Genomic DNA, 72089 nt, shown 5'->3' with positions numbered 1-72089 from the left:
AAAACGCGGCCTAAGGTCCCGTCTATGGCCACGTTTAAAAAACGCGGCCTAAGAACCCGTCTATGGCCCCGTTTTTATGAAACGCGGCTTCAGTCCATCTTGGGCCGCGTTTTTTATAGCCACAGCTTAAAAAACGTGGCCCAAGACCCCCGCGTTTTGTAGTGCGGACGTGGTAACCTGACTAGAACCACACCCAAAAAAAAAAATACCCTGACCCAACTTAGGATTTTTTTTGACTTATTTTGTTTGGGATCCGCTTATTTTGCTGAAACTGAAAATTTTTTGTTAAAAGTATTGTAAATAAAGGTAAAAGTTAGTTGATATAGTACAGTAAGACTCATGAATAGTACCAAAAAGTGTAGTAGGACCTATGAATAGTAACAATAATAAACTAAATGGTAAAATAAATTGGCAAAATTAATCATGCCAAACGGACACTTAGTGTAAATATACATTAAATAAAAAACCAAAAAAAAACTAGATGTGGACCATGTCCGGTTACAATCTCCTTAAGTGCACTTCTTGTTTGTAAAATATTAAAAAAAGTTAAATTTCATAAAATGATATCTACATATAGATATAGATATATATATATATATATATATATATAATTTTAAGATAAAACGTAATGTAGGGATGTTGGGCCCAGGAGTTCATTATCTGTTTATATATTGGGCCCGTGACCCATGCCAAGGACGAGAGGACGTTCGAGGAGGATAAATCTTTATCAGAAGAGATAGTGTTAGTAAATAGATAAGTTAGTTTTGGTCATAATGGCTTAAGAGAGTGAGCTGAGGATAAATGCATCCTCGGCTAGCCAAGGTTGAGGTCCGAATATGTTGGTCGCCGTCCTGGGGGATGTTCTAGGGAGTTCTACTGGCATGGGTAAGCATTGTAGAAACAAAGTATAGAGGAGAGTCCTAAAATATCTGAGGAGAAAGTTGCTACCACCGCATTAATTGCTCTGCAGCTAACTCTCTGGTCGCATTAATGTAGAGGTGATGCCTGAACAATAGAGACCAGCCTTACAGCTACTACAGAAGACTTATAGGAGGTGCTGATGGGACAAATATCAACATCAGCCACTTGGCATGCACGTGGAGGGCAAAGATGAAAGGAAAAGAGAATATAAAAGAGAAAAGATGCAAGGAAAAGGGGGGATCGAAGAAATCAAGAAAGGAACACTGTGGCAATCTAGAACCAAGGTTGTAACCATACTTAAGAACATTATATAAGAATCAGTCTCCTCGAACTTTGCTGATGACGTTCTTTCTTCAGTTTAAACTTGTATATTTTCACTCCTTTGTCATTAAGCCTACCTAACTTGTTGTTTAGTTAACTAAAGCCCAGTTTTCTAACTCATTCTTTACAAATTCATTGTTTTGAGTTTTTTGGACCTAAGTCCATTCATACCTGGGGCTAGGATTTCAAATCTGGTCCTTACACGTAACATATTGAGTAAAAATAAAAAATAATATGAATTGCATTTCAATCTACTTAATTGTTAATACTTGATTATTAGTGGAAATATTCATAGTTGAAAATTATGCCTCAATGAAAATGTATTAATATAACTTAAATATACAATGAAAATGAGCTAATAAAAATTTTAAATTTAAATTTATGACTATTTTATAAATGGATCAAATATTAATTAGAATATTACTTTCAAATCTATATAATCAACTTCGAGTGCAAAATCAAAATTTCCACATTCTCTAGTTGAAGGCATGATCGATACTAAGTAAAAATTTTACCATCAAACTAAAGGTTGATTCAGAAGCAACTATAGTTATAAGAATGCTCAAGAGATCACATGCCATTAAAGAGAGTTCTAAAAATCAATTTTATTCTCTTTTTGCTGAAGGAGAACATCTAAATTTCCATGTTGCTTTTGGTTAAGTGTAGCTCTTCCAAATACAAGTCTAATTGAGAATTTCACTCATTTGTGTTTTTAATGGAAACACACTCTAGGGTTTCAATCCTCCTTCACCTATCGTAACCATTGAATAATAATAATAATAAGCCAAAAATGCAAAAATAAAAAGTGTGAGTCCTTGTGACTAAGGTTTTGAAACTTGGACCGAACCGTACAGTCCAACCCGGTTAATCAAAAATTGCCCCTTGAGACGGTTCTTTTAACCCCCAAACCCAGTTCTACTTGACCACAAAACAAACGGTTCTTTAAACCCAAGCCCCGATTAACTGGGACCTGCCCTTGAGATGATTATTTTAACCCCAAACCCCCACCAAAAATGTAAATTGAAATGTTTAGTTCTATGAATAACGACCAATCAGGGAAAAAAAAAAAAAAAAAAACTATCGAATTAAAGGAATGAATAGATCTATGTGTGTGTGTCATTGGGGAATCTTAAGAACCTCAACAACATATTCAGAGGTTAAAGAGTGATTATACATGGAGTTGAAGTACAGTACCACCGAATTCTACCTACGGCCCAGATATTATTGAGCTATTTATTGGCTGCTGTCGGAAACCATGAGCGACGACAACATCAGCTTCGAAAACGACCGGTGGGCAGTGGGACCACGAAGGCTGTCGAGCATCAACCTTTCTCTCCTCTTAGCATTTTGTTAGGACTTAGGACTATATAATAATAAAATCTAATATACTAAGTCCTCAAAATAACGATGTCTAACATCTCAAAAAAAATAAAAAAAAAATAAATAACGGTGTCGAGCTAGGACCACTGAAACTTTTGTGACCACCTATTTTTTATGGTCTCATAGACCACTAAAATTTTAATGTAATATATACGAGGTCTGAAGCATGACAGCCCTACCAGCTGAAACACAACATTTGAAAATGTTGGAAAATATTGTGTTTTAGTTGTAAGAGGAGAGTGAGACGTCATTGCTGTTGATGGGCTTTCTATATATTACTCTACGTTACGTGTTCTGCACGTCAAATATATGTGAGTTGAAATTTACCTTACCAATCTTTTTTTTTTTTTTTAGAAAGAACCTTACCAATCTTGATAAAAAGAACTTTACAAAGTATTCTTTATAGGGTAATTATTAGTTTACCCATCTTATTGCACATACAATATACACTTTTATTTCAGTTTAAAAACTGAATTGTGTGTAATAGACACTGCTAATTTGCTTTACTGAAATTTATGGTATTTGTTTGTGTAAACAGCATGTATGTGAGGCGGAATTTACCTTACTAAATCTTGAAAAAAGAACTTTACAAAAAGTATTCTCTATGGAAAATTTATGATTTTTTAATTTTGAAAAACAAACACATCTATACACAAAAGGGAGAGGAAATGAGGTTCTAATATAAATGCATACCATGAATTCCATTTAAAATCTAATATAACTTTTTAAGGATGATGGAACAAGTTATATTACATACAACACAATCTTTTAAACAATACGAGAAACACTCAAAGTTTATGATATTTGTTTATGAGAATAGAATTTTCATGATAATAATAGTTATAGTTTTTCTCCCCTAATTAAGTAGTAGTATTGTTGTTGTTAATATTAGTATATTAGATATATTTTGTTTGGTAAGATTAGGACTTAGTGGATTCTAAAAATAAATAAAAAAGGACTTAGTGGTACGTAGGTATGACATAATTGAAAAGCAACCAAGCGGAAGAAGATTAGAATAGTGAGGTTGCGACAAGAACATGAGCATAAACCTCGGTCACTGCCTCTCTCTCTATGGTAAATATGGAGTACGCGAAATAGGTGGTCTCATGACCACCAGCATTTTCACCATTGATGGTCGACTCTCACACTGCTAGTAAGTTGTAGGTCAAATTCTACCATAGAGATTAGAGAAACCAAAGGAAGAGAGAGAGAGAGAGAGAGAGAGAGAGAGAGAGAGAGAGAGTTGTGGGACGACAAATATGAAAGCAAAAATGAAAATAAATAAATAAAAAAGATAATCCAAACTCATGCTATGAGCATAAAAATGAAATATAACATGTTAGAAAAAAAGAAAAAAAAAAGAAAAAAAAAAGAGAGAGAAATCTACTATTTACGTAGAAAAGAAATTGAAAGCTAGGATTTGTGTGAAAACACAAAAACTTGTTTAGACCCCAATTAAAAATTACGGCTAGATTGTTTTTACTCTTGCTTAATCAAAGTGCAGAACAAGAGTAAACAAAGCGCAAAAACCAATAACTATTCTAATGCATAAACATGAATAACAAACAATAAATGTAAGGCGAAAATGCACTTTTGGTCCCTACATTTTGGGCCGATTCTCGATTTGGTCTCTAAATTGATTTCGCTCCTAGGTTGGTCCCTAATTTCATAAAATCATTTTTATTTTGGTCTCTACCGTCAACCCAGTAACAGAAAAATCTGAGGTGACAAACGAAGTGCATAAGTGGCATATTAAATGCTAAACAGCCGAAAAATAATAATAAAAAATACGACGTCAACATCCATGTCAGCATCTAATTTATAAAAAATAAAAAAATCAATTTTAACAAAATTTAAAAACATAAAATCAAAATTTAAAACATAAAAATTCATCAATTCAGATTTGAATAAAAATAAACAAGAACATGAACACAGATCACAAGAACACAAAGAACATGAACCCAAATCATAAGAACACAAGAACACGAACCTAGATAACAAGAACAGTACTCAAAATTTCTATTCCAAAATTTGTATACATTCTTCCACCAAAAATAAATTATAAATTAAATAAAAAAATGGTGTTGTGTTCTTCCACAAAAATCAAAACCTAAACCATCAAACCCAATGACTACCACCACAATCTGCCACACTAACCCATATCCACTAACACCAAACCCGAATGACCTCCAGCACCACCACTACCAGATCTATCACCACCAAACCCTACAATCAAATTTTAACCATAACTCAAACATATTTTGAACCATTAAACAACCCAAACCCCCCACACTATCATGGATCAAAGAAAGAGGCACCGAGTGGGTGATTCCAAGAAAAGAAGAGATAGAGGGAGAGATCAACGAGACTGCCTTGATGGTGGCTGGTGGCGGTGAACGGCGAGGAAGGAAACCACAGCCACTACCACTAATCTGAGTTTCACAACACACACAAAGGGGAGAAGTCGTGTTGCCCATCGTTTTCTCTGATCTGTGTTGCCCACCAAGAACCGAAGCCTCCATGATCAAAACCCCAAAAAGGAATAAGCAGATCCATTCGCCGTTGGTCGATGAGGGAGAAGCCGAACCACCACCGGCCACATCTCAGCCTCTCTCTCTCTCTCTCTAAACCCAGATCATTCTCTCTCTCTCTCTCTCTCTCTCTCTCTCTCTCTCTCTCTCTCTCTCTCTCTCTCTCTCTCAAGCAGATCATCTATAAGATTTGGTCCCAGATATCTCTCTCTCTCTCTCTAAACCCATATCGTTTCTCTTTCTCTCAACACAGATATATCACTGTGAATGTGATAAAAAATCATACTCCAAAAATGGTTTTAAAGTTTTTTTTTAAAGAATCAAAACTTGTGACCACTTTTTACCACAATTAATTTAGATTTAAGTTTAAAATATTAATTTAATTAAATTAAAAAAAATTAGAAATTCAGAAATTTGTTTTTAATTCAACGTTTATTGTTGTTTTTTTTAATATTATTAAATTATTTATTTTAATTAGATTAATGTTTTTTTTTATTTCTCTGAGTTGGCTTTTTTTATTAATTTAAATGCTGATGTGGCATTTTAAATGATGACATGGCATTTAAAAATTACCAAATAATTTTTTATTTTATTTTATTAGCCACATCAGCATTTACTGTGTATACAGTGTATTCCGTTTGCCACCTCAGATTTTTCTGTTACTGGGTTGACGGTAGGGACCAAAATAAAAATGATTTTCTTAAATCAGGGACCGACCTAGGAGCGAAATCAATTTAGGGACCAAATCGAGAATCGGCCCAAAATGTAGGGACCAAAAGTGCATTTTTGCCTAAATGTAAAGCACAAGAGTAAGGGAAGAGAGATGCAACCACAAGATAACACCAAGACGTGTTATTGAAGAGAAAATCGAAGAACTCGGCGAAAAACCTTTTCGCGACCCTCAAAGTTGAAATCGATCCACTAGATAATAAAGTTGGAGTACATGAATAACAATAAACTCTCTAATGTACTTGAGCCCTCCAAGTTTTTGCTACCAACGGACTTCTTCGAGTCATGTCTTCTCTAACTTTTCGGATCCTGCGATATGCCTGATTGCAACCACCAAGCCTTACCGACTTCTTTTGGCAAATCTCCAAAACTTCCCAAGCTCCAAAACACTCTCTACACTTTGAAAAGGTGTGGGTTGTGTTTGGGTACAAATCTCCTCTTAAGGGAGGACAATGAGAGAGGGAAGGAGAAAATGCGACAATGATTTCTCATTAAGGATGAGTAGCTCTCTCTCTCAAAGATGGGTGTGTGTGTTGTAGAAAACCTATCTAGGGTTTTTCTCTCTGAATGACCTCTCATACTTTTATGGGTAATGAGGGTATATATAGTATGGGTGAAGGGTAAGAGAGTCACACTTAAACATCCTCTAGGCAAAATGTTTCGCGGGTATCTCGTGAGAAGTCCTTACCCGCGAGACACTCGCGAAATCTTTCAGGCTGACATGGCTCTTCAGCTTCCAGTATGTGCTTTTCATATGGCTATTTTGCAGGTTAGCTTCTCGTGAGCTTCTCGCGAAATCCACTTGCTCTTTAATTCATACTCAATTCTTCACCAACTTAATACTAAATCCAATACAATAAAATCCCACAAAATACAAGGAACAAAATTAAAGCAATTACAACACTTTTTGTCTAGGGTTTTTCTCTCTGAATGGCCTCTCATACTTTTATGGGTAATAAGGGTATATATAGTATGGGTGAAGGGTGAGAAAGCCATACTTAAAAATCCTCTAGGCAGAATGTTTCTCGGGTATCTCATAAGAAGTCCTTACCCGCGAGACACTCGCGAAATCCTTCAGGCTAGCATAACTCTTCAGTTTCTAGTATGTGCTTCTCATGTGGCTCTTTCGTGGGTGAGCTTCTCGCGAAATCCACTTGTTCTTCAATTTATACTCGATTCTTCACCAACTTAATACTAAATCCAATACAATAAAATCCCACAAAATACAAGGAAAAAAATTGAAGCAATTACAACATTTTTTGTCATGGAATAAAGCCAATATAAAATATAGTTGTAAATCACAACTTTACAGAAATTACTCAATATTAATAGTAGATTTGAAAATATTTATATTTGAATATTGCACATCAAGTTGACGAGAAATTAATATCATTAGTTGTTTTATTTACAATAATTTAACTTTAGAATACAAACATACATTCAAAATGAGTCCATAAAAAAGTTAGGATTTGAATTTAATAATACAGGTATGATCAATGAGTAGGGTTGGATCTGTGTTCAACGTGGATAGGTCGGGTCAAAACATGCTCTCTCTCTCTCTCTCTCTCTCTCTCTCTCTCTCTCTCTCTCTCTCTCTCTCTCTCTCTCTCTCTCTCTCTCTCTCTCTCTCTCTCTCTCTCTCTCATGGGGGTTCATTTTTGTTAGGTTCACTAAAATCTAATTTGGCATGAGTTTATAAACACAATTTTTAGCTTTTAATTTTTTTTTTAAACTTTTATGTACAGATTTTTAAAACCTCACTTTTCTCGTTTTTTCTCACATTTTTAAATTTTTTTTTTTAAATTTGTTAATAATAAGTAAAAAAAGATACGATGAGATAGCTTAAATAAAATCTAGTACAAACTTAGAGCATCCACAGCAGTGGAGCTAAAAATATAGCTTTTTCGCTCCACCAAAAGTTATTTTATCTATTTTACCTACACACATGCTGCAACAGTGGATTTATTTTAGCTTTCAACACAATAAAATAATATAAACATCACAATAAAATAATATATCTACTATAATAAAATAATATATCCACTCTAATAAAATAATACATACTACAAAAAAAAAAAAAAACACCACAAACGGCACAATCCACAACCACTGCCAAAGAACAACCACCCACAACCACCCAACAACAACTAGCAAGCCAATACCACCCACAACCACTGCCAAAAATCCAATAGATCTGAGCTTGATTTTCAAACCAAGAGTGTTGAGTTAGCACCCCAGACCACCATCAAACCCACCATCTGAGCTTGATCGAGAGAGAGAAGACCAGCCATCGCCATCCTCATCGCCGAGCACCCCAGACCACCATCAAACCCACCATCCGAGCTTGATCGAGAGAGAGAAGACCAGCCATCGCCGATCACACCATCGCCATCACCATCACCGATCACGCCATTGCCGACCCACTAACCCATGCCATCCAGAAACCCACTGACCCACACCATCGCTGATCACGCCATCCACGAAACCCACTGACCCATGCCATCGCCGATCACACGAAAAGATGAGAGAAAAGATAGCAAAGAGATAGAGAAGGAAGAGAGAGGGCTGAGACTCTTGAGTCAGACGAAAAGAAAGAAAAGGAAGAGAGAGAGAAAAAGAATATTTTAATGGAAAAGAGAGAGAGAAGTTAAATAAAATATATTATTTTTTTTTAGCTTTGCGCTACAGTGCACATCTATAGATGGATGTGCACTATAGCTAAACAGGTAAAAATTTTGCTTTTGCTTTCATTGTTGCAGCATAGTTTTTAGGGGTTTGAGGAGCTAAAAATACCAATATAACTTTTTAGTACTATTGCTGTAGATGCTCTAACATTGCTCGGGCTTTTTGGTAGTCAGAAGACTCGTAATGCATACGGATTACGGAGAATAAGAGGTTTCAGTCATTTCACACACTTAACACGTCACATTTTTGTTCCAAGAAGTTATGCCACGTTCGTTGAATGTGCGTTGCAGATTTGTTAATTGTCCCATTTGCATTAAAAAAAACAAAAAGAAACCTGACTGGAGCAAGAAATCAACAGCAATTTCATGTTGGGCCGAAAAGTCTAAGAAGTGTTTCCGCCAGACAAAGACACTTTGTTTCTTTAATTTCTTTCTTTAACTAGATTACGATGGAGAGTGTCAAGAGGAGCGGTGTGTTTTTGTAGGCAGCAAACAGATCTTCCGGTCAACGGTGCGGGTGAGAAAGAGAGAGAAAGAGAGATGTGATTTGGGAGCGATGATGGAGAGATCGGGGGTGTTTTCAGCTGGAGCAACCGGTGTTCCGATCACCACCACAAACTTCGTTTTGGACGAACCATACAAAACGATGAACCAGAGCGCATCGTCCTCCTCCCCTGCCCAAAACCAGGACCACAACACCACTACTAATAACATGTACGATACTGTGACTGCGACTTCTGCTAATATTAATATCAATAGAACCGGAGCGTCCGATTCTGAGGAGTACAGTTTCTTGTTTAGAACGAAGCTTAATCTTAACAAGGACTGGGTCCGGCCGACTGGTGAGCGACTAAGCTCCAATAATTCCAACGATGTTTGGTCGGTGGGTTCAAGAGATCGGCAAAAATCTCTTTCTGGAGATTCGGGATATTTGTTGTCGCAAGATTCATTTGGGCTTTTATTCTCTCTCATCATTTTTTTTTTTTTAATTTTTAATTTTACATTAGTTATTAGTTGTCATTTTTTTTAACATAATGCCAATGAAAACAGTTTATTATGAGTGAATGTGTGTAGGATGAAGGAGTTGTACATGCTCAAGAGAATAATCAGATATTTGAAGAGATTTAGATATCCTTCTTTGTTAAAAATAAATAAATAAATAAATAAATAAAAACAACCACCACCTTGCCCCTAGACCAATTTTACCGGCTCCATCTAAATTTCTAAATAAAAATGAAAAACTTATTATAATATTTTTAAAGATGATTTTTTATCCTCTGTTTTAGGATTACAACTTTTGCAAGAATTTGTTGAAGTAGTTGACTATAAGTGGTGGATAATAAGACATATATTATATATATATATATATATATATATATATGTGTGTGTGTGTTTTCTTTAGCTTCAAACTTAAATTTTTGATATCCTAATGTTGTATTATTGAATTTATATGTCTATGTTTAAGATTTAAATTGTTTACTATTTTTAATTGTTGTATTCTTATGTTTAAATTGTTTGCATGTTTTTCAGTACTTGAATTGTTGTATTGTTACTTTCAAATTGTTTATATGTTTTTCAATACTTGAATTATTATATTGTTATTTTTAAATTGTTTATATGTTTCTCAATACTTGAATATTTGAATTGTTATTTTTAAATTGCTTATATGTTTTTCAATACTTGAATTATTGTATTGTTATACTTTTAGGAGCTTTAGTAATGTTAGAACTGAATTTATTATGTTTTGAGTTTTTGGTTAATGTATGATATATTTTAAGAAAATATAAAATTAATGAAAAATTGAGTGGGACAAGATGAAACAAGGAAGGTACCCTACAGGATTAGAGAGGTCATGGATCGAGTATGGGTTAGATATACCCAAACCTAATCCAATAGTTACCCATGGATACTCGATTCTCTTACCTGATTAGTATTCATACTCAATTATTACTCGAACTTTTACCCACGGATACCTAGACCTAACCTACACCTTTTTGTTTTTGTTTTTTTCCAGTGACATAATTTTAAACTAATTTTTTTTTATATAGTAAATTTACTCTATCCTTAAACTATTCATAAATAAACCTTCCATTTTTACATTACTTTTGCTTGATTGTATCATGGGACAAATTTACGGTAACTTATTAGCAACTCTTGTGTGGGGCAAATATTGTCTATAGAAGTTTCCTTGTTTGTTTAAGAGCCCATTTGGTTGGGTGGTTTGGCTGGGTGAACACATGTTTTTAAATGAAAATGCTGATTATAAGTTGTTTGGCTAGGCGATTTATAAGGAAATGCATTTTTACAAAACACCAAAGAAACGCGTTATCAATTCACAGTATCGGGCAACTTTTTTCAAAATGCAAATTTAAACTGGTATCACATTCTCCTATTTCACTTGTTCTGGGTTCGAAATACCGAATATACCCTCAAATACATACCCTCCCTTCCTATTAATCTCCTCTATTCTCTATCATCTTTGCCCCTGCTATTGTGCCACTGCCTTGTTTAGTCGTGCACTTATAAAGATGATTCAAGTCTCCCATCAAAAAAAAAAAAAAAAAAGGATGATTCGAATCACGCATCTATCCCACTTTTTATGGGGCAATGGTCATATTTTAGTTTTTCTTTTCTATCATTTTCGTTTGGGTTTTGGTTCAATGAGGTGGCACTCTAATTTAACGCCAGGTAAACAAATCCATGTTATGCTGGAATTGGAGTACGCATATGGATAACATGCAGGAATAATGGTAAATGTTAAGGGCTCTTTTTTATTATTTTATGAATAGTCTACCAAACTTTCAATAAAGATCAACAATCATTACATTGAAACGGTGAGACTTATGCTACAGCCATAGAGAGGCTAATATAACAGGCTACAATTTACAATAAGCCCATTATAGTAATTGCACCTATTATCTAAATGTTCAATGAATAGAAACAACATTTTTCTACATATTTTGCCAAACGCTTAATTGTGATTTTAAAAACACACTTTTTGAAACCGCTATTGTTTAAAAATGCACTTTTTTCAAACAACTAAATCAAACGGGCCCTAAAACATTGATTAACCATTTATTTTACATTGGCATTAGTCCTTAGTTTTATATTTTCCAAATTTAAATCAAATCTTATTTATTACTTGATATCCAATGGCTATTAGTCTGTTACTCTTTTTTTTTTAGAAAGACTATTAGACTATTAGTCTATTAGTTAAAATGTCAAATACATGTGTATTTTTTTTTTTTCTAATTTCTAAGCTATAAACAAAAATTCTAATTAAAGTGTCAAAAAAATTAATTTAAACCTTCTAAATATGTATAAATGATCAAATAAGTTAAGGAAATAAAAAAGACATGATTGACATAATCTTGCAAATTACTTCAATATGCATCTTATAGGAGGGTTGATATGCACAAACAAAATCAATTAGTAATTAATAGTAAGATTGATATAATACGTTCTTATTTTACATATTCCCTTATAAATTCTTAAGAAAATTTTGAGAGCAAATTACGTCAATCTAGTACTTTATGGAAAGTAATAATAGTAACAGTATCAATACTTTCTATACAAGTGAAAGTCAAAATCATGATATAAGAGATTTGACTTTATAAAGAAGGAATAAGTAGCAATAATAGTATAATACTTTCTTTACAAGTGAAAGTCGAATTCATGTTTTAAAATTTATGTAAAATTTTTTTAGCCTATGCACTAAAAATTAGGTTTCACATTTTAAAATTTAATGAGAGAAATTGAATCCAATAATTTGGGGATTCAGTTAAAAGGAGGGGGGGGAAAATAAGGAAACAAATGACAACATAGCCAACGAATGTAGGGAATTAAAATATTTAGGATAAGTTTAAATTAGTTTAATATTTAGATAGCTTGATTTTCTCATTAACTAATGAATTTAGGAGAAAGAAGAAGAAAATGAGAAGGAGGAGAGTGAAGAAGAAGAAGAAGAAGAAGAAGAAGAAAAAGGAGAATGAAGAAGATCGACGTGGAGAACAAAGAAGGAGAAAAGAGAATTTGGCAGATCACAGTTGGAACTCAAGTGTTTAAGACTCGAGTTACACATGGATTTTTTCTTCCAAATCAAATTACCACCACTTGCATCACAAGTTTTAGAGATTCGAGTTTCACATTAAACTCTAGTTTCAGAGTCTCAAGATGCCAGTTTGCTAAATAGTTTTGCAAACTTAAGTCACTTGACAACTAACAAAAATGTTTCAAATATAATGCTAAATTGCCAAAAAAAAAATCCGAGGCAGAGGCAACATAAATGGGATTGTTGATGACTAGTTTTGCAATGATAACTTCATTAAAGTGGGCTATTGTGTGCTATGGGGTTGAGGTCGCCGATCCGGTTTCTGCCTTTGATTTGTGGGTGGTGCTACGATGGTAGTGGAGGTTAAGGAGAGTGGTAGTAGAGGTTGAGGAGAGTTGTAGGCAAATAGGTTGTTTACAATGATTTGATTGGGGCTATGAGCAACAAAATTGCTTTCCCCCCCCCCCCACCCCCCACACCCCCTCTGCCCACAATTTACCCCTATTAAGGTACGTTGGGTACACTAAATATAGATTACATTAGAAATAGTAATCTTTATTACTGGGAATAGAAAATATTGTAATGGAATAACTATTATTATTCATAAGTTTGATTGTTACATATGAAAAGCTTGTAAAATATGATGTATAAGGAAACTTTATATTTTTAGAAATATATTAATTTTAAAACCTATTATATGCACTAAGAAATAACTATTACATTCATTTTAAAGAGGAATAACTATTCTTCAATTTAAAGAATAGTCATTCCAATGTAATAACTAATCCATATAATAAAGATACAACCAAATGACCGACTTATTATTACACTTAAATAACTATTCCATTACAGGAGCCATTACAGCATACCAAACGTACATTTACTGTTGGAGATATTTTGACTTTGTTTAGGCTGGTAAGTTAGACATGTGTGATGATTTAATTGGGAGCCTAAGTAAAAATACTGTAAGGTATTATATTTAACTTTTGCCTTTACTTATATTGCACTTCTATTATTTATACAACACTCATGTTTGTCTATATAAAATCATTCATATTAGTGTTTGTATAATAAAAAAGTATCAAATTTTACACTTTATCCCATTAAGCTCAAAATTCACCCACATCAGTCTATGCAAAGTTGTATGAAAATACATGGTTACTACGAACAACTTTGTATTTATATTGACACAATTTATTTTAGGTTTTGTTTTTTATTTTTTATTTACATATTTCGAGGATGAAAGAAAAGAGTGTATGGTGGCTGTTGTGTATAAAGAAAGAGAAATAAATAAAAAATTGATATTTTAATAAAATGTAGTATAAAGTAGATAATTTGAATCATTTGATATGGGGTGTTTTAAAAAGTGTGTGCGTAAAATATAAAAAGTAGGTTCTTATACTAAAATAAACAAATTTTTTTGAACAAGTGGATACAAATACTCTAAAATACAATTTCTTGAATGCTTTTACAGGTATCAAATACTGAGAATTCCTTCTTAATTCTAACAAAAGCAATGTTGATGTTCACTATTAAATGTATAAATATAGGGAACAATCCATTCCTGGCATCATGATCACATATAACTTTTTTGTGTAAGCAGATGACATATAGTGGTTTGATAACGGACCTTTCAAGTTGCGATGATGAGGATGAGATACTGTCACCAGAGAGCAGCGGGGTTGAGGCATCTTCTGAATCACTTGTTATTACAACTGAAGGGAACCGTGAAGTCGAGTCTCATCATGTACCAGAAATCGAGATGAAATTTTCAAGTGAGGAAGAGGCTCTCAAGTTTTACAAAAAATATGCCATGGAAATAGGCTTCAAGGTAAGAAAAGGCAAGGTACAAAGGTTGGCAAATAAATCCCTTACAAAAAGATACTTTTACTGTTCAAAAGAAGGGTTTCGATCAAAGAAGCAACCAACCAATACGAAAAAGTTTACGAGAAAAGAAACCAGAACAGGTTGCAAGACCATGATCCAAATTACATTCAAAAATGAGGAGTGTTCGATCTCCCACTTTATATCTGAGCATAATCATGATCTACAAGGTTCAACTCAATGGTATTACATAGATTCGTGCTCTAAAGTCCCAGAAGCTGATTCACTTATTCAACCTACACGTGAAATCGAGGCGGCAAAAGAGGCTGAAGCTGGTGCATATGCAAGATTTTGTGATATGAGTTATAGTAAACACTAAGAAAAGCAATATTCTACAACCCGAAGATGCTCAGGGGTTGATAGATTACCTAAAAAAATTGCAAGTGGAGGATCTATCATTATTCTACACATTTCAAGTTGATGCTGAATGTCACATGACAAATTTCTTTTGGAGGGACAGCAGGTCAAAGATTGACTACTACCATTTTGGTGATGTTCTTATTTTGGACACAACATTTAAGATGGACCGGTATAACATGATATGTGCACCATTTTTGGGACTTAATCATCATCAACGACACGTCTTATTTGGTTGTGCTTTCTTGCTTGATGAATCCGTGGAGTCATTTACTTGGTTGCTTGGGACTTTTATGGAAGCTATGGGCAGGCGTCAACCAAAAACAATTTTTACTACCGAGTGTCCAGCAATATCTGAGGCCGTAGAGGTGACACTGCCAAAATCACAACATCTCCTTTGTAGGCAACTTGTTTGCCAAAATGCCAAACAACATCTTTCGATGTATTATGGGCACCCTGGATTTGAAAGGGACTTCTACTGTTGCCTTTTTGATTATCAATCAGAAGGAGAATTTCAGTCATCTTGGAGTTCTCTATTGGAGCAATACAATCTTCGTGAAAACCCATGGCTTCAAAATATACAAACTTTACGCTCAAAATGGTCTTATTTATTCTGTAAGATGACCTTCTGTGCTGGCATTAACTCAAACCAAGGCCTTGAATGTAATGCTAATGTTTTCCAGAATGCAAAAAGTGAGGCAATGATGTTATGGGAGTATGTTCTGAAATATGAAAAAGCAGCAGAGCATCAGCGTAGAGAAGAACTACATGAAGATTTTTGCTGCAGTGCCAGTGAGCCAGAGTTGTTTTTAAGCAGTCGGATGGAGAAGCAGGCAGCGAGTGTATATACTCCCACAATGTTCAATATATTTAGGTTGGAGTTAATTAAATCTATGTCAGTCCCATTAAAACGTATGGCAAAAACAGGTTCAATTGTTACATACAAGACAAAAGGCGAAAATACAGAGAGCTCTGTAGAATTCAATTCCCAAGATTCCACAATTACATGCAGTTGCAAAAAGTTTGAATCAGTAGGCATTTTATGCGCTCATGCTCTGAAGGTACTTAACATAAGGAATATCTTTCAAATAGCTCCACAATATATTCTGAAGAGGTGGACAAAATCTGCAAAGAATGGAGTGGTGGAAGGTGATTATAATGATGAAGAAATTGCAGACAACAGTGAAAGTTTGTGCAGGAGTAAATTTATGCACAAAGCTTTAAATTTCATTACTAAAAGTGTAGCAGTAAAGAAGACCCGGAAGATAGCCGAGCGTTACCTAGATAATGCGCTGAACGAGGTTAACGATGAATTGAAGAAAGGTAATGAACATCATAACACGAAAGATGCTGAAGTTAACCGTGAAGGTGTTAAAAATACGAGTAGTGTTGCTTGTGTGGACTGGCAAGAGAAAGTGGTAAAGGATCTATATCTCAATCAAGGGGAAACATCAAAGGGGACAATGGAATTTCAAATACAGAAGAAACGCAAAAATGAAGTGAGAGAGAAGATGAACCCGCCATCATCCAGCATGAGCCTTCCATAGAAATACTAAATGGTCAGAATCTTTTTATTTTTGGTAAATAAAAATGGTCAGAATAATTATACCCCTTGTCTATCTTAAGTTCATTGCCACTTTGTCCTTTCCTCTTTATCCTCTTTTGTTTTAACCTACGAGGTAGGAAATGTCATGTGTTTAGGAGATTAAAAAAGGGAAAATTATTGGGTAGTTGCAGAGTTCATAGTGATTTTTCTTGTTGTTTTCCGGGTTTTAATCTAATTGTGCGTAATAAACTAATAATGTGGGTAATTTAGTAACTTAATATTGTGGTCAATAATATTAAATATTTTTCAGGGGGCTTTTATAAAAATTAGGCTGGTAACTTTAGCAGTTATTAGACTTAATAGTTAAGTATGTGCCCACAAACAATCCCAAGGATTTATTGGGGCTAGGTGCTTATGATCTAGTCTCTTAGTTTGATATCAACATTAATACTCAGTTTTGTCGTAGGAGTGCTTCCCTTAGAGGAAAGATTTTTTTCAATTTATATTGTCATGGTTGTTTTATCCTTGATGCATGGAGTTAGGGATTATGGACCCCTTAAGATGTGATTGTTTTTCCTGGTATATCACTTGTCACCTTATGGCAACAAATTAAATTTTAATTTTAGTGAAAGAAACGGATCTAAGCAGTAAGCACCACTTGAAAACTTTTAGAGAGTTTCTGTAATGGCCGGACATCATTGCAAAATTTTAGTTAAACTTTGTTACTGTATTTATAGATCGATGTACTTGGAATACTGTACAATTGGTTTTAGGTTGAACATGTGCATCTTAAAGGAAAGGTTTAGATAGTAGCATTCAGTTCTTAACAAGCTATATAGCTTGTTAAGAGGTAAGTAACATTTCCTTATTTAGTTACATTTTACTTAAATTACAATGTTATTTGTTTATTAAATTATCCTTTGTCTTCATTGCAAATTTATCTTAAATTATTTGTGCAAAATTGAATTATAGAAAAGAATTAATTAGAATTTCTTATTTATTAAGATATTATAAATGTATTTGAGTAAGTTGGTTATTAGAAAATTTTTATATCTTTCCTTGGATCAAGCATTTGTATATAATAACCATTTTGGACCCAGGCAATGAAGATTATATATTGGCATAAAAACTAGTTTCTTCTAGATCTTACTACAAGCCTACACGTGATTTTAAGCCTAATCACGGAAATATATTATGACCATAGTCATAAAGATTATTATTAAGAATATAAAATTTGATTGGATATGTGAACCATTTCCAATCTAAGGAAATGTCTCATATTTTTGGAACTCGTAGTAAATTTTAATTTATGATGTTAAATTGTTTTGGAATTCATTGTAAATTATAATTCTTGATATTTGTGGAACTCATTACAAATTATATGCCAGTTCTAAGCATATGAAATTTTATACTATGTACAATTAATTTATTTAATTTATACAATATGCTTGATCTGGCTAGTTGAGATTTTAGTTACTTGTTGAGTTGTCAAACTCACCTCACTTTTCTCTCCTTCAGTTTTAAATTATGAAGAATAACAAGGTTGGGAGTTTTTGCTAAGAAGAACTTAATTAAAGAGTTTTAAATAATTAATATTGGACTTCTAGTATTGAGTATTGAGATAAATATTGAGTATTCTTGTTGTTTTAGTATTTATGTGCATGAGATTTGGATTTTGTTTCAATTGATAATTCGGAGATTTTTGGCAGTTGAATTATCGAGGTTTGGATTTATTTAATGTGTAATTCTTTCGAGGATAATTACTAGTTTATAAGAAAGCCTTACAAACTTGTAAGGTGAAAACTTTTTTGACGTGTGGTCGATGTTATGTGCCAGGCTCATACTTTAGGTTTGGACTTTGGAGCTTGACACCGTGAATCTAAAATTATAAATTTGTGAGATAGCTAAGGTGTTGGCTTCTTTATGTATAAATTGACTTTGAAAAGCTTGCTAAAATAGGATGCCCTCAAAGGGCAACAAGACTTGATCTAATTTCTTGTTTCAAAGTACCAAGAAACTTTGAGGACCTTGTGACTTTGTTTCCAGCTATTTTCTTTAGGAATCCAATTGTTTGAATTTGAAATTTTGCTCTATACTTCCATAGTACTTGCAACTTTTAGATCGTTGTCGAAAGAATAATACAGCAAACACAACATTTTTTACAACATTTTTTTATAAGAGTTAAGTAAATTAGTTTTTATTGGTTCTAATATGAACTCACAACTAATAATACTTTTTTATTTACTATTAACAACTAGCTTATTTAATAATTTTGAAAGTTTTTGTAATTTTAGAGTTATCGTTACCGAAAAGCCTAGAGTCCACTAGTGTGGTTGAGATACTGTCATTGGTCATTTTCAATGATTGCTCTAGTTAAGAACTTCTGGTGATGAAACCCTAGTAAGTGTCTAGTGTCAAGTTTTTAGCCATAGTTGTTTTTTTTTTTTTTTTTTTTTTTTTTTTTTTTTTTTTGGGAATAATTGGATAGGTGGGGGAGAGAAACCTACTTAACTCTACTATCAATTTTTTTTCCAATAATTTTTTTATTAATAATTTGATAATTGGGGAAGGAGAAATTTGAACCCTGTATATTTCCTTTAGAAACTCCAGGCCAACCAATACACTCTTCATAATGAAAAAAAAATATGAAATTAATCAATGTATAGAATTTGTAAACAAGAGAAAACATAGAAGACACATTATTAGTGTTATGTGTACAACATTTTCATAATGAGTATAAGTGGCAAACAATTATTGGTTCTTATCTTGACTCACCACTATTTTTTTTTACGTACTATTAATAGTTTACCATTTAAACTTTATGTAAAAAATTATTGTGATTATAGTTTTATTCACGAAATATTGTACTTTCAAAAAAAAAAAAAAAAAAGATACGTTTCGTGGGAAGGACATATGGAACCCTATTTTGAAAAGTGGAATTGAAATAGAATCCACTCGTACCAACAAAAGATCCCTGGTCCATGTTATGAAAGTGGCCATACGCCATGATCAAACACTTTATAGTGAGATGGTTTACAGTTTTATATATGATGGTTAGGTCTAATACTATACAGTGGCCATATATGAAAGGCCCTTTTTATAGTGATGGATTGGATGGATCCAAATTATAAAATGGCCGAATGAAAGCCCTTTTGATAATCTTATAGACTATAAGTTATAGTGAGTTTGCTAGGCACTCAAAATTGAAATGTCATCCAATTTAATTGGGACACAATTTTTAATATTTCATTCTTTCTTGGTTGGCCCCAGCACAAAGAAACAACAAAATCCACCGGATCTTTAGCCAAAGAATCATTAAGAAAACAACAAAGAGTAATAAAATAGTTTAATTAGTTTAGCAAAATAAAAAGAGAGAGAAAATAGTTTAGTCCTTAATATAATACTATAGCATGCAACGTCATGCATGGCCATATATATTATGGGACTCACTTATTCTGATCGAAAGTGAAGACTTAAAATTTTCCAAAAAAAAATAAAAAAGTGAAGACTTAAAAGAATGTTTGGTATTTGATATTACTTTGATTGGGTCCAACGGTACTAATTAATGATACCGTGCATCAACCCCAATAGAACCAGACATCCTCCTTTATGTGCTTTTTACATATTATTATTATTATATAGTTATTATTTGTTGCTACTATTCTACTAATATATTGCTTAGCTATAAAAATGTTGATTAGCTTAAATACTATCGTCGTAATTTCATTTTTGTTGAGAAAGTATCGTCGTAACTTAATAGGGCTATTTTGGCCTGGATAATAAATAAGTCCTACTCATATAAATAGTCACTTTTATTGTTGTTAAAATGGTCACATTGATGAGATTTGCAAGCCTATATAATTACTTGGTCAAATTCACAAACTGTAGTAAAGTTTATTAAATAAGAATAATTAATGTTAGAGATACAAATTTTTTTACAAACTACTGATGTGTTGAATAATTATTGGTAAATTAAAAAGTGATATTAATAGTTGGACCTAAATAAAATAACCTTTAGAGGTTATTAATTAAGTAGAATAATCTTTCATAAAAAAAAAATAAAAAAAAATAAAAAAAAGTAGAATAATCTTTTCTTAATCTTAAGAGAGTATTTTTGGTTTGGCATCATGCATCATGAACCCAAAGTAATAATGCAATCATTTTCTTATCTTACTTATTATGACCATTCGTTTTATCCAAAAAAATAAACATGTTTCATTTTTTTGTGATACAAAAAATTAATTAAAAATAACTAAAATCTTTAATTTGAATTCTTTCTGTATCTCCCTTGTTTTATATTCAACTAATAGAGTGCTCATGCGATGCAATTAATTGAAAATTTTATGTAAAAGGAAAAATATTTTACAAATACTATTAAAAAGAATAATGCTAGAAATACAAACTATTTTACAAAAAATTTTACAAACTGCTAATGTGGTGAGTGATTATTAGTAAATGAAAATGTGATATTAATGGTGGGTTTAGATGAAAACTAATAAGAGTTTGACTACATCAATATTTTGTAAAATAATTTGTGACTGTAGCATTACTCTATTAAAAAATATCGTAATTATTACTGAACCAACCATTTGAAACTCTAAATTAATTGTTTTAATAGATATATGCATTGAGCAACTTGACATAATGAAAATATAAAATGATTAAAATAAATATTAATTTATTTTATCATATTAAAATATAAAATTATGATAGATGATTAAAATAAATATTAATTTATTTTTAAAAATTTTAGTAATAAAGTTTTAATTGTAGTAGAATTTTGAATTTTTTAAAACTTAGTTAATAGAGTTTTACCTAAATTAACTTTCCTAGTAATTATTAAAATACATTATAATTTTAGGTGAGATAGAATTTTTAATTTCTTGAAGCTTTGGACGTGAGACAATTTTAGCTATATTAAATTATCCTAATAATTAATAAGATAAACTAATTTGATAATTAATGAGTGTGTAGTTACTTGTTGTAGAGATGAGATAACCACTTAATACACCCGCAACTTTTAGGATCTAAATTTTTTTATATAGTAAATATGTAGCACATGATATGAAGTGAGTAACTTGAAGATTGAATTAATTTGTTTTGTAATAATAATATCTCAACATAAAATTAAACTAACATACTTTAATTTTGTGCCGCAAAGTGTTCCAAATTAGATTTTAAAATTTAGAATAATTATATTTTGATAGCTTATTATAATAAATGTAAGGACTCAATTTGTAATAATCCCAAATTTGTATAGGGTTCGAACGCTAAACACCCAAACAATAAATTTGTAGGGCGTGGATGTCAAAGAACTAGATTAACTCCAAAAGAAAAATGATTAAACTTAACGTTTTTAGATGGATTAACACAAATATAACGATCAATTTCTCCTTAAAACAAGTTCAGTTCTTTATTTCATAAGGTTTTCTTCTAAGTACTATTCGTTTAGAAGTTCCGATCCCCTCTCTCAATGCATTCTTCCATGTTATATATTGCCCTCTTGGTGTCATCTTCACCACACACGTATAGGTTGGGTTCGGGGGATCTCTTCCTGTCCCATCCAACACCTTCTAGACCCTTCAACCAACAGCTGTAAGGCTGCTTCATCATTGTTTAGGCATCACCTCCACATTAATGCGGCCAGAGAGTTGGTTGAGAGACAATTAATGCGAAGGCAGCTGTTGTTAAAAATATTTGTTTATCTTTTCTTTCTTACCCTAGGTCCTATGTCCCACCTTTTGGGGTAACACAACTTTGAAGTGTGTTTGTGACAATGCGGCGTTCAGATCGTCCTCGGACACATATTACCGAGATGAATTTTGTCCTTGAACGCATACTGGATCCATCTCATGTGATATCTACTTCTCTTTTCATTTGGTTCCCCTTATAATCTTATATGGGCCTCTTCGGATGGTTTAACGTCCTCGGATGGGCCACAGACCCAGTTAATACGATTTTAATAGTTATTGATTAATCGGCCCCCATAATAGCCCCTCAAAATCTTGTTTTTCGACTTCTCGGGAGAAAAGATTGATTTTGATGTCACAAGCCCATACCCTTTTATGTTTTGGGCATGCTCCTGACGCTTCAGCATCCCGAGCGTGACAGCATTAAATTTTGGCGACGCCCCTGTCTCCCACGTTCAACAGTAAGATGTAAATCGAACGTTGGGGGGTCTATCTCGTTTCGCGAGTGGGAACTTTCCCGCTCATAACTTCTGCACGACTATAAAGGAATTCTCAAATCAATTCTCTTTCTTACCTTTAGCGATCACACAATTCTAGAGCTCATACACTGAACCTATCTTTCTCCTTTTTCATCGTTTTCCTAGCATCTACAAATACTAAAATCTTGTCCGAGGACCCTCTTTCAAACCTGTAAGTTTTCTCAAAACCTTTACAGCTTTCATCTTAAACTCATTAATTTCTCTACTAAACCCTTTAGGAAAATGGGGAAAAAGGAGGGTAAGTTTCGATGTTTGGTTGAGTCCGAGGAAGGTATGATAAATTTCCGCGCTAAGTATAAGATTCCCTCAACAGTGGGTATGAGGTACACAGCCCAAGGGGATGGGCCGGTGCTAGAAAAACAGGGGAAGTGATTATTCCTATGATTGCCTTCATAGAAGGCGGGATGATCATCCCCATGGGTAAGATTACTAGGAGCTACCTTAGGTTCTTTAGGTTATCCCCAACTTAGTGTGCCCCAAACATGTTTAGGGTCCTGGGAAGTATAGAAGTTTTGAATGAGAAAATGAACCTAAACCTGACCCATCATGACGTGAATTGGGTGTACAACCTCCACCATTTGAAGGGGCAGGGGTATTATCTCAAGTCGAGATATCCCGAGGTGAGGCTAATTCAGTGCCTTCCCACTTCAAACAAGAACTTAAAGGAGGATTTTCTTGTCTTTACTGGGGAATGGCATGATGGTCTACCATGCCCCATGGAGGAAGGAAAGCCAAGTGGGAATGCAGTCATAGATTCATAATATTCAATTTATACATACATATTTTTCTTTTCTTTTCTTTTCTTTTGTTTTTTTTTTTAGTCTTAGTATTCTTATCCCTAACGATGCTTCATTTCAATTCAATGATTTTGCAAATAGACGTTTTACCAAGCCCAAACTTAATTTAGTCCACAAAGAAAGTTTGGATAGGGTATTGAAAGCCAAGATATACGTGAACGAAGTCGACGGCCAACTCTAGGCAGCCCATTTAATCCTCGGCTACACCCCCCTCTCGTTTCTTTCCAAGTGTCGAAGTGCGTGATCAGAGCCCGCAATCCTCGGCTTCATCATATTAGCGTTTCCTACAAGGGGTTCATCGTTCCAGAAGGTATTCCACTTCCCAAGGATACCTCCCGCACAGAGCCTCTTTTTGTGGCCACCATCTCAACAGGAGCCTCTTCATCCCAGCCTGTCCTCAGAGAAGAGGAAGTAGAAGAGAAAGAGGAAGACGAAGAAGAAGAGGAAGAAGTTGTAGAACTCTCAGACTCTTCGGATGAATTTGGGATTTTTGATCAGCCTATACGCTCCGAGGAAGATCTTAACGAGATGGGAATACAAAGGAAGCCCCAAAGAAGTCTAATGGAGCTGATTGAGAATCAGCCTGGGAAGAATGCGCCAGGAAAATCAATGCAATCCCAGATTCCTTCTCTTCCTACCAGGTCTCCTCCTCCTGCTCCTCATCAACCTCCCCAGCCAGTCAAAGTTGATGCTGCCGAGTTAAAAAGGCGCAGGGAGCAAAAGGGGAAAGATGTGGTGGATGCTAGTAAGTCCCGTCCGACCCGCGAAGAGGATGCCCAGCGAGCTGCAAAGTTGCAAAAAACTAGCCACCCTGCTTAGCGAGGCCAGGAGAGGTCTGACATTCAACTTCCTGAGCCACAAGCATGGTTGCCAGCACCTATGCACGGTGGAGAGACCCTACGAGATGATGCATCTATTAGGGACTTCAACGGTGGCGTTGGGTGTCACATAGCCTCGGCTATAGAGGAGGCTTTGTTACTCCCAAGAGATATGGCCGAAATAAAGAACGCGAGGAAGAATGAACTCATCCTCAATAATAAAAGATACTTGGGCATGGTATAGTGCTAACTCTTTTTTTTTTTCTTTTTGTGATCATTACTCACTGATGTGTACTTTTTACTGACTATAGTGTTAATCTCTTCCTTTTAGGTTATCCAAAACACTTTTAAACTGGATGAGATGCTCAATATCTGCTACAGTCAGCTAGACGATGAAAGGAAGAAACGAGCGTCGGCTGTTCAAACTTTGACAATATCCGAGCAAGACTTGGTTGCTGTGAAGAAGAAATTACTTGCTGAGGAGCAAGCTCGCAAGATCGTTGACTCAACCTTGGAAGGCTTCCAAAAGCAAGCCGAGGACCAGGGAAAGCGCTTGCGTGAAGCAAATGCAGAATTAAAGGCTGCCCGGGAACAAGTTGCAGTCCTTAAGAAGCACTTGAAGGAAACCCAAAAACTGAGGGAGCAAGCTGAAAAGTCCAGGGAGGAAGCTGAGAGAGCAAAGGCCGAGGCCGAACGGGCAACGAATGAGGCCGAACAGAAAGGCTATGAAATCGGTGTGGCTGAGATGGAGGAGACCCTAAGGGCAGAGGTGCTAGTGGTGTGTCGCATTTACTACGCCCAAACTTGGAATGAAGCCCTTAACCGAGCTGGGGTTGAAGCTTCCTCCGAGCTAAGGAAGGCAGAGAATGTGTTCTACCCTACTGCAATCCGCACCTCGGCTCCTCCATCCAGTCAAGCTGAAGACACTCCCTCAACCACTGATCCTAATCAGGAGGTTTTGCCTCAAAGTCTTCCTCCTCCTGGCCAACTAGAACCAGTTAAAGAGGCTAATGCCCCTCCAGAAGCCTCCTTGGACAAGACGGCAGTAGCTCCTGAGGTAAAGGTAGCCTCTCAAGGCTTTCAACAAGACTTGGCTTCCACAGTCATGCCAGTTGGGGGAGCTACTAAGGACAAAGAGGGAGTCACTACCTCGGAGGCAAATAAATCAGCTGACCAAGCTCCCAAGCTCCAAATTAAGTTGAAAAAATAGGACTTATTTTATAATTTGATTAGGACTTTTGTAAGGATTTTCATTCCATTTGCTTATTGTTGTTGCCATTTTATCTTTTTTTTTTGTACTTGTTTACTGTGTTATCTTAACTTGAATGGATTCATTTTGACTATCTTTCATTTGCAAGAGAAAAAATAACTTATAAACATTTAAAGTTGGCGATTAAAGATGGGTGATAAACATTAATACTATGAGATCTCAGGGAGACATTTTGCACACATATACATTCCCTCTAATAAATTGAAACTTAAGGGAATGTTTAAAAGTTGGATAAAGTTTGGTCTAAAGTACTTCAGTTATACATTAGATGATGTTCATAGGCCTAGTGGGGTTTATATCTCCAATAGGTAATTAAAAATCCTGTGATCTTAGGACGATATTTAAGAATTTGTTATCCTGGGATGCATAAGCCCAAGTGGCCCTAGCATTTTAATAGCAAGAGGCTGTATTAGTTTCCAAGAAACCGACTTAGTGACCCAATAGATTTCACAGGGTATTAATTTTCACTAAGTTTGTGGTCCGAGGATCTGACATAACTTAGTTTCTATTTAATACTTCACAAGATGCAATAGGGTGTTAATTTCCACTAAATTTGTGGTCCAAGGACCTGACATAACTTAGTTTCTGTTTAATACTTCAATAGATGTTATAGGGCATTAATTTCCACTAAGTTTGTGGTCTGAGGACCTGACATAACTTAGTTTCTGTTTAATACTTCAATAGATGTCATAGGGCATTAATTTCCACTAAGTTTGTGGTCCGAGGACTTGACATAACTTAGTTTCTGTTTAATACTTCAATAGATATTATTAGGTGTGGAAACACAAGATGCATGATCAACATAAATTAAAGGAAACCCAAACTAGACTACTTTTATTAATAATAATACCTCTTAAGATTAATTACATTCCAAGGATGGAGTACAGCTTTTTCATCTAGGTCTTCCAGATAATAGGCTCCTATTCTGGCTACTGAAGTAATCTGATAAGGCCCTTCCCAATTAAGCCCCAATTTTCCCCAAGCTGGATTCTTGGTGGTTCCCAGAACTTTCCTCAGCACCAGATCTCCTACCGCTAACGGTCTCAACTTTACATTAGTATCATAGCCTTGCTTGAGTTTATACTGGTAGTAAGCCAATTGGACCATTGCATTCTCCCTTTACTCTTCGATCAAGTCTAAACTTTTTTCCAACATCCCATCGTTACTATCCGAGGAAAATGTACTAGTCCTTAACGTTGGGAATCCAGTTTCCAGAAGGATAACGGCCTCGGCTCCATAGGTCATGGAGAAAGGAGTCTCTCCTGTTGATTGTCAAGGCGTTGTTCGATAGGTCCAAAGAACATATGGCAGTTCCTCCACCCAGTTTCCTTTTGCATCATCCAGTCTCTTCTTAAGTCCATTGACTATTACTTTATTAACAGCTTCAGCTTGCTCATTCCCTTAAGGATAGGCCAGAGTGGAATATCTATTCTTTATACCAAAGTCTGAACAGTATTGCTTGAAGGCCTTACTATCAAATTGAAGGCCGTTATCCGAGACAAGGGTGCACGGAGTCCCAAATCGCGTGACAATATTCTTCTAGATAAACCTCTTAACATCTACGTCTTTGATGTTAGCCAAAAGTTTAGCTTTGACTCATTTAGTGAAATAATCCGTGCCAACCAGCAGATACTTTTTGTTTCCTAAGGTTTTAGGAAAACGGCCGACAATATCCAGCCCCCATTGAGCAAAAGGCCAAGCGTTGGATAGAGGGTTAAGAATTCCTCCAGGCTGGTGGATGTTTGGAGCGAACCTTTGACACCGGTCACATTTTCTAACATACTCCTGCACTTCCTTCTGCATATTTGACCACCAATATCCTTGAGTAATGGCCCGATGTGATAGGGACCTTCTCCCTGTATGACTTCCACAAATGCCTTCATGCAGCTCCTCTAGGAGTGACTCTAACATCTCGGGATGTACACAAAGTAGGTACGGCCCAAAGAAGGACCGTTTGTATAACTTTTTGTCCTCAGATAACCAGAACCGAGGAGCTTTCCTCCGTATCTTCTCAACTTCTATTTTCTCTTCGGGCAAGATGTCACTTTCGATGAATTTCAATATGAGGAGCTAGATGGACTTGATGAACCTGACATACGTCCTTTTCTAGTGGGGTGGGGGTATACAAATCTTCGACGATTATCATTCGAGTAAAACTTCGTGTTGAAGAGGTGGCAAGGGTTGCTAGGGATTGGCATGGGTATTTTCACTTCGAGGGATATGTGACAGGTCGAAAGATTCAAATTTCGTTTGCATACGCCTAACTTGACACAAATATCCTTGCATTCTTGGATCTCGGGCTTCCAGTTCTCCCCTCACTTGGCCGACTACCAATCTTGAATCCGAGAATAATTCTGCTACCTTTCCACCCATTTTCTAAACCATACTCATTCCCATCAACAAAATTTCGTATTTTGTTTTGTTGTTAGTAGCCGAGAATCTCAACCTCAAGGATCTCTCAATGATGATCTCCTCAGGGGATATCAAAACTAGCCCCAATCCTGCCCCCTGTTGGTTTGCTTCTTCGTCCACATATACTCTCCAGGAGGAACCGCCTTGGGTGGAGATCAGACCAACCGATTTTTCATCCATGTCATTTTGCTTCATGTTAGCTTCTTCTGGACACTCGGCGAACTCAGCTACCTGATCGGCAAGGACTTGGCCCTTCACAGAGGTGCGAAGCATATACTTGATGTCGAAAGCACCTAGGATTGTGTCCCACTTAGCAATTCTCCCAGTGCAATCTGCACTTCTAAGTATGGGCCTGAAAGTAATGTGGAAGTTTGCGTGTTGCATGGACCACCGCTAAGATGGCCTTTTCCAATGATAAGTATCTTACCTCGGCTTCATGAAGGGACTTACTTACGTAATAAACTGGTCTTTGGACGCTGTTGTCCTCTCGTATTAAGACAAAACTAATTACATGAGGGGCAACTGCCAGATAAGCAAACAGGACCTCATCTACCTCAGGACTAGACATGATAGGAGGCCTGGACAGGTACTCCTTCAACTGCTGAAACGCCACAGCACATTCCTCGGTCCACTCAAATCCTTTCCACTTATGCAGTAGAAGGAAAAAGGGACGACACCTCTCGGCCGACCTCGAGATAAATCGGTTCAAAGCAGTAGTCATTCCAGTTAGTTTCTGCACCTCTTTCGGATCCGAGGTGCTTGTAAATCATTAATGGCCTTAATCTGATCTGGGTTCACTTCAATTCCTTTATGAGTCACCATGTATCCCAAGAACCTCCCGGAGCCTACACCAAAGGAACACTTTGAAGCATTCAGGCGTAGCTTATGCTTTCTCAGTATTCCAAAGATGTTAATGAGATCTTCCACATGCTCGGACACCACCTTACTCTTCACTACCATGTCATCAATATAGACTTCAATGTTTCTGCCCAGTTATGGTTCGAACATTTTAGTCATCATCCGTTGATAGGTAGATCTTGCATTTTTCAAACCAAAGGGCATCACTTTATAATGATAGTTTCCAATAAGGGTGACAAAAGCCGTCTTCTCTTGATCGTCCAACGCTAACGGTATTTAGTGATATCCTTGAAAGGCATTCAAAAAACTCATCCGAGGATGACCAACGGTTGCATCCACCAACTGGTCTATCTTCGGCATGGGGAAAGGATCCTTGGGACAAGCCTTATTGAGGTCCGTGAAGTCCACGCACACTCGCCACTTTCTTGTCTTCTTCTTTACCACCATCGTATTGTCTAACCATTGTGGGTAAAAAACTTCTTTGATAGCCCCAGCCTGCTTGAGCTTGGCCACCTCACTTCTGACAGCTTCAGTGTGATCTTTTGATGGTCACCGAGGCGGTTATCTTTTGGGAATAGCGGAAGGATTCACGTTGAGTCGATGACAAATGAAATTCAAATCTACACCTGGGGCTTCATATGGGCTCCATGCGAACTCATTTACATTTGCTCTGAGGAATTCCAGCAATCGCTCCTTCTTTTGCAAAGGCAGTTAAGCCCCCACCTGGAAGAATCTTTCCGAATCATCAGCAACAATTACCCTCTCCAAATCTTCACACTTTACCTCATCGGCTGATCCATCTAAGGATAATGCTGGGGGGTTTTAATTGCTATAATCCATTTTCGGCAGTAGCCGAGGTCTCTGCCTTTGGCTGATGTTGTATAGCCGCTACCAGGCACCGCCGAGCTGCAACCTAGCTTCCTACTATCTCCAATACTTGGCCTCCAGATGGGTACTTCACTTTCTGATGTAGAGTAGATAAGACTGCTCCCAGGGTATGAAGCCATGGTCTGCCCAAAATAGCCATGTATGGAGAGAAAACGTCTACAACAATGAAGTCCACCTCCACCACATCCATACCGGTTTGCACAGGTAGTTTGATCTGTCCTTTTGGAGCGACCATCCTTCCCTCAAAACTCACCAGAGGGGAACTGTAAGCTGCTAAGTCCTCCGGCTTCAGACCTAGCCCTTTATACAAATCTAGGTACATTATATCAACAGCACTACCTTGATCAATCATCATCCTTTTTATATCGTACCCACCAATTCTCAGCGTGACCACTAAAGCATCATCATGGGGTTGTATGGTCCCAACCTTATCCTCATCCGAAAAGCCGAAAATCAGGGGGACATCCACCCTGGCTCTCTTTGACGCTTGGCAATGATCCTCGGTCGGAGGTCGGAACACCGATAGTACCCTAGAAGGACAAGATCCAGTCCTCCCTGGGGTGGCAAAGATAACGTTTATTGTGCCAAGGGGAAGTCTTGAAGAAGCGTCCCCACGCATCTCTGAGCCTGCCTGGCCTCCCCTACCACTGGAATGATGCAAGAGTTGTTTCAATTTCCCCTCTCAGACCAGCTGCTTCAAATGGTCCCATAAATTCCTGCAATCTTCCGTCGTGTGCCCATGATCCTGGTGATAGTGGCAATAAAGGTTCGGGTTGCATCTCTTAGGCTCTCCTGCCATCTTGTTTAGCCATTTAAAAAAGGGTCATTCTTTATCTTCTCTAATATCTACTGCACTAGCTCCCGAAACACTGCATTAACCACTTGGGTATCAGCAGAACCTGATTACCCAACGAAGTCTTTCCGAGGTCGGTTACTATTGTAACAGTCCGACCTGAAATCTCTCATCTCTTGAGGGATTACCTTAGCCTTTCCTTTTCCCTGAAGTTGGTCTTCTTCTATTCTTCTGTACTTATCAATCCTATCCATCAATTGGTGTACACTAGTAACAGGTTTACCAATTAGAGATTTCCTTAAATCATGCTCGGCTGGAAGGCCAGCCTTAAAAGTACTTATGGCCACATCATAATGCTCTCCCTCTATTTTATTAAACATTTCCCAGTATCTATCTGAATAAGCTTTGAGAGTCTCGCCCTCTCACATGGACATAGACAGCAAGGATCCCAAAGGTCGAGGAACCCTACTACAAGTGATAAAGCGAGCGCCAAAAGCCCGGGTAAGCTTTTTGAAGGACTCAATAGAGTTGGCCCTTAAACCGTTAAACTATCTCATCGCCACTGGTCCCAAACTTGATGGGAAGACCTTGCACATCAAGGCCTCATCCCTAGAGTAGATAGCCATCTTTTGGCTAAAATGGCTAACGTGTTCTATTGGGTCTGACCAACCATCATATAGGGTGAATGTAGGCTGGTGGAATCGCCGAGGAAAAATCGCATCTTCTATATTCCTTGTGAAGGGCGATTTGGAGACTTGGCTTAATGCTTTGTTCATGGCGTTGTTCCCTAAGCCCCTGCTAGGCGGGCTTTTGTACCTTTGTCGATGGCTGTGCTCCTCTTCATAGGAAAAAGTCTCACTAGGCGGAGTTCTGGATCTCCGCCTATAACTAGCTCCATCCGTCTCCTCAGATGAAGGTTTGGAGCAAGGTGGGGAACGTTCCCGCCGGGCATGGCGCAACTCTCTTTTCAACTCGTCAATCTCACGCCGCAGGTTCCTGTCATTTTTTGCATGGGAAACGTGACTCTTCCCACGAGAGCGACTTTTGGTGGTATGAGTTGTGCGCACACTCCCCTCACGGCCTTCTCTCCGTTCGGGACTCTGGTGCGAATTACCATGCTGGGAGCCTCTTGACTCTGCTTGGTGTGGGTTGGCATCTACCTAATGTGGTCCTGTTGCGTGGTGATGTGGACCTGCTTCCTCCATCATGACGTTGAACCGGGTTTCTTTTAAGTTAGATCAAGCTCTTCCCACAGATGGCGCCAATTGTAAGAACTTAATTTTTAACGATCCCAAATTCGTATTGGGTTCGAACGCTAAATGCTCAAACAATAAATTTGTAGAGCGTGGATGTCAAAGAACTAGATTAACTCCAAAAGAAAAATGATTAAACTTAACGTTTATAGATGGATTAACACAAATATAACGATCAATTTCTCCTTGAAACAAGTTCAGTTCTTTATTTCATAAGGTTTTCTTCTGAGTACTACTCGTTTAAAAGTTCCGATCCCCTCTCTCAATGCATTCTTCCATGTTATATACTGCCCTCTGGGTGTCATCTTCACCACACACGTGTAGGTTGGGTTCGAGGGATCCCTTCCTGTCCCATCCAACACCTTCTGGACCCTTCAATCAGCAGTTATAAGGTTGCTTCATCACTATTCAAGCATCACCTCCATATTAATGCGGCCAAAGAGTTGGTTGAGAGGCAATTAATGCGGAGGCAGCTGCTGTTAAAGATATTTGTTTATCTTTTCTTTCTTACCCTAGGTCCCATGTCCCACCTTTTGGGGTAACACAACTTCGAAGTGTGTTTGTGACAATACGGCGTTCAGATCGTCCTCGGACACATATTGCCGAGATGGATTTTGTCCTCGGACGCATACTGGACTCATCTCATGTGATATCTACTTCTCTTTTCATTTAGTTCCCCTTATAATCTTATATGGGCCTCCTCGGATGGTTTAACGTCCTCGGATGGGCTACAGGCCCAGTTAATATGATTTTAATAGTTATTGATTAATCGGCCCCACAATAAACATTAACCAAATTCTAACAAAAATTGCTTTAAAAAATAAAACCAAAATATATAAATAGGTCAACAACCTAATTTCATAAAAACAAAATTTAAAAAAAAAAAAAAAACCCAGTAAAAATATAAACAATTTACACAATCTAAAAAATAATATCTTAACAAAATGAACATTAATAATAATAAACCTAGGTACAAATTTTTTATTTACCTAATCTAATTTATGATACTTTTTTTTATTGATTTACGATATTCTCTTAATAAATAAATATTTTATAATAATAGATGAATGTAAGAAAGTCTGATACATAGTATAAAAAAAAATGTTTAACTTCAAACCAATTTGGAGCTATCTTTTCTAACCTAGTATATGACAAATTATACATGATTACAAATTTTAAAAATCTAATGGTCGAATTGCATATTTCTTATGTTTTTCTTAACACAAATGTCAAATTTAATGTTAATCGAATGCAATTTTCTTTTCGATTTTTATGCATAATTTTATATTACAAAAACTTCAAATTTAAACATTTGATTAATAACATAACTATTGGTATTTGATTTAGACCAAATTTACCTACAAGATTAGTTGTAGCATAAGGCTACAACATTATTCAATAAAATAAACATTACTATATATTTTGAAAATCTAACCGTTGAATTGTATATTCTTAATACACTTATCAAATTTTGTGTCAATTGAATATTATATACTATGTGATCTATAAACTTAAATTTTATGCATAATTTTAAACTACAAAAACTTGCAATTTAAACAATTTATTGATGACATAGTTATTGATATTTAATTTTCTAAAAATTTTACAAGTATGGAGGATATAAGAAAAAGATGTAATTCAATAGTGGATTTGTCAAAATTCACCTCCAATAAAAAATATATATATATATATTGAGTAAGATTGTAACTTAAAGTTACAACCAATTTTGTAACGAAATTTTATCCATTTGATTTTCTGGATATTTTACAAGCATGAAGGATGAAAAAATTTAATCCAATGATAGATTTGCCAAACTTTACCCTTATTTAAATTAAACAAGTCACATAACTCATTAAGAAAGTTACGTGACTAAAACTATACTAAATAATCTCTTCAATTATCACATTGGAGCAACTTCCAAATGAGTTTAGAAATCAAACTTTACAATATAGTACTTTTATATATATATATATATATATATATATATTTATACACACACTCAAATATGAACCCTGTATATTTTTAGCATAGAATGTTTAATGATGATTATCCTTAAATGCACATGTGCTTCATTAAATATGAGACCCACTAATAAATCTTCAGATTACCTGGGAGAATGACAACACAAAACAAGCTGATTTGTGTAGCACCCTTGGATTGGATGAAGCAAAACAAGGCGTGGCAATATCAAATACCCCACTTCGAAAAAAAACTTTGTGCCAACAAACAAACAAACAAACAAAGGTGGACACAAACACAAACAGAAATGGTAGCGAAACTAAAGTGACAGATTAGACAGACGGCAACAAAAACAAGAGTGAGAAAAAAAAAAAAAATATATATATATATATATATATATATATATAGGTTTCGAGAAGAACAAGAAGAAGAAGAAGAAGAGGCGAAACATATTTTTCTTCTGCGGAGTATTTCATTTTCATTTCCTAGTTTCAGGGTTTTTTGTGGAGGACTTTTCAACGGTATAGACAGCTTTTGTTTCTGTAAAGTGAGTCCCTTTCACTATCAAAAACATTTCCTTTTTGACTAAATGTATATGGGTTTTTTGTTTTGTTTTTTTGTTTCTTTGATTTGCTTGTTTAACCCGTTGGGTAGATTTGTGTATTGTTGTTGATTGTTGGTTTTAGCTATTGATATCTCTTTGTTATGATGCTTGTAATGATTGCCTATTATTGATTGATTTGTTGGGTATGATTATAAGTCCATTTGCTAATGCCATTCCAAGCAAAGTTTTCCCATTTTATTCAATTCCTTTCTCTTTTTGGTTTCTTTTTCCGATATTGGAGAATATTTCCCTTTTTTGTGTTGGATCCTCATGGGGTTTGATATATCAAATCTACGGATGGATAGAATTTTTCTGTTTTGTGAATTTAGAATCTTATGAAATCTTATAGTGGGTTGCCATTGTCTGCTTATTGATGTTCATGTGTTTTGAGAAAAAACTCAAAACTCCATTTAAATACTTGCTGGAAATGAACTTTCTAAACTCTTTTAATGGTATATGTGAATGGTTTAGAATACCCATTTGAGTAAATGGAAAAAGGTATTGGGATGGGAAAAATAAAATTTTGTGGGTATCTTTGATTTTGTTTGTAATAGTATTTATTTGTACGTTTTGATCAGAAAAATGGATGCTAAACCTAAGAGGAGGACTGTCACAGAAAATGGGGATACAGGAGATGACTTGGTCCTTGCAACTTTGATTGGGAATGGGGATGATGTGGGACCTCTTGTCAGGCATGCATTTGAGATGGGGCGGCCTGAAGTGCTCCTGCACCAGCTAAAGACAGTTGTGAAGAAGAAGGAAGTTGAAATCGAGGAGCTCTGCAAGACCCATTATGAGGAATTCATTCTTGCTGTTGATGAACTTCGCGGTGTGCTGGTTGATGCCGAAGAGCTGAAAGGTGAGCTCTCGAATGATAATTTCAAATTGCAAGAGGTTGGCAGTGCTCTTTTGATCAAACTTGAGGAGCTTCTTGAATCTTATTCGATCAAAAAGAATGTGACTGGAGCTATCAAAATGGCTAAGATCTGTGTACAGTTGTTGGACCTTTGTGTCAAAAGTAACAATCATATTTCTGACGGCCAGTTTTACCCTGCATTAAAAACTGTGGATTTGATTGAAAAGAATTATTTGCAGAGTATCCCTGTCAAGGCACTAAGAATGGTGATAGAGAAAAGAATTCCAGTGATAAAATTGCACGTTGAAAAAAAAGTTACTAGTCAATTTAATGAATGGTTAGTTCATGTAAGGAGTTCGGCAAAGGATATTGGACAGACAGCAATAGGTCATGCTGCATCAGCTCGCCAGAGGGATGAAGAAATGCTGGAACGCCAGAGGAAGGCAGAGGAACAGAGTGTTTCTGGTTTAGGAGATTTTGCATATACGTTAGAGGTTGAAGAAATTGATGAAGATTCTGTTTTGAAGTTTGATTTGACACCTCTGTACCGAGCATATCACATCCACTCTTGCCTGGGACTCCAAGGGCAGTTTCGTGACTATTACTACAAGAATCGATTCTTGCAGCTCAGTTCAGACTTGCAAATATCTACAGCACAACCTTTTGTTGAATCTTATCAGACATTTTTGGCTCAAATTGCTGGTTACTTTATAGTGGAGGATCGGGTCCTGAGGACTGCTGGGGGCCTATTGTCAGCTGATCAGGTTGAGACAATGTGGGAAACTGCTTTAGCGAAAATGACATCAGTTTTAGAGGAACAGTTCTCTCATATGGATTCTGCAACCCACCTTCTGCTTGTGAAGGATTATGTCACTCTTCTTGGCTCTACTCTTAGACGATATGGTTATCAAGTGGGTCCACTTCTTGAGGTGCTTGACAAGAGCCGGGACAAATTCCATGGGCTTCTTTTGGATGAGTGTCGACAACAAATTGTTGACGTTATTGCAAATGACACTTACGAGCAGATGGTAATGAAAAGGGATACTGACTATGAGAATAATGTCTTGTCATTTGGTCTGCAGATCTCAGACATAATGCCAGCTTTTCCATATATTGCACCATTCTCCTCCATGGTACCTGATGCATGTCGCATTGTCAGATCATTTGTTAAAGGGTCTGTTGATTACCTGTCTCATGGTGTGCATTCTAATTTTTATGATGTTGTGAGAAAGTATTTGGACAAACTTCTGATTGATGTATTAAATGAAGCAATACTTAATACAATTAGTGGTGGCAACATTGGCGTGTCTCAAGCCATGCAGATTGCTGCAAACATATCTGTTCTTGAAAGAGCATGTGATTTTTTTCTTAGACATGCAGCCCAACTATGTGGGATCCCAGTCCGATCAGTTGAGAGGCCTCAAGCTAGTTTAACTGCCAAGGTGGTTCTGAAAACTTCAAGGGATGAAGCCTATCTTTCTCTGCTGAATCTGATGAACACCAAGTTAGATGAGTTCATGATGCTAACTGAAAATATTACTTGGAATTCAGAGGAAATACCTCAGAATGGGAATGAGAATATTAATGAAGTAATCATTTATATTGATACTCTTATGTCCACAGCACAGCAAATTTTACCCATGGATGCTCTGTATAAGGTTGGTAGTGGAGCTCTTGAACATATTTCCAACTCAATAGTGTCAGCTTTTCTGAGTGATAGTGTCAGGAGGTTCAATGCTAATGCTGTTATGAGTATTAACAATTATCTAAAGATGCTGGAGTCTTTTGCAGATGAGAGGTTCCTTAGCACTGGCTTGAGTGAAATATATAAGGAAGGTAGTTTTAGAGGCTGTTTAATAGAAGCACGGCAATTGATAAACCTTTTGATGAGCAGCCAGCCTGAGAACTTCATGAATCCAGTGATAAGGGAGAAACACTACAATGCACTGGATTATAAGAAGGTGGCCACTATCTGTGAGAAATTCAAAGATCCTTCTGATGGGATCTTTGGAAGCCTTTCAAGCAGAAATACAAAGCAAAGTGCTCGAAAGAGGTCAATGGACACGCTGAAGAAAAGACTGAAGGACTTCAACTGATAATGCTTGCATTACATATTTGCCTCAGAGTTAGGAGTGTATTTTTTTTTTTTTTTTTTTTCCATTATCTGTGCTGAATATATAATTTTTTATTATCCTTGCTGATCTTCAGAATGGGTAGGATTCTTTATATTGCTTTGTGATTTATATTCATAAATAAAAAACTTCACATTTCTTTGCATTATCAATTTTACTTCTATTGCGTTTGGCATCAGCTTATTTAGTTTTTTGCTTAAACTGTGCTAAAGTATATTTGTACTTTGAAAAAGTAAGGTTTTAAAAAGATGTACATAAAAGCTAAAAGCTAAAATTGATGCCAAACACACACTTTATGCATTAATCTTTTATCTTTGCTCTTTCCTGGGAAATAAGTTAGTCCATTTTTGTTGAGAAAGAACTTGCGAGAGCTTTGCTTTCAGTCTCACTTCTTTATCTATGAGGAAATGGCCATGTATGCTTTATCAAGGCTTCTAAGATGGATTTATTACAGCTCCATGTAGATGCTTCCGGACTATGCATTTGGTACTTCATTTCTTGCTTTGTAATACTTCATATTACTTTTCACACTTTATAACTAGAGATTTTGTCAAAGAACTACTGAAATTCAGCCAATGAGCTCCAGCTTAAAAGGGATGGTAAAGATCAGGTAGTGATTTCAAGACTCATTGGATGTGCTTGTAATTCAATAATCATACACAAATAATTACTGAATTTGGTTTTAGGATCCTTATTAATTTAGGCTAATGGAATGGGGTTTTATGCTGGAGGCAGCTGCTCAACAATCTGCTGCAGAGATGTCTGACATGGGCATGAGACTGCCTTAGGGAAGGAGATGTAGGTCATGCTCCATCTTTTACCTAGCATTATCTTTATATTTCTGCTGATGTTAACAATCACAGCCAAAGGTATTCTTTCTTCATCCTTGCTTTTCATTTACTTTGCAATCACTGTTTTATACCTCTTTCCTTTGTTTCTTTCCTTCTTGACTTGCTTCTTAGTATCGTTTAGATGCTAGGTAACAGGGATAAATCTATTCTGAGGGAGGTAATAGATGAAGTGATGTTATTAATGTACCTCTGGCTTTCTAATGGCGAGCTACTTGATTGGGTTGTCGAGTGGCAACAAAAAGTTTCTATGTTCCTGAGAGTCCGAGATCAAATTAGATGTGTGAGGCTAATTTTGCCAAATAGCATAATTTTAGGAAAAATTTAGGAGAAATGCATCCAACCAAACTTATTTATTTATGTAGCACTTTTTTGGAACTCGAGTTTATCATAATGCTTGGTACTTGAGCTTGGGGAACTCGAGTTTCACTTGGAACTCGAGTTCCAAAAAAGTGCTACATAACCAAATAAATTTGGCCGGTTGTGTTTTTCCTAAATTTTCCTAAAATTATGCCATTTGGCAAAAAAGGCCAGATGTGTGACCATCCTATCTGTTCTGGAATTTGTCTCTGAAGACCTTCATCTTTTCATTTTTTTCCTCATAAATCAAATCATGGACCTGATTAATCTCTCTTTTTGGGTCACTGTATTGCAGATAGGCACCCTTTGTAGGTACACTTTCTTTCAAATGGTACAAGATGGGAATCTGACTGATATAGGAATGCACAAATGCTGAGGATGCTCATCTGCTGACTATTGTAATAGCAAATTATAGGGATAAACAATAATTTAATTCTTCTTTAGAAATAAAGATAGAGATACTAGGGGCCCGTTTGGTACATGTGTTTAAAAATTGAAAATTGTTGTTTAAAAACATGTGTGGAAATACGTGTGGGTGAAAAAATATATGAAAATATGTGTAATGTTGTTAAAAACTGAAAATTGTTGTTTGAAAACACAAACCAAACACCCCCTAGATGCCAGTTTCTAACTATACATTAGGAATATTGCCTTCTTGTTTTGGGGGAAAATGATTTTAATCTTTAGTTAGACTTAAATTTTTCTTCATGGACTCTCTAATTGTTTTGGTTTTCATGTTTCAAATCTACTGAATTAAGAATGAACTTGGCTTTTTATGTGGAATGTATTGGTTGGATTTCACTTGTTGTATCTACTTCAATCAGTAGAGAATATTTTCCTTGAAATTCTTCATCTAATATTTTTCCTAGGGAGCTGGACTTTTTTTTTTGGGGGGGGGGGGGGGGGGGGGGGGGGGGGGTGATCTTGACTTGCGAGTTAATAGCCTCTCTTTCTTCTTGTGCCATATAAAAAAAGCATCAGCATAGTCAAATTTGCGTTGTTGATCAAGTAAAAATGAGAGATAAGATGGTAACATTCTAGATACTTTTCCTGGTTGAGATCAAGTGAAAGAAGTTACTCCATTTGTCAACTACTAATTAGAGGAAGCAACCTCCATCTTCCTTCAATGGGAGTTTATAATCAAAATAGATAAATACTCAGTTTCTAACATTTCTATTTATTTGACCATGGTTTTAAAAACTTCTTTGTCCATCTCACTGCTTATTTTTTGCATGTTGAGATAAACTCGGTGGCAGCAAAGGAATTCACAAGAACTTGTTACCGTGTTCACAAAACCTCACCAAAGGGGGGAAAGGTGGAAAAGCCTCAACATGACACAGCAATGCTTCCGTCTCATTTTTCAAGTGTCTCCAGAAGAGGATATTATATTGTACTGATTTGCAATATCATTTGTAATTTTTGTCATGTCTGATGATCTAATCATTCTGAAATTATTGGGTTGAACATGTGTTTCCCCCCCACCCCCAAAAAAAAAGAACATGTGTTTTGATGTTTTTGGTCTCATCCTTTTACCATCAATTTGTTGGAAAATTTTAAAGGGAAAAATACAGCAAAAAGCTATATTCTAATCTACTTCTTGAGGCTACTCCAAAATTTGGCAACTATGACAGCTATGTCATTTCTGGGAATTATTATAGAGTTTAGGGGATGATTATAATGCCCAGAAGGTCTTTCTCTAGTAATGAATTTGTTGAAAAAACAAAATGAAATGGATACTTCATACTGCTATGTTCCATGGTCTGGGATTTATGGTTAGATGTAGTAACAGGGGAGCTTCGGAGTCTTGTGTTGATTATTATGTTTAAGGCTACCTCTGTGAAGCACTATTGAAAATTAAATGAATGAATCCTTGAGAAAAAAGAATAGCATATAAATGGAGCGCCTTTTTTATCCATTAATTGTCCAAAAGTTGACAACATCCATACCTTATGTTTCTAATTTAATGTATTTTGAAGTGGTTCAAAGTGTGTTATTTGAAATTTAAAGGGGAGGAATAGACAATGCTTGGAGCCCTGATGTCAATTGCGCAGTTGAGCTTCTATGCAAAGCTGTCTTGCTGAAAAATGTGCCTTAAATTGTAGTCCTCTTTTTGCATGTAAGTTTTATCACTATAGTAAATGTGGCAACTGCGGCTTACTACCAAACTTTCAGAGAAGTCTATTAAATAGCATATTAGAATGTATAAGCTACTTGTAATTTACCTTTCTTCTGTCGGAATTGTTTCAAGTGGACCATTTGACTTTGTATTAGTCATTAGTTCTTGTCCTCAAAGTAGGTTACTAGGGATTGCATGGGACCTGGGCAGGTTCTTTGTGAGGATTGTGTACTAAGGTCTGCAAAACAATCTGTGCTCGATAAAACTAGCTCAGTTTATTTCAGCAGACGGTCCCAAGTCCTTTTTTCTTGTTAAAAAATTACTCATTTCTGTTTGACATGAATTATTTTTAGTCCCTTTTATCTTATTTGATCTTCTGGTGTGATCTCAATTGTTGAACTAATCGATTTTTCAGAATTGCAGGGGAAATATGAAGGAGAGATTGTTCATTGGCAGCATATAAGTTGATGGTCCTTGCTACTTTGGACATAGAAATGAAGTGATCACAGGAGGGGAAAGGTGTACGTCAGGCTAGAAGTCTCGGACTTGTTTATTCTTAGAGCAGTGTTTGTAATCCTTTGTCTTCTTTGTCCTTTATAGCTTCATTCAGATTAGTGCCCATTCGATGCGGCTTACTTTTTCAGCTGGCCTGACAATGCTGTGAAATCAAGTATGCCAGCAACTCAGAACTCAGTAATTCAGGATTTGCTAGTGTTTTGGTAATGGTGGTCTAGTCTTGACAAGGAGATGCTTTGGTTGATGACAGTTGGGTTTTGCTGGGTTAATAAAAGTTTTTGTGGGTCTTTGAGAACTGAGTTGGGTCTTGGCTGATTTTGGATGGCCAATTGGGTTTTCTTTTTGTTGCAAAACTTGATAATTTTGGCTTTGCTTGCAGTGTGCTACTACAAGCCACACTACAGCTCGCTGATCCAGAATCTCTCCATTTAGCGCGGCATACTGGAAGCTACATGCAGATTCTTTAAACCTCCACTGGACTCGGATCTTGGCCTTCAATAACAAAGCCCCCTCAACACAATCCTCATCTATAATTAAATTAAATTTTGGGATTTAAGACATGGGTTGGAGTTCAATTAATCATCTTTGTTTGTTGTGTTTGTATATTTATTATTTTATTTTAATAAATATTGCTGTGTACTAGTTTTTGTAAAGAGTTTTAGTACTAGTATTAAAATGAAACATTTTAAAGGATAAGGACCATTTTAAAACATGGGTAAAGATTAAAAACTAGATGTCTAATTAAACCAAAATTTGGATAAAAATTAAATGTGTAACTAAACCAAAAATATTCTTTTTGGTGAACTAAGCCAATTGACATTATTGTAGAGATTTACATGTTGCTTGACTTGCTTCACTCATTTTCATAATTGGTTTTTGATTTAACAGTAGCACCTTATTTTGCATACAAATTTCACCAATATAGCTCTCAATCTAAATGAAGGACATGGATTAATCATAAACCGGGGGTAGGGTGACCGGGAAAATAAATCAAAATTATATATAAATTTAAAAAAAATTATGATTTGTTTACCCTTAAAAAAAATTGTGAGTACCCTAAATTTATTTTAGGCCCAACAAAATTAAACCTTGATCCCCTTAACAATATATTAGGTCATTTCAAACAAAAAGAAAAAACCCAATAAAAATTTAAAAGAGATATAGTTTAAGCATTGATAATGAGACTATCACATAACGATTTCAAAATATGAAAGAAAATTGTAAAATTTTATATATTTGTGTGTTTTATTATTATTATTTTTTTTGTTAATATATGAAGTTCTTTTTTTTTTAATAAAATTTTGTATAATTTAAATTTCTTAATAACTACCCTGAAAAATTTTCTAAAACCTCCACTGTTATAAACAAAACAAGTAATAAGAGATTTCAAGAAATAAGTGCTAGAAAACATTATCCTTACTTCCAATCCCACAAAATTTTTACCTGAAAATTTTTCTAAAACCGCCACTGTTATAAACAAAACAAGTGATAAGAGATTCAAGAAATAAGTGCTAGAAAACATTATCCTTACTTCCAATCCCACAAAATTTTTATAAACAACTATAGTTTTGCACATCAGAATAGTCAAATCATTTTTTTTTTTTTTTTGGATTCCCCATTAGTTCAAATAGGAATTTCTTGTCAATGGATATTGAACTTGGGTTCAAATATCGTCTATATATGTATATATATATATATTTTTTTTGATTCAACGATATTGTACAATTGTTATGGAATCATAAATTCAAATACTATGATATCTGGAAAAAAAAAAGTAACGGAATATATAATAACAAATAATAGATAGTTGGGGAAAGTAAAAAAATCTTATCAATCTTGTCTCTTTCTTATAAATGATTTTTAAAATAAGAGATTTCCATCCATTTAGAAGTATTTTCAAATGTAAAATATTTTAGGCTAATTATTTCACTCTCACAGTTTCACATACAATAAAATTTGCTGTCTTCACATTATATGTAAAGAAATTATTTGAAACATTTCACATTTGAGGTGTGAAACAATAATAGCCTTCTATTATGTTCTTACTTAAAAAAACAAAAATTAATCTGGCAAAATAAAAGTATAAAACAGCTTCAAAAAAAAAAAAAAAAAAAGTATAAAACTATAAATATAAACTTGCTAGAAACTATTTATTTATTTATTATTTTCCCTAAATAATATCAGTTCAAGCTTCAAAGTTCAACCCTGTCCCATCCCCCATCCAAAAATCAGAAACAAATACAAAATGATCCTTAAATGCTCTATTCATGTTTCTCACAATACAAAAAAGCTCTACTCATTGTTTGCACGTATCAAGGGCCTGTGCTTCGGCAACAAATTCATTCCAAATCTGTGTTAGCATGGCAAACTTTGCAGGAGACATATTATCTTCATCATTTTCTATCTATAGAAAGAACAAAAATAAATAAATAACTTTTGATTTTCAACTTTGAATTTACACTCTTGAAATGAAATTGAAATGCTTAAATTTAAAAATATCTTTCATAAAAAAATTAAAAAAAAAAAAAAAAAACAAAAAACAAAAAAAAAAACGGAATATTACTATATTAGTGAGAATTTTAATTTCAGACTCATAATACCACTTCTGCTACTGGACATAACAAATGCCATGTACTCATTGGATGAAGCTTTTGTCTCAGACCCAAATAAATAAACAGTCCCAGACTCACATTCTATACCCAGAGACCATCTCTCCCTCTCTCTCTCTCCCTCTCTCTCTTTCTCTTTCTCTCTCTGTGTTTTTTCAAAGAAGCAAATATTCTGATCTCTTGTAAAAGTATTCTCTCTCTCTCTCTCTCTCTCTCTCTCTCTCTGGTTTTGCAAATTGTGTTTGGTACTGATCAAAAGGGGCACTAGCAAGACAAAGCTAGTAGGAAAAACTCAATCTTTTACTGTTTCTACTGTTTTTGTTCATTCTCTTGCATATATGTGTGTGTGAGATTTGTCTGAACTTCTGATGGGTATAATAAGAGGCAAGTTCACAAGGCTTAGCTATATGTTTTTTTTTTTTAGAATAAGGCTCAGCTTTATACTTGAGTGTGATTTTGTTATTGTTAAGGTACAAGTATTCTTGGGAAAGAAAAGGAAAAGTAAGGAAATTTTTTAGTTGGAAATGTTTAGATTGTTTAGTTACTTGGAACCCAAGAAAGGAAAATCCTTTCATATTGGGGTTCTCAATATTTTGATCTATTAATATGGGGAGGTTTTATTTATTTATTTATTTATTTTTGACCCCTTATGAATCCCAAAAGACATTAGACAACTTTAGCTTTTTGTGTCTTGTAAATTTCTTTGGTCTTATCAAGTTTTGTTAGTTACCAAACAAGGCTAAATGATTTGATGAGAATGATACTTGTACAATCACCTTTTTTTTTTTTTTTTGTTGGTAATTTACAGTTTAGTAGACTGAAGTAAATATCTTTCATATTTAGTTAGAGCACTTACATGGTGTCAATGATGCAATATGCACTGTGCATAATATGGATGCTGCTTTTTGAGTCATTGTCTTAACTAATACTTTGTTATTATAGGTTCACTTGAAACCACACAAGTTTCCAACAAAACTCTTAATTTTCACGTTGAAAATATATTTGTATTTGATGCAATTAACAAAGGTTTTGTGTAACAAATTATGCTTACATTTTTTAATAGTGGACCATTATTTAGGGACAATCATAAAAGAAAATGTAAATATTATTATTTAAAGACAAGGAGTAGCATGTAGTTTTGTTCTCACTCCATTTGCATGTTTCTTTGATTGACATCATAAACTGATCATGTGCAAGATATGGGAGTGTTTAAGATGGTAGTGGTAGCATCATAAACTATTCTTTAGTTTACAATGTATCATCCCTTGATGTCAGCTTTAGTAAAATGATTTTATTACGTTTCCTCTTGCAATCTTAAAAGGAGATGGACTCATAGCTAATATAATAAGACTTTGTTTGGTTCGATGTAAATCAAATTCCGAGTGTAAAATGAATGCAAGGGAAAATGAATTCCCGTAAGGAAATTAAAATCCGAATGTTTGGGTGTGCAATGGAAAATAGTCCAGAAAACGATTTCTAATGTTTGGTAACATTCTGAAAATGCTATTTTCCTACAAATTTTTCACATTTTCTCAACTTTCAAAAAAATTTATAATAGAAAATTGCAAGATATAAAATTTTTAAAGAAACAAAAATCAAAATAAAACCATTAAACTTTCAAACTCAGTCAAACAAAGAGGGGGAGGAAGAAAGAGTGAGAGATTGAGGGAAAGAGAGTGGCAGATCGAGAGAGGTTGAAATCGGGTCAAGGCTCCGATTTGTGTTTGGCGTTGATGACGAGTTTCAGCGGCGACGAGAATGAGATGACAAGGCTTCGATCTGTGCTTGGTGGTGACTTTTCAATCCATAAAACTTGATTTGAAGGTATGGGTTGGTTTGAATGAGGGATGGGTCGATGGAGGTGGGTCGGTGAGAACGAGGATGAGGGATGGGTCAGTGGAGGACGAGGACAAGGGATGGGTCGGCGGAGTGGCTTGCATGCGATGACGGGGCCGTGTGTCGAGGGGTGGTTCTGAGCATCACCAGCGAGGATGGGTTTGAACAAGGACGATGATCTGACTGGTGAGGATGTGCTTGGGTTCTTCAGGTGGAGTGTGCTTGAGCTCTCTCTCTTCGGGTGTGTATTTTCCGAAGTGTGGATTGACGGATTGTGGGTCGTCGGACTGGAGCTCGGTCTGTGGAAACTCACCATTTGGTGTGTCTTGCTCCATGGAGCTCAGTCACAACTGAGCTTGGAAAGTGTCTGTGAGGAGTGTGTGTAAGAAGCTTAAGAGAGTGTGTGAGGAGTGTAATTGATTTGAAGGTAAAATAAAACCTGAAATGGTTTTACGGGCCAAGTGGGTTATTTTACGGTCAACACGGAAATTGATTTCTGTTTGACCAAATTTCCTGTGTTTACCAAACACATAGAGGGGGGTAAAATGGTTTCCTGAAACCCTTTTCAGCCAAAACAAACGCATCCTAAGATTGGAATTACATTGTCTTCAAAATATTAAACTTGATATCATTGGAATTGAAAAAACTTATGTTGTTTAAACTTTGAAGTAGACATGGCAAAATGGGTCAGAATTTTCTAAGCCGACCCATTTGACCAGCAACCCATTTGACCTGTGACCCGTTTTGACCCGCGACCCGACTGACCCGACCCGACCCACCCGTTTTGCCACGTCTACCAATGTTGAATAGATTGAGATTGAGGTGTAATTCTTATAGAATATTTACTTATTCTTCTTTACTTAATATGTTATGTACTCCATTATAGTTTGTCATACTTTACTTGCCACCTTCATTTTCTCTTCCTACTTTAAACAGATTGAAGATTATACCAAAATTAGCTTTTAGAAAGCTGGAACAAGAGTTGCACTAAATTTAGGTATCAAGTCAAGTGTTTAGTGGTAATTGGTAACAATATCACCAATGAGAATCTAATTAGAGTTAAGGAACTCATAAATAATTGACAAATTGCATCTACTTCCAAAAAAAAAAATTGTTTGAAAAATACGGGTCAACTCGACCCACGACCCAATTGACCCGCAAGGCCTGCAACCCGATTGACCTGTTTAAAAATGACCCGTTTGACTAGCAACCCGTTTGACCCGCAAACCCGATTAACCCAACCCGAACCTGACCCGACCCGCCCATTTAGCCATGTCTACTTTGAAGTACTAATCAAAGCATACTCATTAAACATTCTACATAGAGAGAAAGGGGATCCGCGCCTAGTACTTTGCCATTGTTTGGCTTGAAAAAAAACTATTTTTAATAGCTACTAACTAGAGAGAAAGGGGCCTTTTACAGAAGGCTATCAACGTATACGTATATTGATATGGTGAGTGTGTGTGTGTAGGGTGTAGAGTGCTATACCACTGTAGGTAGTTCGTTAGTCCTTCCTTTGGCAACTCCGGGTCATTCTTCTTCATTACATCAATATAATTAGAATTACCGTTTACTTATATACTAATTTTCTTTTGTTGTAATGTTACTAGTCATCACTTGGAACAAATGAAGAAAAGCTCTAATGAAAAGTTTATGGTAAATCCAAAAGTATCTAGGCTTCGAAAATGGATTTCTATCCCGTCTCGAAAAAGTGCACGTATACAGTCAAGAAATCAAGAACGTGAAAAGTCGAGATGTATTGAAGGTATCTAAGCCTGATATGTTAAAAGTTGATCCTCCTTCCAATGTCCTCCCCTTTTTTTTTTTTTTTTTTTCATTTGATTTTGCTTACTATACTATCGGTTATAGCATTAAAAATGTTATTAATACTTTTTTTGAAAAAATATTTTTGGGGAATGCTCACAAATTCTTTTGTTTTGCCAATACAATAAGTTGAATCCAAATAATTAATAACAATAATAAAAAATAATATGAGTTTACAAACAATTTGATGGGGTTATAGAGTCATATGAATGCCTTTTATGGTTAATTTGTACCACTTGGTGCAAAGCTTGGCGCAAAACAATTTCTTGGCTGAACAATCTCTCAAGATTCGACCATGTCTTCTATATTTGTGTTGGACACACTTCTACACAAGGTTCAAAAATAACCTTCTAAAAACGTCTTTCTCTATTCTCATTCTTTTTTCTCTATCTTCTTTCTCTCTTCTCCCTTATTCTCTATTTAAAGGAGTTGTAGGGAGGTAGTTATGGCATTAGGACACATGGGATCGCGCCACTTGGAAATGTGTGAGCTATTGATCTTGCCTAACTCACATAAATAGGATTTAGCCATTTGGCCACATGATAGCCATGATTCCCACCTAATCTAGTGATGTCAAGCTAGAGAAATGCCACTTATCATGGCAAGATTGACCCGCTTGGCAGCATGAGAGCCGTTGGCTCTACTTACCATTTAATTTCATAAAATTTCAAGTAGTACAATTATGGGATTAAATACCAAGTGTTTGGAACATGCACACCAATAACTTTTGCTACTGTTAGAATACAGGGAAGGTGACTTCACTATATTCTTTTTTTTTTTTTTTGAGAAGACTTCACTATATTCTTGACTCTAATATGATCTATCACTAAAATATCTTTTTTAGTACGGTAATATTTTTGGAAACCTAGGGAAAATGGGGGTGGGGTGTTTCAAACCTTTCTAGTAAAATATGAACAACCCCTACACGCAACAGCTACAACTCCATATAAATTCAAGAGAAGATCACAGCGAACTGTTTAATATTACAATAGGTGTCAAGTGGAAGTGCAACATATTTGGAGAGCTCGTTGACAGTTTAGGTCATGTAGATACTTTCACAACATCTACCTTTTTGTTTTGTTTTTTTAAAAAAATCAGATTATATATAATTGGGACAAAATTATATTTATTAACTTTTTCACCTAATTTTTATAGAAGCATGTAGCTTTGGACAAATTGCATTTTGGTAATACATTTAATTGGAAAAGCCAAAATCCTAGTATTTGGACAAATTAATTGGCCCTTAACTTGAAAGTCTATGATGTCTCTTTGCTGCTGGATCATTCTGCTCTTGGGTCAGAAACTCCAATAAAGACAAATTTGTATTTTGTGGATGAAACTATCACTAATTATGAAGCCTTCTGCTTGCTAAATGGTAGGTTTTAACTGTTAGCATATCATGGTAGAAGTTGCAAACTTTGGATGTGAGCATGATTTTTCAAAAATGAGTTGTTTATATTTAGGAATGGTTTAGAATTGCTCCTTCTTTCTCTTCAAAAAAAAAAAACCTTCTGTCCAAGGCCTGATTGTCTATTGCAGTATATGAATCATGAAAGACAAAAATTTGTCAATGGGATTGGGTTTTAGAAAAAATAAAAAAATTCCTATTTCCCCTCACTTTCCAATCTTTTCTTCTTGGGTTTTAACTCAGAACTGGAATGTCCTTCATCTGCAACCTTATAAGGCCCCAAGTTTAATTTAGAGCATCATTTAAGTTGAAGGTTACTTCAACTTATTTTTACTCGACTCCTAAAAAGTCTCTTTACTTGTATACACATCTCTTTCTTCCCAAGAATTCTACTTGGGATGTATCTCACCCTATGCTAGACTATGTAGCTTGATTTGATTGTGTTTTGCCTTTTATTGGCATGCATCTCAAATAATAGCTTTTATTTCAAGTGAGATTGAGGATTTGTTTGGATAGAACATATTTTGCTGAAATTGAAAACTGAAAACTAAAAACACTGTAGCAAAATAATTTTTAAATGTGTAAATAGTACCGTGAGATCCATTTTTAATGAAAAAGTTGATAAAAATTGGAGTTTTTGGGACTCGTGAGCAGTACATTTATGCACTGTTCACAAAAGACCGGTCAACAATTGCAGCGAAAAAAAAAAAAAAAAAAAAAAAAAGAAAACGCAGACGCAGCACTTAAATGTGCTATCCAAACATACACTGACTATATCATGAATTCATGATGATATGCCAAATTGCTATACTAACACCTTTTTCTGTTATTCTTTGCTTAAAATGTTTGGGTTTCTTTTTTTCTTTTGGATATTCTTGTGTGAAAAATTTATGGTAACATTTTTGTTATTACCTACATTGAACAAGATGCGAAATACAGGTTTTGTTACAAAGCACGGTTTAATACATCAAGTTTCTAATCAAAATTGCATTTTAGGGAACTTTGTGAGAGTGGATTCTATGATAGATTACTTTCCCTATATTAGTATATTGTCTTAAAAGAAATCGAGTACATACCTCTAGGATCTTGTATATGGCTTTTTTTTCACATTGTAAACCATGCCTCTATAACCCAAACTGTAGTTGCTTATTGTGAAGCTTACTACTAGAGCAAGTTACACAACATCCATAGCAATGGCAGAGCCACTTGAGAATAGAGGGGCCCCCAAAAATTTTGAAAAAAATTAAAAAGGTTTTTTTTTTAAGAAATATCTTAAATAATTTGAAAATTTTTAAATAACTTTATCATTGTGGCCCCATGCCTGATAATATACATATATATTTAAGAAAATCTAAAAATAAACATAATTTTCATTTAAATAAAATACAATCTATAAATACATATGTTAACAAATTACAATAATTAAACATTCAGCATCTTTAAAATGAATACATAGGTATTTTAACAATTACCTCAACAAATAAAAAGGAAAAAAAAATCTAATTTTTATCCCTACACATCTAGGGCTTACTTGTACATAGCAGTAGAAAAATTGAAGAATCAATAACTTTGTTGATATGTCGCACCACCAAGTCCACCACACAGTTGCAGAAACATTTTGCCTCACACAAGTGACTCTCTCTCTCTGTCTCTGTTGGTGACTTGGCATTTGCCTTCTTCTTCTTCTTCTTCTTCTTCTTCTCTTTTCAGTTTTTTCCTTTTCCTCCCTCTCACTGTTGCTGTAGTTTGTTTAAAAGTAAAAGTTCTATACTGTGTGACTAAATTAGACAAAAAAGAGTGAAAGATTAAAATTTCCATGTCGTGGGCCCCTCATTCCTTGATTGTACAATGCTCTATGCCCCTCGTTGACTGGCTAATCCCTTGTTTTTAACTCTTTCCCATGTATTTTGCATTTGCTTTATTTTGATTATTTTTACTTTACTTTTCATTGCTTTCTTTTTTTTATATTCCTTTTAATTTTAATTAAATACACTTTTGTTTATAACACATATTGAGTTATGAAGTATTACATTACTATTTTACATTTCATACACAAAATATATATATATATATATATATATATATGACCGTCTAAAGATAAATTTCTAACTCCGCCACTAGTCCATTGACTAAGAACCTTGCTAGAGAAAAACCCAAAGAGTACAAGAGAAAGATGGAGAGAGAGATTTCTTCATATTCCATTAGTTACGCATACAAGGGAGGTAAGGAAGGCATTTCCAAAAGTGAATGCACTTACACCCCTTTGTTACCCACGTCCTATAACCACTGTATACGTTGGTATATACAATAAAGGTTGTAAGAGTAAATGTACTTGACATTAAAGAACATGGAGAAAATCGGAAAAAATGAAAAATCAAGAATGCCTACACAGCCGCCAATCGGCCTTCTAATGGTAAGGAATTTGATTGGGTGGTTGATGGCAAAATGAATTTTTAGATATTTTGCCATCCGATCTGTTCTGGATTTTGTCTCTGAAAGACCATCTTTTTCCTATCTTCTTCTTCTTCCTTTTTTTTGTTTTCGTTTATGTATTTGTTTTTGTTTTTGTTTTTTTGTGTTTTTTCCTTTTAAACTCATAAATCAAATCATGGGCTTGAATAGCTGAGGCAATCTTTCTTTTTTGGTCACTAGATTGCTGATATGCAGCTTTTGTAGGTTCACTTTCTTTCAAATTGTACAAGATGGGGTCTGTCTTATTGATATAGGAATGCACAAATGCTGAGGTTGCTCATCTACTGATTGTTGTAATAGCAAATTTCGTGGATTTAGTTCTACTTTAGAAATAAAACCGTAGATGCTAAATGCCAGTTTCTAACTAGACGTTAGGAATATTGCCTTTTTTGTTTTGGGGGAAAATGATTTTAATCTTTAGTTTGAATTAGTTTTTTCTTCATGGACTCTCTAATTGCTTTGGTTTACATGTTTCAAATTTATCTACTAGTTTTAAGCTACTGAATTAAGAATGAACTCGCTTCTTTTATGACTAATATATTGGTTTGATTTTACTTGTTATTTCTACTCAATAGAAGAATATTTTCTTTAAAATACTGATTAAATATTTTTCCATAATTTGGAGCCGGATTTTTTTTTTCCTTTTTTGGGGTGTGATATTGGCTTGAGAGTTGATAACTTGTGTGTGTGTGTGTGTGTGTGTCTGTGTGTGTGTTGTTGAGCTAGTAAAATGAGATATAAGATGGTGACATTCTAGATACTTTTCCTCCATACAGGTTGCTTGAGATGAAGGGGAAGAAGTTACTCCATTTTTCAAATACTAAGAGCATTCACATAAGCTCTTGTATAAATGTGTAAAATATACATTTTGGTCACTTTTACATATTTTGAACCAAAAAACACACTATATCAGTCCATTTAAAATCGTGTATAATCATCTAAAATTTTCAACGAGCTACAGTACCTGTGTAAATTTACACGGGCACTGTAGCATGTGTATTTAGTTTTTTATTAATTTCCGTTCGCACCAATTTTTCTCTCTCTTCTTCGTGCACAACGACCTCAACTCCTCATCTTATTTTCCTCAGATGCACACAAACACATCCTCACAAAAAAATCAACACAGAGATATACTTGCTAAAAAAAAAAAAAAAAAAAAAGAGATACACAAACACACCCACACACAAACAAACCCAAACGGAAAAACAAAAAAGAGACAGATCGGTGCTTATCGGAACGATCGGAGCTCGTGGGTCTCGCTTGATCGGAGCTCGTGGGTATGGGTCTTGCCTGATCGGAGCTAGGGAGATCGGTGCTTGTGGATCGGAGTTAGGGAGAACTGAGCCGTGGATTGGAGCTATGGATTGGTGCAGCTGTGGATCGATGCTTGTGATCAGAGTTGTGATCAGAGTTGTGATCGGAGCTGTGGATCGGTTCTGTGGATCGGAGCTGTGGATCGGTGCTACTGTGGATCGATGCTTATGATCGGAGCTGTGGATCGGTGCTGTGGATCAGAGCTTGTGATCGGAGCTGCTGTGGATCGGTGATCGGAGCTGTGGATCGATGCTTGTGATCGGAGCTGTGATGATGTGGATTGGTTTGTGACCGAGAAGGAGAGAGATGAGTATAGAGAGATAGACCGAGAGGGAGAGACTGGGTATGGAGAGATAGAAGAGAGAGAGAAAGAAATCAGAAAATATGATAGAGAGAGAGAGAGAGAGAGCGTATAAAAACGAAAAAAATGGGTTAGGTGAGAGATATAATAATATAATTAAAAAAATTGATTATTTAAATAAGAGATGTGATAGAATAGATGAACTGATGTGGGTGTTTTGTAAAAGTAATGGTGTAAAATAGAAAAAGTAGGATTTTGATGTAAAACAGACGGAATCTTTTAGATGAGATTATGTGAATGCTTCTAGTGGAAGAAAACTCATCTTACTTCAATGCAAGTCTATGGTGAGAAAAATACTCAGTATCTAACCCTTTTTTTGTTTGACCATGGTTTTTAAAAGCGTCTTTCTGCTATTTTTTGTCCATCTCACTGCTTATGTTTTGGACGTTGGAGATAAATTTGGTGGCGCCATGGAAATCCACGTTTGAGTGGGTATACATTGGGTGTGGGTGTGGGTGTGGGTGTGGGTGTGGCCCGTCTGGTTGGGTTATTGGGTTAGTAGTGTGTAGGCAGTGTAGCCGTGTGGGTGGGGGCTAGCTAATAGCTATGTGCAGGGATCTCTTGCACTTCACTGTAGCTATGAAATTGTTTTCCACTTTTTTAGATTATAAAATATTATATACTCAAGAACAGTTGAGTCGAATCAGCCTATCATTCTATCAAGGAACAAGTTTTGTGCAGCGTGCACTGTCACCGTGGAGGGTGACAGTGAGCAGACTGCGCATTGTTTTTATCCTTCATAAATAATCTTCGGCAATTTCAATGGGCATTTTTAATGCATTTTATTAATCTAACTAAATTGTTTTTACTTTTGTAATTAATATATATAAATAAATACATTATGGATCTGTTTATAATTAGTTTATTTTATTAAAATTGAAAGTTTTTTTGTTAAAAATATTACAGATAAAAATAATAGTTAGCTAAAAGAGTATAGTGAAACTTATTAATAGTATCAAAAAGTGTAGTGAATAAACTGAATAGTAAAATAAGCTAGTTTTTTAATTAGAGTCAAATGCACACTAATGTGTGTGTGTGTTTGGCAAAAATAATTTTTGTCAACTTATTTTATTATTCAACTTATTTTTGCTACGATTTATGAGCTCCACTGTATTTTTTTGTATTATTCATGAGTCTTACTGTACTTTTTCAGCTAACTTTTAACTTTATCTACAGCACTTTCAACAAAAAATTTTTAATTTCAACAAAATAAATGGATCTCAAACATACATATATATATATATATATATATATATATATATATAATTTTTTTACAAGTGAGGGTCTTATTTTATCTGGAGTCTTAGGCAATTACATCAATTGTATTCATGTTTAGCGGCCCTATCCACAACTACAAAGTCTCACAAAAAAATAAAAATAGCAATGCTTCAGTCTCATATTTTAAGCATCTCCAAAGATGATATTAATTTCTATTGATCTGCAATATTATTTGTAAGTTTTTGCATGTCTGATGATCTTGCCGTTCATAAAATATTGGGTTGAACATGTACTTTGATGTTTTTGGTCTCATCCTTTTACCATCATCAATTTGTTGGAAATTTGAAATGGGAAAGCTAAAGACTTTAAGAGAAGTCTGTTGAAAAGCATATTAGATTGTATAAGCTACTTGTAACCCTTCTGTTGGAATATTTTCAAGAGGGCCATTTGACTCTGTATGAGTCATTGGTTCTTGTACTCAAAGTAGGTTACTTGGCATTGCATGGTACATGGGCAGTTTATTTGTGAGGATATATTGTGTACTAATTATAAGGTCCGCAAAACAATCTGGGCTCGCGATTAAACTAATTCTGTCCATTTCGGCAAACAGTCCCACTTTCTTTTCTTCTTTGGGTGCGTTTGAATCGGCTTCAAACGAATTCAGGAAAACGTTTTCTGGAAAATAGGGCGTTTGGCCAACCACGGAAAATATTATTTTCCGTAAAACGTTTTCCTGTTGACCGAAGTTTGAAGCCTTGACCACGGAAATGAAATTCTGCCCTCATTTTCACTTCAATTCATTTCCGTGGCTTGCAAAACGCAGAGAGAGAGAGAGAAAAAACAGAGAACAGAAAACAGAAGCGAGAGAGAAAGAACAAAAAAAAAAACAATCGAACGAGAGAGAGAGATCAAGTGCGGAATAGATCGACGCCGACGAACGAGATCGACGCCCTCTAACGAGATCGAAGCGCGGAATAGATCGACGCCAACGATCGAGATCGACGCCAACGAAGTCGATCGAAGCCAACGAAGTGCGAGAGCGAGATCGAAGCCAACGAAGTCCGATCCGGCCAACGAGCGAAGCTTATAGCTTGAACGAGAGCCAACGATCCGAGAACCCCGATCGATCCAGCCACCCAGAGCTCCGATCCGGCCAACCAAACACAGAAAGCACGAGAGCCAACGGTCACGCCGAGCTTCGATCTACCTCACACCGGTCACGCCAAGTTCTGCCAGACGACCACCGCGCCAAATGCCGCAGACCCACGGTGAGAAAATCACCTGCTCAAACTCACAACGATCAAGTGCGCACACCTCACCTCCGACCCACACGTCCGATCCACACACTCACTCACCTCACCGATCCACTCACCTCCGATCCACACTATAAATTTCATAGTTGTTTATTTATATAAATATTTATATAATTTTTTACATGTTTTTATTTATTAATTTTTGTATTATACATTGTTTATAACTGTGTATTTGTTGGTAATGTATATCAAAATTTTGGGACTTTTCTGATTGCAGGTTTATTAATTTTTTCAATTATCCATTGTTGATTAAACTGTGTATTTGTGGATTATGCATATGAAATGTAATGATTGGTTTATGAAACTGTGTATTTATGGGTGATGCATATATCAATTTTGGGGCTTTTCTGATTGCAGGTTATTCCCAATTGCTTTGTGGTTTGAATTTTTTTTTAAGCTCTTTTGGGGCTTGACTGGTTATGCATGATTGGTTTTTGCTGTGATTTTTATTAGAATTTGGTTAGTTGGGTTCTGTGTAGAAATTTTGGGGCTTCACCCATGCTTGGTGTTATTATGTTCTTGCAGACCAATATGTGTGTGTTTAAACCTTCATTATGTTCTTGGGTATATAGGTGATTATAAATAGAATGTAATGTGATGGTATTGTGCTATATCAAAGTGCAGTTATCAATGTGATGGTATTGTTATAGTGTAAATAGAATGCAATGTGATGGTTTGGATGTTATATGTTTGTGGCTGATTTTATTTATGGTGTAATCAATAGCATACTTGTTTACATATCTCTTAGACTACAATGTTTGTGATTTTGTTAGATGAAGAAAAAAACCAAAGCCGCAATTCTTGCATCAGTTGCATCTGTCCTCCTTGTGGGGGTTGCATTGTTAAAGAAATTACGACGTAGACGTAGAGATCTGCCTAGGGCGCCTTATGTTAACCATGCCGCCGAGAGAGAGGAATACATAAATAGTGTTTTGCATGGAAGTGAGAGACATTGTGTGAATCAACTTAGGATGAAGCCTATAGCTTTCCACCACTTATGTCACATCCTCACTGAGGGGGAGCACGTACGTCCGACTGTTCACATGTCTGTTACGGAGCAAGTGTTCATTTTCTTGCACATTATTGGTCATAATGTGAGGTTTCGTGTAATGGGTGGTCGGATCTATAGATCAACTGAGACTGTTCATAGATACTTCAAAGTTGTCCTTAGGGGGGTCCTGAAATTATATAGAGCTCTAATAAGACTGCGTAGCGAAGATACACCTCCAGAGATAAGGAATAGCAGAAGGTTTTACCCATATTTTAAGGTAAATATTGCGACTTGTGTGTTTTTGTAAATTGTGAAGATTTATGTAATGTTAAACCATTATGTTTGTCAAAAATTAGGATTGTGTTGGAGCAATAGATGGTACACATGTTCGTGCATCTGTGCCACCTGAAATACAAGGAAGATTTCGTGGTCGCAAAGATGGAACCACGCAAAATGTGTTAGTTGCCATTAGTTTCGACTTAAAGTTCACTTATGTGTTGGCTGGATGGGAAGGCAGTGCACATGATTCACGTGTATTAAATGATGCATTTGCTAGGCCAGGGGGATTTTCAATTCCCAATGGTATTACATGATTACTTCACCCTTTTGGTTTGTTAGTTTAATAAATATTATGTGTTTTCCTAAACATAGTAGTGATTTGGTTTTTTTTTTAATATATGTAGGTAAATTTTATCTTGGTGATGCTGGGTATGGTAATAAAAATGGAATATTGTCACCGTATCGGAGTGTACGATATCACTTGAAAGAGTTTAGTGATCGTCCTCCTGAGAATGCGCAAGAATTGTTCAATCTCCGACACTCTTCATTGAGAACTACCATTGAGCGAGGGTTTGGAGTGGTGAAAAAACGTTTTCAAGTGTTGGATGCAGAACCATATTGGTCTTTCCCAACCCAAGTGAAAGTAGTGTTAGCGTGTTGTGTGGTTCATAATCACATTATGGGGGTTGAACCAAATGACCATATTATGGAAGATGCAATGAACCAAGTAGAGCTTAGTGACCACCAAGAAGAAACACAATCCCGTCGGGAGTCCGTCGAAGATAGTAGATCATGGAATGCTAAGAGAGATGAGATATGTCAAGCCATGTGGTCTGATTATATCAGGAGTGGAGAGTAGTACTTTATTTAGATTTTTATGATTGTAATGTGTTTTTTCTTTTTGTTTTTTTTAAAGACAATGTATGTAATATAGACTTTTGGTGATGTAATGAAAAAATATTTTTAGCATTACATTGTTATTTGATGGTATTACATTGTCATTTCGATAGTTAGCATGTTCCGTTCTATTGTGCACATTCATAAGCGTGGTTGTATGTGTGTTTGATTTGTTATTCATGTTCCGAGTGTAATTACTAAATGCTACTCTCACTATACTATTTTCATATGTAGTAATGTCAAAGGGTAAGGAAAAAGTTAGCAGCAGCAAGCAATTTAGGTGGCTGCCACCTATGCATGAGATGATGCTAAAGATACTAACAGAGGAGGCTGGAAAGGGCAATAAGCCCTCTACTACTTTTAGGGCCGGCTCCTTTGCTCTTGTAGCGAAGGAGATAACGGCCCATTTCGGGGTTGAGTGCCACCCTGTATTTGTGGAGAACCGGATGCGGACTCTAAGGTCCATGTGGGCAACTATTCAAGAGCTTAGAAAGAAGAGTGGATTCGGTTGGGACGAAAATCTGAAAATGATAACGTGTGACGCTAAAACATACCAAGAAGAAGTTATGGTATGGCTTCCAACTATATTTTCTTAATATAGATAATAATATATGTTTTTGCATTTTATATGAAATTTATAGTGTCATTGTTATTGCATAGTCTTTTATATTGAATTTATGAGTGAAGTTATTATTGCATTATTATATACGTTCTTTTCTCCCTTATAGGCACATCGGAAGCATGCCGAGTATCTGAACAAAAAAATTGAGTTTTACGATGAATTAGCGATTGTGGTGGGGAAGGACACAGCCACAGGTGCCTTTGCTAAGTCTGGAGTGGATATCGAAAATGAGCCAGATAATGGGGATAATGGGGATAGTGCAGAGTTTGTGGCAGATAATGTGGATGAATGTGTGGTTGAAAAGGGGAAGAACGGAAATGAATCATCCACCACTGGGTCGGGAATTTCCAAGTCCCGCAAAAGAGGGCGTGCAGCTTCTGCTGCTGATGATAGTGTGCTGACTGATCTGTCTGGTCAGCTGAAGGAAATAGCTGTCGCTCTAAAAGAAATTAATCGGGGCCCGGTAGATTACACAACTTTGTATAATGAGGTAATGGCTATGATGGCGGATGGATATAGCGAAGATATGCTCGCTACTGCCTTCGACCATCTTTGTGAGAATGAGAAGACGTCACGTGGATTTTTAGCCAAGAATGCTAGGTTGAGGAAGTTGTGGTTAGATGGTTATTTTTTCTCACAAATTTGATTTGCTTATTTCATGTTGACTGTGATGGTAGATTTAGGAATTAACTAGACATTGTAGTATTAATATTGACGTATCAATGTATTATATATGTACTCTTTTGTATTATTGGGACGATACAATTGCCCAAATTATGTATTTGTACTGTTCAGATACCACAAATAGGTATCATTTTTGTATGCCATTGAGGTGTAATGCCAATGGTGAACGATTGATGTGGTTGTTTTTATATAAATATTATGGGTATATTCGAATGATTATGTTTGATGTTGAACCAAATGTGCTGCAATTTTTGTATTGTTACAGATATGTATAGGGAATGCAGGTTCTTGAATTTTATCTATAAGAGCAAAATATAGCATTGATCTTCTCCAATTCCTCCAAAACTTCATTCAAGGATGGACGATTTTGTAGGGCCAGATTCTAGATCATTTTCCGTAAAATGATCCAAATTATTTTCCGTAAAACGTTTTCCGAACCAAACATGGGAAAACGTTTTCCGTAAAGTATTTTCCGTAAAGTATTTTCCGTAAAATATTTGGACGAACCAAACACCGGAATTAATTTTCCGTAAAACGATTTCCGTAAAATATTTGGACGAATCAAACACCAGAATTGATTTTCCGTAAAACGATTTCCGAGACAGCCAAACACCCGAATACATTTTCCTTTTCCGGAAATTAGCATTTCCGGAAAATATGTATTTTCCGGAAAACGTTTTCCAGTAACCAAACACACCCTTAATAAGTGTTTCTATTTGCCACTTTAGCGTTTCCTTTCCACCTGTTGACAGTAGGCCAGGGGCCTTTTTTCTAAGTTTAGGTTGCTTTTGGCATTAGCTTAAGACTCTGTTTGGGGTCCGTTTATTTTGCTGAAACTAAAAACTTTTTACTGAAAGTACTATCTATAAAGGTAAAAATTAATTGAAATAGTATAGTGGGATCCTACCAAAAAATGCAGTGGAGTCCATAAATAGTAGCAAAAATAAGCTGAATAGTAAAATAAGCTGACTTTTTAATTTTTACCAAACACACTAAAAAACCAGCTTTTATTACTATTTAGTTTATTTTGCTACTATTCATGGGTCCCATTGAACTTTTTGGTACTATTCATGGGTCTTTCTATACTATTTTAACTACTTTTTAGCTTTATCTACAATACTTTTAACAAAAAGTTTTCAGTTTTAGCTAAATAAGCTGTTCCTAAATGGGCTCTAAGTATGAAAATGAAACATTTTGATTAGGTTCCCCTATACTATTTCAACTACTTTTTTGACTTTATCTACAATATTTTTAGTAAAAAATTTTCAGTTTTAGCTAAATAAGTTTTTTCCAAATGGACTCTTAAGTATGAAAATGAAACACTTTGATGGTTTTGAAACATAATCACTCTTTTTAATCTTGCAATTTTTTTTTTAACTAATATAGATTTGCATGTCAGAATAGTAAAATCTTTTTTCAATAGGTTTCCATTAGTTCAAATAAATCTAGTAAATAAAGAACTAGGGTTTAAATTTAGGGTTCGTTTGAGATTTACTTATTTTGCAAAAATTGAAAACCTTTTGCTGAAAGTACTGTAGTTAAAGGTAAAAGTTAGCTGAAATAGTACAGTAGGACTTATAAATAATACTACAAAGTGCAATGAGACCCATGAATAGTAGCAAAAATAAACTGAATAGTAAAATAAGTTTGCAAAAGTAATCCATGCCAAATGGAGCTTTAATCTAAATAATATATGTGGGGGGACGAGGATCCAAGAATATAGACAGATAGATTAAGGAAATTGCTAGGAGTATGAACCTTGGAAAGCACCAATAGAATTTCCTCGGAAAAATACAAGTGACCTTATGCAAGTGCAAAAAAACTACAATGCCCGAGGACTTCGAGGATGCCAACATGCCCTCGGGAAACTGAGAACCAAGGCTAAAGGCCGTCGGATGCAAACCGAGGGCGACGAGGAAGATTTGTCCCCAAGTTGGGAAGAAAGGAAAAATGACAGATAAAGCATCCGTCACCTTCGCATTCGATACTCTGCACCCACTTAGTTGGTCGCATTAATGAGAAAATGACTTATGAACGGCATCAACCCAACTCATACCTCAGTGTGGAAGCCTTCTAGTAAAGACTTGATGGGACAAGTATCAGAGAAATCTAACCTTGACCTTCCAAATGTAGGGCTTAGATACATCTTGGCTGATTATATAAAGCCAAGAAGCCCCTGGAGGAAAGGAGGGGACTTCTAAAGACTTGAAAACCATTTGAAATCACTATTTCGAACTAAACCCGAGGAACTCAATATAAGCCTTTCAAGGCTACTTCTTATCTTTGACCATTAACTTACACTTAGAATTAATTCAAACACATCCATTTAAATCGTTTCATCTTGTTAAGGGTATTTAAGGTTGATTGAGCATCCCATCTCTTAAAAAATTAATTGAGTAAAAATAGCAAGTTTGTACTTGACATAAACCTGACTTAACTTTTTGCCCGCCACAATTGGCGTGTCTGTGGGGATTTCTCCTCAGTACCCTTTGAATTCTTCTTAGTATGACTAGTCCCAGGCGAAGTGGATCATTGGAATCCATGGGGTCCCAGTGTAGGGACCAATTTGTAAACCTAATGAGGGACCGTCATATGGCCCATACCCACAACAAAAGGGCACTATCTGTGCATTCTGAGCAAACTGGTCAGCATCAAGCTAGTCATAACTCACATGATGAGGAGGTGTATAACCTCAAGAAGAAAGTGGACCGGTTACGCCAACGACTTCATCGTAAGACTCGAATAAAGAAGGAGAGGACTCCCACCCCAGGCCAAAGTTCTAGCTCTGAGAGTGGTGGAAGTTACCGACCTTGGAGCAGAACTCCGCCCAGTGAATCTTTTACGTCGTCATCTCATCATACTTTAGGAGGAAAACATTATCGTAAGAGGTCTAGGACCCCAACAAGGAGAAGCCAAGGAAATGACGCCATGGGAAAGGCTTTCCTCCAAATATCTCGCTCACCCTTTTCTAGGCATATTGAGCAAGCCGAGCTCCCTTGTCGCTTCAATCAAACCACCTTTACCATATATAATGGCAAGATAGATCCTATTGAACATGTGAGCCATTTTAATTAAAGGATAGCCATCCATTCTAAGAATAAGGCTTTGATATGTAAAGTTTTCCCCTCGAGCCTCGGCCCTATCACTATGAGATGGTTTGATGGTCTTGAGGAGGGATTCATAAACTCTTTTAAGGAACTAACAAGGGCATTTGGAGCAAGATTTGTGACATGCAGCCAAGTTCCAAGGCCGCTAGATTCTTTACTCTCGATGTCTATGAAGGAAGGAGAGATCCTAAAAAGCTATTTGGACAGATATTGGGAGCTTTATAATGAGATTGATGGGGACTTTGAGGATGTCGTTGTTAGAACCTTCAAGGTGGGCTTCCCTACACATTTCGACCTCTGGAAGTCGCTTACCATGAAACCTCCTCGACGCATGCATCAGTTAATGGATCAAATTGAGGAACACAAAAGGGTCAAAGATAATCAGAATCAAGGCGAGGGAAAGGTAAAGGCTTTTACCCTTGATTGAAAAGATAACTCAGTTGGCCGGTTTACGCCGTCCTAACTGAGGACAGAGTTTTTCAATTAGGTGCCTCCTAACACCGTTGGACCCCAACGGGTAAGCTCAGTATTTAAAGAACCGATCTACTGAGTGCTAGAAAAAATCAAGGATGAGCCTTATTTTAAATGGCCAAACAGAATGGGAGGAGATCCTACCAAAAGAAATCAAAATTTATATTGTCAGTACCACCAGGACCGAGGTCATACCACAAAGGATTGTAGGACCTTACAAGTCTTTCTTGATTTGCTAGATTTTCCGAGGCTGACAAGGAGGGAACCATTCAGCCACACGATGATGCACTGGTGGTAACCTTGCAAATTGCGGTGTTTGATGTCAAGAGGGTAATGATCGATCAAGGAAGCGGGGCTAAGATCATGTACCCAGATTTGTTTAAAGGCCTGAGGCTTAAGTTGGATGACCTAAGCAAGTATGATGTCCCTTTGGTTGGATTTGATGGGAATACTATGCAGGGGGATGATCAGGCTACCTATGCAGACAGGAAGAAAGGTAACGTGGATTTCATTATTGTGGAGGCTTATTTACCCCATATGGCCATCCTAGCTAGGTTGTGGCTACACGCTATAGGGGCTGTATCTTCAACTCTACATATAAAATTGAAGTATCCCACCAGATAAGGAGTTGGAGAATTATTAGGATGCCAAGTAGTGGTCAAGCAGTGCATGGTAGCAGCGATCAGACACCAAGTATTTGAAGTAGGCTCTTCAGAGTCGAGCCCAGTCTTATAGCAATCACAGACTGAGCCAGTAACCTCCTCGGATTCCTCAGTATAATGTGAAGGGCTGGATAAGATCATTATTAGAGAGGATGAGGAGAGATACTTTCACAATGGAATTAGAAATAATAATTAGCTTTATACTTTGCTCTTACCTATAAAATTTAAAATTAGTCTAGAAAAATAAAAGTATATATATAAACTTGCTGGAAATTAATGCATTATTTATTTATTATTTTCCTCAAATAACAGCAGTTCAAACTTCAATGATCACAAAAAAAAAAAAAAGCTAAACCCTCCCACCATGCAAAAACTAGAGACAAATGCAAAAGACCCTTATAATCTCTGCTTTTTCTTTCCACGTGTCAAGGGCGTCCTTTCAGCAGAAAATTCATTCCAAACTGTGCTGGCATGGCAAGCTTTGTAGGAGATGACTGTCTTCATGAACTTCTATCTAAAAAAAAAAAAATTTGGTTTTCATTTTCAATTTTTTTTGTTTTTTGGGAGAATTCAGTAATTTCATATAACAAATAGGCAATGAGTCTACACACTCTGATAAAAACAGTGAGATAAAATTGAAATGCTTAACGTTAAGAATAGCTTCATTAAAAAAAAATCAGTTAAGAATCAAAATCTCAGACTCAAAGAGAGAGAGAGAGAGAGAGAGAGTACCCCTTGTGCTACTTGGCATAACAAATGCCCTGTACTCATTGGCTGTTATTTCCTCATTCAAACCACATGAGAAGCTTTTTTCTGAGACCCAAATAAAAAAGAAGTCCCACACACAGAATTCACACATTCAAAACCAAAGAGACAAACTTTCTTCTCTTGTAAAACTACTCCGTCACACTCACTCTCTCTGGATTAGCAAACCGTGTATGGTATTGGTCGAAGGGGACACTAGGAAGACAAAGCCAGTAAGAGAAAAAAATTCAATCTTTTCTTGTTTCACTTCTGTTTCCACTGTTTCTGTTCATTCTCTTGCATATACATGTGTGTGTGTGTGTGTGATGTGTGATGTGTATGAACTTCTGATGGTTTGGGTTGCTTTAAAATTTTGGAAAAGGAAAGGAAAAGGAAGGAAATCTTTTAGTTGGGTATATCTAGATTGTTTTGTTACTTGAAACCCAAGAAAGGAAAAACCCTTTCATACTGGGGTTCCAAATATTTCGGATCTGTTGATATGGGAAATTTTTTTTGCCCCTTATAAATTCCAGAAGACATAAGACAACTTTAAATTTTATGTCTTGTAACTTTCTTTGTTCTTACTGAGGTTTCTCAGTCACCAAACAGAGCTAAATGAATTGATGTGAATGTGGCATGTGTACGATTACCTTTCTTCTTTTTTTTTTTTTTTTTGGTTGGTAATTTACAGTTTTGAGGACTAACGTAATTATCTCTCATACTTGCATTATTGAGGCCATGTAAACTATTCATTATTTTGAGCATTTACATGGTGTCGATGATGCAATGTGTACTGTGCTTAATATAGGTTCACTTGAAAATACACAAGTTTCAAAGAAAATAAAATAAAAGCTTCCACCTTTCTCAAGTTTTTAATTTTCCAACAAAACACTATTTATTTTCACTTTGAAATATTTTTGTAATAGATAGGATTAACAAAGGTTATGTGTAAAAAATTATGCTAACCTTGTTTACTAATGGACCATTATTAAGAGGCAATCAAAAAAGAAAATGTAAAATATTATTTAGAGATAGAGGAGTGGCATTTAGCTAGGTTCATCAAAATGTTCTCTAGACTCAAGGCTAGACCTGCAGTAAAGTAGTAAACACAAACCATTTACTGAAAGTCCCCATTGCAGCATCCTAGCTTTGGTTGGAAGATTATTAAGAATAGCCATCCATCCAGCAAAGGAGTGTCTAGGAATGGCTTAAGTTAAACCACACTAACTGCCACCACTATGTTTTATTTGCCAGCAAAATCAAATTTGTTGGAATTGGCCCATAGTGCTCTATCATCTTCCTTCAAAACAACCAGGTGGTGCAGCTTCCTTTGAATGCTCCCCAAGTGATCTGATCTGATAGGATTCCAGGACCATAGTTTATTTTTAAGGACTGTGCTAACTCTAGCTTCATAATTGCTGGCAGCATCGTATATGACCCTGTACAGCTTACCCATATTTCTGTAAGTAGTACTCCATCAGGATGTCATGAATCATGCCAAAGAATAAATTTGCTGCCATCACCAATTTCTTAGCTCAAAGGCTTCCTTGCCTCCTCTTGAAGTTTAAGAATAGCTCTCCAAGACTCCAACCCCAAGAACTATCTTGAGGAATGAAAGAGTGTTTAAGATGGAAGTGGTGAAATCATAAACTGTTCTTTAATTTACAATAACAGAAAAACTTTCTATTATTCTATTGCATCTTTTTATTTTCCATCCCTTAATTTCGGTTGCTATTCAGGGATTTTTTTTTTTTTCCTTTCTTGCTCCAGATCTTTTTTTTGGCTGAGTATTTTTAAGCTATTTGGTTAATGATTAATAGATATTGTCATTATAGGGAAGGGATATGGGGAGGGTGAGGAGTAACCCCCATTGTGTGGCTTAGTATGATGACAGAGTATAATATACTGTGCTTACTTGTTTTTTGTTGTTTTTAGGCCATAGTTTGTCTAAATGTAGTTACAGCAACAGATACTCCAAATCTCAGATTTACTCAGATATCAGGTTGCTGCAATGCGCTATTAAGCTGCATAATGCCCAATCAATATCATTTCACAGAAATGCATTGCTCTGTTGGTTGTGTTTCCTCCTGCAATTTTAAAGGAGATGGGACTTTTAGCTAATGTAATAATATTGGAAGGACATTTTCTTCAAAATATTAAACGATATCATTGGAATTAAAAAAATTTATCTTGTTTGAAGCACAATTCAAAGCATACTCATTAAGCATTCTATTTATATCAAACACTTGCCAAATCCCTTTGAAAGAACTGATGCACTTATTGAAGGTAAGCATCTTAGAGTATTCCATCTTGTTATACCTTGCCATTGCTTGGCTTGAAAAACATTGTATTTAGTAGATAGAGAGAGAGGGGATTTTTGCGATAGGCTATCAACACATATGTATTTTAATATAGTAAGTGTCCGTGCAGGGTGTAGGTATACCACTGTAATTAGTTCATTAGTCCTTCCTCTAACACCTCCTATTCATTCTTATTATGGAATTTCCTTTTACTTATATTCTTTCTTTTTTGTTGTTGTTTTATTGTTCCCAGTCATCACCTGCAACAAATGCTGGAAAGCTCTGATGAAGAGTATATGATAAGTCCAAAAGTATCTAAGTGTGCAAACTGGAGTTCTATCCCATCCCGGAGAAGTGCACGTATACAATCAATAAATCGTAAACAAGAAAAATCAAACAATATATGGAAGGACAGTGAGGCAGATTCAGGTGATCCTTCTTCCTCCAATTTTCTCCTTTTTCTTTTCAAATGGTTTTGCTTTTATACCATCTGTTGTAGCATTATAAATGTTATTGTTACTTTTGTCACGTTCCCTTTTGGAAGCCAACATCTTTCTTAGTAACGGGATCTTTGGAAAGAACAGGAAAGGTGACTTTACTATATTCCTGACTAGGAATAGTACCTATCAATAGAATATCTTTTTCAGTAGAGCAATATTTCTGGAAGCCTATCTTTTCTTTAATCTTGGTCAAAATTTGTTTCCCGGGGGCGGTAGTGTTATTTCCAAACTTTTTGGTAAAAATATTAACAGCCCCTACACTCAAAGCTCTCTTTTTACCATTAGCAAGAACTTGTTTTAATTGCATATTAGACAGAAGTCAAACAAATGCTTCAAATACTTGTATCCGGAACTACCATTTAGTTTATTCGTTTGCAACAACTACAGATCCATAAATTTTCCTTAAAAAAAAAATCAGACGATCCATAATTGGGACAAAATTATATATCGCAACTCTGTCATCACTTTTTAATGAAGTATGTAGCTCTACGCAAATTGCATTTTAGTAATATCATTTTATTGGAAAAGAAAAATCTGATAAAATTAACTGGCCCTCAAATCTTTGTTACTGAACCATTCTGCACTTGGGTCTGAAACTCCAATAAAGACAAAATTTGTATTTTGTTGGATGAAACTATCATTAATTATGCAGTCTTCTGCTTGTTTGAATGATAGTTTTTACTGTTAAGCATATCAGGGTAGAAGTTTCAACTTTGGATGTGAGCATAATAATAATAATAATAATAATAATAATATTTCAAAATGAGTTCTTTGTAATTCAGTATATTTAACAATCGCTCCCTCTGTCGCTCAAAAATAAAAAATAAAAAATTACCCACTGTCCAAGGCCTGATTAGTCTCTTGCTGTATATGGATAGCTAAGACACAAAATTGTTAACGGGATTGTGTTGTAGAATAAATAATAAATTTCCAGGAAAATTTTAACTATTTCCCCTCACTTTCCCATCTTTTCGTCTTGGGTTTTAACTTATAACTGGAACGTTTTTCATCTGCAATCTTAGAATTTGGTAATAACTATAAACCTTAAATGATTAGGCCCCAAGTTCAATTTTGTGCATCATTTGAAGGTTACTTCAACTTACATATACTTGTCTCTTAAACAAATCTTTTTACTCGTGTACATATCTCTTTCTTTCCTAGAATTCTACTTGGAAAGTATCTCACCCTAAGCTAGACGCTTTGCCTTAGACCATGTAACTTGACTTGTTTGTGTTTTTCTTTCCAAGGATCCTACTTGTTTGACTATTTAAATTTGGAAAAATATAGACAACCAGGCAGAAATGAAGGGGCTGAAGATCAAATTGCCAATGTGTAAAGGAAGTGAAACCAGTTTGACCCCAAAGGTGTTGGGTAAGCGGAAGAGAAGAAATATGCATGGCAACAATTCCCTAACATTCCTTGGGGAGAGAGCTGTTTCACCAAGGGGTTCAAATGCTGCCACATTGAATCAAGGTAATGTGTCTTGCTTTTTTCTTTCTTGTTTCTTTTCTTTTCTTTTCCTTTTTTTTTTTTCTCCCTTTTTGGAGTGTGTTTTTGCTCTACTTAAACATGAGCTATCTTTGCTTCCTTATTTGAATTATTTCTTCGAACGGAATTTCTGTGATGCAGAAACTGTTTCTCCTGACAATGAAATTCGAGGAAATAAAGAAGCAGAAGGTGCAATAGACGATGAACAAGCAGGTGTCACCAGAAAAGATATTGAAGTGCAAACTTCTAGGAACACTGCTACAGAAGCTTGTGAGAATTCTCCTGCCATGTTTACATCAATGGCTTCTGAGCAAAATGTCCATGGTGCAGAAATTGTATCCCCCGATAATGATCCTCAAGGATATAATGATGGACAGGGTGATTATGTTAGCTGCAATGGCATTAATGCATCACTTTTTGAAAATTCAAGTACCTCTTTTGAATCCTCGAGCTCAGATGACATCTGTGTAGATGTTGCAGGAGAAAAAAGTATAATATTGGCAAATCAAGAGCTTAAAGGTACCCCGGAAAAAACGTTTGAGACACACATTCCTGAGGGAACTGCTGATGGTGCCGGTGCTGGTGCCAATGCTGCTGCCATTTTAACCATCATGCCTTCAGAACAAGATGTCCGAGATGCAGCTGTTGTTTCCCTGGGCACTGCTCTTGAAGGAGATAATGAAGGAATGGGTACATACAGCCCAGATCATGTGAGCTGTAAGAGTTTGGCTCCATCACTTTTTCACATGACAAGCACCTTCTATGACATTAGCTCTGATGCAACAAGCTTGGCAAATAACACACTTGAACAAGTGGGTTCGTATTGTGTGAGTGCTGAGTGTGCTCCGACTCTTCTTGCCATAATTGAGAAGTATGGTGATATTGCTAGAAATTGTAGGCTCGAGTCTCCTAAGATGATTAATTACTTACTGGAGAGAGTTTGCACAGCTGTTCACGATCTGCAGGAAATACCATTTATTAATCTCAAGAAGCATCATCTAGCTTCTGTTAATGATGTTATAGTTTTGGCTGATGCCGCAAAGCTGGATGTAGAATGGCTTCGTGACCATCATGATGAAATTAGGGAGATTATTGTGGATAACATTCCTTACTACAAAAATCTGAAAACTGATTTAGCAAATTCCACTGAATTGCTCAAATCAAAGAAGTCATCTCTTGATAATAAGAATCTTGAAAGGTTGAAGTTGCAAGCTGAATTAAAAATGCTGGAGTGTGAGATTGAAAATGAGGAGTGTCAGTTGCAACGCGTTACAAAAACAGTGGAGGAACTAAAGAAGGAGAAACGTGAAGTTCAATCCAAATTGCAACAATACCATTGCAGGTCTGCTGGACACGGGTTGCTGAAGAAGTAGCTAGGAACTTCGATTTCTAATTCAAGTTGGAGCTCTAAGGTTGATCATGGAAAACTTAAGTTTATTTTTATTTTTTAAAGAAAAGATGAAGTTGATACCTGAAAGAATGCTCATATGGCCTTGTTCTGAACTTTTGAATACTTGGCTAGTTTCTATTATTTCAAACTAGCTGCAAACTTTATGCAATCTATGTATTAAATCTGTCACCTTTTATGTATTACTAGTCACTAACCTGTGCGATATACGGGGAAGCTACTGAGTATATAACATGTACCACAATATATGATATTATATGATACATTAGGAAGAAATACAATTCATTGAACAAACCTCCAAAAAAAAAAATCTATAATTAAATAGAAAATTAATACAAAACTATTCACTCACAATTCATTGTCAAAACCCAAGCCGCCTTCTTATAGAAAACACCATACAAACATATAAAGAAAATTTGAACAATGGTTTTAATGAATTTAATTAAAAAAATTTTATTTGTTGAAAGTTGACAGAAGTACAGTTGTAAGTGAAAGTTTTAAAAATTGTTTAAAGTTGTACATAAGCAAATAACCAAATAAGCTAACGGTCATTAACGGCTAATTATTAAATGTTTGTCAGTGACAAATTTTTTGGGAATCAAATAATCTGTAAACACCACATTTATGAATGTAAAAAGACTTAAGAATAAAATACTAATGATGGAATGAGTAGCCATAGGTTTTTTATAAATTCAAATCATAGATATTATAATCATTTTTCCTTTTTTTTTTTTTTTTTTTTTTTTTTTGCTAAATAACATATATATTGCAATCTTTTTCTTCAAAAAATATCAATTGTTATATAAGTTCCATCATCGATGACATGGGAATTTCTCTCTGTTTATATCTTTTCAAAAAGTTATTTCCCTACAACAAGCATATCTAGGGACCACACGGAGAACACGCCCAAATGGAAGAGACTAGTGCACCAAATGGACTCTCCCATGAAGGTTACCAATACTGCTCCTAATAACTTGGGGGCAAAGAGAGGGCAACCAAAAAGGGACCAAGATGATGAAGCAGAGGAGAGGAAAAAAAGGAAGAATGGAGAGGAAGGCCATGAACAACTTTGTCCAATGGTGGAGGCTGTGGTGTAGTCCCGCCGAGAACAATGAAAATCCTAAGCTGGAACTGTCGGGCGCTTGGGAACCAACGAGCAATGGATGTCCTTTCTCACCTTGTGAGGGAAAAAGCTCCCAAAATTTTGTTTCTTATGGAAACAAAACAATCAGTTGACGAGATGAGAAAAATTCAAGCGGACTTACCATACTGATGTATGCTTGCGGTTCCAAGTATTCGAAGAAATGGTGGGTTGGCCCTGTTTTGGATGGAGGAGATAGACTTGCATATCTAAACTTTCACTTTGCACCACATTGATGCTCTCATATTCAATGGCTCAAATACTTCATGGAGATTGACAGGTTTTTATGGTTGGCCGGATGGACAAAGTAAACACAAGTCACGGCAATTGCTGAAGCATCTTCACACTAGAATTTCGGCTCCTTGGATTTGTGTTGGGGATTACAATGAGATCCTGGCAACAAAAGAAAAGCAAGGCAGTTTACCAAAACCATTGAACCGGATGCAGGAATTTCGAGCTACACTCCTACATTGCGGACTAGTGGACTTAGGCTTTCAAGGTAATATTTTTACTTGGAATAACGGTAGACCTGGAGATGCATTTGTGCAAGAAAGGCATGATAGAGCATGTGCCACAGTAGAGTGGAAGGAAATCTTTCCAACAGCTCGAGTGACTCACCTCCAATCAACATATTGTGACCATGTGCTGATCCTTATCACCACACATGATCCAAACCAGCCGAATAGGAGAAGAAGGATACCAAAAAGATTTGAAGAAAAGTGGGCCACCAAACCTGACTCTGAGAGAGTAATTCAAGAAGCATGGATGACCGAAGTGGGGCAGGGCAGCCCCACTTCAATTCTTTTTGAAAAGATCAAAAAAACAAGATTTGCTTTGGTGACTTGGAGCCGTGTAGCCTTTGACAATTCAGAAATAATAATTCAGGAAAAAAAAAAACAACTGGAGGCCTTATGCTCCCTCAATAGTGCTGATCAACTACAAGCTATTAAGGGACTAAAATTCGAGATAAATGATCTATTGCATCAGGAGGAATTGGCATGGCGTCAAAGATCTTGATCCATTTGGCTACCAGCAGGTGACAAAAATACAAAGTTTTTTCATCAACAGGCCAGCCACCGAAGACACAAAAACCAGATCTTAGGGATTTTTGACGAGGACGGTAACTGGAATACTATAGAGGGAAGTATAGCCCAAACCACGGAACACTACTTTCAGCACCTCTTCACATCTTCCAACCCAAATGAAATTGAAGGAGTACTGAATTCAGTGGACAAGCGGGTCACCCCAAGTATGAATGCCTCTCCTTCAACAGTATATTCCTGAGGAGGTTAAAAAGGCCCTATTCCAAATGCACTCATCCAAATCA

At 35.8% G+C, this 72089-nt stretch overlaps 7 protein-coding genes across 7 annotated transcripts; 5 read left to right on the top strand and 2 right to left on the bottom strand.

Moving 5' to 3' along the window:
- The first annotated feature begins 14935 nt into the window (after positions 1–14935).
- LOC126691336 (protein FAR1-RELATED SEQUENCE 5-like) lies at positions 14936–16405 on the top strand. Its single transcript, XM_050386389.1, has one exon. The coding sequence runs from the start codon at positions 14936–14938 to the stop codon at positions 16403–16405; it is 1470 nt and encodes a 489-aa protein (XP_050242346.1).
- Positions 16406–27114: 10709 nt separating this feature from the next.
- On the bottom strand, positions 27115–28651 carry LOC126691335 (uncharacterized). Its single transcript, XM_050386387.1, has 3 exons — positions 28381–28651; positions 27965–28262; positions 27115–27562 (listed from the first exon to the last, which is right to left on the bottom strand). Exons 1-3 carry the CDS (start codon positions 28649–28651, stop codon positions 27115–27117), a joined length of 1017 nt encoding a protein of 338 aa, XP_050242344.1.
- Positions 28652–29701: 1050 nt separating this feature from the next.
- Positions 29702–30295, bottom strand: LOC126691334 (uncharacterized). The gene has a single exon (XM_050386386.1). It carries the CDS (start codon positions 30293–30295, stop codon positions 29702–29704), a length of 594 nt encoding a protein of 197 aa, XP_050242343.1.
- Positions 30296–33973: 3678 nt separating this feature from the next.
- Positions 33974–39257, top strand: LOC126693282 (exocyst complex component SEC15A). Its single transcript, XM_050389198.1, has 2 exons — positions 33974–34228; positions 34864–39257. Exon 2 carries the CDS (start codon positions 34868–34870, stop codon positions 37235–37237), a length of 2370 nt encoding a protein of 789 aa, XP_050245155.1. The 5' UTR covers positions 33974–34228; positions 34864–34867; the 3' UTR covers positions 37238–39257.
- Positions 39258–56102: 16845 nt separating this feature from the next.
- Positions 56103–57597, top strand: LOC126691333 (uncharacterized). Its single transcript, XM_050386385.1, has 3 exons — positions 56103–56736; positions 56816–57041; positions 57143–57597. The coding sequence occupies exons 1-3, from the start codon at positions 56242–56244 to the stop codon at positions 57595–57597; spliced, it is 1176 nt and encodes a 391-aa protein (XP_050242342.1). The 5' UTR covers positions 56103–56241.
- Positions 57598–57871: 274 nt separating this feature from the next.
- On the top strand, positions 57872–58903 carry LOC126691332 (uncharacterized). Its single transcript, XM_050386384.1, has 2 exons — positions 57872–58204; positions 58364–58903. Exons 1-2 carry the CDS (start codon positions 57872–57874, stop codon positions 58901–58903), a joined length of 873 nt encoding a protein of 290 aa, XP_050242341.1.
- Positions 58904–63930: 5027 nt separating this feature from the next.
- Positions 63931–69700, top strand: LOC126690908 (uncharacterized). Its single transcript, XM_050386020.1, has 4 exons — positions 63931–64158; positions 66479–66654; positions 68013–68198; positions 68355–69700. The coding sequence occupies exons 2-4, from the start codon at positions 66495–66497 to the stop codon at positions 69584–69586; spliced, it is 1578 nt and encodes a 525-aa protein (XP_050241977.1). The 5' UTR covers positions 63931–64158; positions 66479–66494; the 3' UTR covers positions 69587–69700.
- Positions 69701–72089: the final 2389 nt, after the last annotated feature.

The sequence above is a fragment of the Quercus robur genome, chromosome 7 (genome assembly GCF_932294415.1).
Source record: "Quercus robur chromosome 7, dhQueRobu3.1, whole genome shotgun sequence".
Taxonomy (NCBI): domain Eukaryota; kingdom Viridiplantae; phylum Streptophyta; class Magnoliopsida; order Fagales; family Fagaceae; genus Quercus; species Quercus robur.
This window is presented reverse-complemented; position numbering and strand designations above follow the sequence as displayed.

Bases quoted from the DNA above. Each gene is read 5' to 3' on its own strand.
- LOC126691336 (XM_050386389.1), top strand. From the start codon at position 14,936: ATGACAAATTTCTTTTGGAGGGACAGCAGGTCAAAGATTGACTACTAC.
- LOC126690908 (XM_050386020.1), top strand. From the start codon at position 66,495: ATGCTGGAAAGCTCTGATGAAGAGTATATGATAAGTCCAAAAGTATCT. The intron at 66,655-68,012 runs GTGATCCTTCTT...GGAAAAATATAG, and splicing joins GGACAGTGAGGCAGATTCAG to ACAACCAGGCAGAAATGAAG. The intron at 68,199-68,354 runs GTAATGTGTCTT...TCTGTGATGCAG, and splicing joins TGCTGCCACATTGAATCAAG to AAACTGTTTCTCCTGACAAT.
- LOC126691333 (XM_050386385.1), top strand. From the start codon at position 56,242: ATGAAGAAAAAAACCAAAGCCGCAATTCTTGCATCAGTTGCATCTGTC. The intron at 56,737-56,815 runs GTAAATATTGCG...GTCAAAAATTAG, and splicing joins GGTTTTACCCATATTTTAAG to GATTGTGTTGGAGCAATAGA. The intron at 57,042-57,142 runs GTATTACATGAT...TAATATATGTAG, and splicing joins GGGATTTTCAATTCCCAATG to GTAAATTTTATCTTGGTGAT.
- LOC126693282 (XM_050389198.1), top strand. From the start codon at position 34,868: ATGGATGCTAAACCTAAGAGGAGGACTGTCACAGAAAATGGGGATACA.
- LOC126691334 (XM_050386386.1), bottom strand. From the start codon at position 30,295: ATGCGTGGGGACGCTTCTTCAAGACTTCCCCTTGGCACAATAAACGTT.
- LOC126691335 (XM_050386387.1), bottom strand. From the start codon at position 28,651: ATGACTACTGCTTTGAACCGATTTATCTCGAGGTCGGCCGAGAGGTGT. The intron at 28,263-28,380 runs GTAAGTCCCTTC...TTAGAAGTGCAG, and splicing joins AAGACCAGTTTATTACGTAA to ATTGCACTGGGAGAATTGCT. The intron at 27,563-27,964 runs GTTGAGATTCTC...ATTCATCGAAAG, and splicing joins ATCATTGAGAGATCCTTGAG to TGACATCTTGCCCGAAGAGA.
- LOC126691332 (XM_050386384.1), top strand. From the start codon at position 57,872: ATGTCAAAGGGTAAGGAAAAAGTTAGCAGCAGCAAGCAATTTAGGTGG. The intron at 58,205-58,363 runs GTATGGCTTCCA...TCTCCCTTATAG, and splicing joins CATACCAAGAAGAAGTTATG to GCACATCGGAAGCATGCCGA.